Genomic DNA, 72089 nt, shown 5'->3' with positions numbered 1-72089 from the left:
TGGATGTTCTTGGCGGTATTCGACGACTTGTCCCGCTGGCAATGGAAGAATGACTCGCCGATCTCCATTTTCTTTTTTTTTTCTCTCGGTGAACTGGATTCTGTTTTCTTGCTTCGGTGCTCTGCTGGAATACGATAATTTCGAGTGGAATCGAATTCGAGAAAAATCTGATCTATCTAAACGCTGAATCCTAGCTTCTACCTGGAATGAAGTTCTTTCTTGAAATGGCTCAAGATCTGGAATGTTCCGATGTCTCATGCTTCGCTATGGGTCTCGCGATATCTTGCTCATTGTTGGCAAACGATGTATAATCTATATGTACGGCCTTTTCATCAACCATTACCATTACCATGAACCTTTATGTTAAGCGCCGGGTTATTTCCCTCATCTTCTCCGTCTCGGGTTGCGTAAAGCATATGACAAACAAGCATGGCAACATGTTCATTAATCTTATATATAAATGTGAAAGTATGTATGTCTGTTCTCTATACAAATCTACAGTTTTAGACCGATCCGTCCCCAAATTTTGCACATATACCAAACAGATCCGGGATTGAACCGTATGCTACTTTTGAAGTTCATCAGAGCTGGGCAAATGCCCAAAACGAGCGAAAAAACGTCGGGCAACAATGGTTTTTGGGCCTCAATAACGTTTCGGAACGGTTACTTTGGTTACCGTGGTTCCCTAGCAATGTGCTTCAGACGTGTATATGCCTTTACAATGGTTTGCCACTTTTTCAATCTTCACAGTAATGAGAGCTTTTTTGAATAGACGTCAGAATCATCATCAGCATCACTTTGAGGGACAGGAAAAAGGATGATCCCCATAGAAATCAGTGTTAAAATTGTCTATTTTAACTGTAGAAATGCGGAAATTTGTGATGGGGTTTTCCATCACATCAATAATTTTAAAAATTGCATTGAATTCTCGATTTTTGAAATATTGAGTTCGCTTAGAGATATACGAAGCCCAGGAGATTAAATATGCAGTAAGGCGGACCTACTTTCGAGCTGCATATTCATGCAATAACATTGATTTCAACTTTTTATTTACATCTTCTCAAGCATGAAAATTAATGTCTTCGTATTGTCTTTTGATATTCAACTGCATAAATTCATATAGTTCAGGTTGTTTTAGAATTAATTATGGGCCCGTAAAGTACATCGAAGAAATTTCACAGCTTTAACTAAGCATTTTTGGAAGCAGAAACAGGCAGATGGATAACTTGAAGTTCAGGGGGGGGGGGAGCGAAATACCAGCGCCCCTTAAAAAGGGGGAAAAAATATATATTCATTTCTATATTTCTTTAAATCTAGATTTGTTTCTTTCATGAGTCCCGCTGGAAGTCGTCATTTTGGTTAACTTGGACACGGTTTGCATGTCCCTCAAAGGAAGAGGGAGATATCACGTGATCCAATAAAAGCCTCATTGAAGAAAACCCGGGCAGTGCCGGGTATTATACTGGTCGTGACTGGTCTGTCGGGTATTATAGCTAGTTATGATATAAATGAACATAGTTATGACAAGTGTTTTGATGGGCAGCAACAAGATCGTTGCTTATAAGTGAGTTCATTAAGGACAGTATCCCTTGTATGTAATGGTAAAGAATCTTGGTTAAATAGTATATACAATATATGCGATTAAATATTGATAATTTCATTAGAAATTAAATATTTCTGGGTTAATAATGGACATGGGACTGTTTTCAAGTCAGTTTAAGTAAACTGAGTTCTCATTGGTTGATTTTCGTCGGTGGACCAATAGTATTATATTAAGGTTTTCCGTGACATTTTGATTTGTTCCATACAACGAGAGGTAAACATTATTCCTTGGAGGATCACGTGACGTCTTAAACGTCCGTCGGCGCAACCTCCGTTATTTTCTTGTGACATCCATAGGACTTTAAAACAGTTTCTTAAACTTTTTGTTTCATTGTCCCTCTCTTCTTCAGAAATTTTTTTCTCCCATCGCCCCCATCTCCAAAGAACTGACAGGGTCCCTTGTTATACGAGTACCCGTAGCTTCCATCGTCCCCGGTGGCGATATTGGGAAACACTGGTTTAAAACAATAAATGAAAGAAACAATTTCAGCATCAATGAAATTGTAATTGTAAAATTAATGAAAGAAAAAAAATTCTAGAATTAAATGAAACAGATAATTTTAGCATTAATGAAAAAAAGAGATAATTCCAGAATTAAGGAAATGGTATTTCAGAAGTAATGAAAGAAATGACTCCGGAAATGAAAGAACTAATTCCAGAATCAATGAAAGGAAATTTCAGAAGTAATGAAAGATATTGTTCCAGAACTAATGAAAGATATTGTTCCAGAACTAATGAAAGATATTGTTCCAGAACTAATGAAAGATATTGTTCCAGAAGTAATGAAAGATATTGTTCCAGAACTAATGAAAGAGAAAATTCCAGAACAAATGAAAGAAAAAATTCCAGAACAAATGAAAGAAAAAATTCCAGAACGAATGGAAAAGATAATTACAAAATTAATGAAAGAATATTTCAGAATTAATGAAAAAAATTGTTCCAGAAGTAATGGCAGAAATAATTTCAGCATTAATGAGAGTGATAATTTCAGCATTAATGAAAAAAAGAGATAATTCCAGAATTAAGGAAATGGTATTTCAGAAGTAATGAAAGAAATGACTCCGGAAATGAAAGAACTAATTCCAGAATCAATGAAAGGAAATTTCAGAACTAATGAAAGATATTGTTCCAGAACTAATGAAAGATATTGTTCCAGAACTAATGAAAGATATTGTTCCAGAACTAATGAAAGATATTGTTCCAGAACTAATGAAAGATATTGTTCCAGAAGTAATGAAAGATATTGTTCCAGAACTAATGAAAGAGAAAATTCCAGAACAAATGAAAGAAAAAATTCCAGAACGAATGGAAAAGATAATTACAAAATTAATGAAAGAATATTTCAGAATTAATGAAAAAAATTGTTCCAGAAGTAATGGCAGAAATAATTTCAGCATTAATGAGAGTGATAATTTCAGCATTAATGAGAGTGATAATTTCAGCATTAATGAGAGTGATAATTTTTGAATTAATGAAAGAGCTAATTCCAGAATTAATAAAAAAACAATTCAGAATTAATGGAAGAAATAATTTAAGCTTTTTTTTATATTTAGAAGAGTTCTCTAGCATCAAGAAGAAGAATGTGTTAGTTCAGGTGCCCACAAGCAGGGCAGTAGCTAGCCATTCCTGTGCCCCGTGCAAGAATTTCAATTTAGGCTCCTTCTGGCCCATTTCTGAGCCCCTTTCAAAGTGGCCCTGTGAAGGGTGCGCCTGTTGCACCTTCCTAGTTACGGCCCTGCCCGCAAGCTAGCGGAAGGTTTCTCTCGTTTTTGACACACTCAGTAAAGATGCCATTAAGAATATTTGATATTTTTATAAAGGATGGTCGATGACGTAAGCTTCATTCAAACCTCCCTCCAAACCTCCCTTGACATCGTAAGTCAGCAAATCCGAAACCCCCCCCCCTCCCCCATCGATGCTGACGTATAATACTTGAATGACCCCTAAGGGCGGCCCTTAATGAATGGGAATTCTAAGCAAGTTCACCTGTGGAGGAGACAAATTAGGACATTGACGACAAGGATGAGTTAAGTTGCGATTTGCTCTGCTATAATGAATTTTGACGATTTTGACTCATCCGCTGACGATTGCAGATTATCGATTAACCTCAAATTATGATTTGAAGACGATGAACTTACATTTACCACGGATTACCGACGACGGTATACACTTTGACTTGACCCAACCCAACAGGATGGAGGGACAGAGCCCGGGTCTTGTATGATCCTTCAGGTATACACTTTGACCAACGTGGAATTCATCTATTGCTGTCGCTAAACATCAATGACAAGACCGCGAAACATTGATAGGAAATAAGCGACACCTCACCAAGTCCAGTACATGGACCAACGGACGTCAAGAACTACATCGGAACGGTTGACCTAGTGTAGCGCAACAATGGAGGAGCTGAGAATCGCTTGTGTTAATGCGCGAGGACGCTCAGATATTCACACCATATTCGTTGCATACAAATTTGATTTATAAAGAAACTCTAGATGCGTCCATCCCTTGGGAACGCCTTGAAATCTGTAAAGATGGAAGGCGGAATGCACACCCCAGGGCGGCAGCCTAGGCTTTAGTTGGACATAATTTTTTTTTTTTTTTAAATTTATGATTGTAAAAATCCCCGTGATAATCACGCTTTTGAGACCTTAACGATGGAGATGTTGAGAAAACTTGAGGGAACAGACAGGGCTTAGAACCTTAATACCAGAAATAAGAATGTTCTCTGTTCCAAATGGAGGTAAATGTTCCGTTGGCCAGCATTTAGGCCGGTCGGCAACTCCGACATATGGCGGCGGCAAAAGCTCTACCGAGCGCTGCGGGGGGGGGGGGGCTGAACTGGGAGCCTGCAACACAAAGTCCTTTTGGCCGGCCGGAGGTTGGGACATGCCCTGAAAAGCACACAGCCACACTGAAAGAAACTTCTGTTCGCGTGGCGGAGACACCCGAGAGCTGTTTCGCAAATGTATTTGCTATTGGGAATTTTGTTTTATTTTAACGTGTTTTATTGTCGTGCATTTGTAATTTATATATGCATAATACAGCACCAGACACCACAAGCCCCTCATCCGGGGCAATGGCTAAAATTTGACGATAGAGCCTGGTACGGTATGAAATACCATGAAAGTGCTCTTCTGATAATGAAGTGAGTGCTCGTGACTCGAAGAAAATATAGGTTTAAGAAATATTTTAAGATCTAGTCCAACGTCGGTCAACATAAGAAGTCAGAAGGAGAACGCAAGGAGACGTGGGGGGGAGTTCAGCTCAGTGGAAACACAATGAAGCATTCATTATTATCCGAGAGAATAATTACAGTCTGGTCTGGACCATTTCTATTTTTTGTGAATAGTAATTTTCATTTTCTTCAAGGTCAAGGTCGACAGTCAACGCCGCAGGATGACATCCAAAGAATATATAATATCTCATTGTGTTATCAAAAGATGAAAAAAGTTCCATTATTATTGATAAAAAGGCATCACTGCGAAACCTTGAGAAATCCCTCGCACTACGTCGGATTTGGTAGCGAAACCTCGAACGCCACTACAAATTGACCAAAATAGCACCATTACAAAGTACAAGCAAACCTCTCCAAGTCGCCCAACCAGTGCATTTTACGGCACTTTCACAGACGTTTGGCGTCCTGGGATGGAGAGAATCGCAGAGATGGCAACATCATTGAATATTTTTCCTGCCAAAAAAAAAAATATATATATATATATATATATATATATATATATAGATATAGATTCCGCTTATAACGTTTTTGAAAAGCGGGAAAACACTTTAAACGATAAATCCTAATGAGAATTGCTTACAGTTGTGACCAATAAAATAAGTCATACTAAGCGGGAAAACGCTATAAGTGGTACCGTTATAAGCGGGATCGACTACTACATACAGTGACAGTCGAAATCGTCATAGAATAGATCGCAAAAAATCGTCAACGAGTAAGGCAAATATCAGGAAATACTAAAAAATTCCTAATGCATTTCGAAACGCTATGGGCGCCGTCTTCGGAGGACAAGTTATTGCAAAAGACTTACACGCGGGCGCTTCGCTTCATTCTTGCCACGATGTTTGACTTGAACAGACGTATTGCTTTCTCGTTCCGCTGAGCAACCGAGATTGAAGATTTGGTACTCAATCCAAGTCCATAGCGTGTCGAAATGCATTAGGAATTTTATTATTTCCTGGTATTTGCCTTATTCGTCGACGATTTTCTGAGATCTGTTAGGCAGTCATCTACTCTTACTTATTACTCGTTTCTCGTATCGCATACTACATAGCATAGTTTCTCAACCTTTTCGTCCCATCGCAATCTTCTCCATAAGATCCTACGTTATACCCGTAGCTTCTACCGCCCCCCTGGAACTTTCCACCGCTCACGTTGGGAATCACTGCTATATAATTCTCGAAAAAGATAGGGCCCACGAAAATGATTTTCAGGTAAGGGCTTATATTAGGAGCATCCAGAAAAATCATGCTAGGGAATAGTTTTTGGTTTTTTCGAGATAACATAGCTCGCCGCAGTAAACAATAAGTAACAAAACGCAAAAAATCCAACGATGTTAGCTACAAATATGCGGAAATGAACGCGAGACATATGTTTAGCTAACATCGTTGGATTTTTTTTGCGTTCCACATTGCTAAAAAAAAGGTAATTCCATTAGAATAAGTACATTCGTTTCTCGTATCATCGCAACAATGCTAAGCTCCACACTGAACCTTTGAGTTTTTAGCCAGTTCAAGTTTATAATTGTTGCCTTTACCCGTCTCTCGATCCAGAGATGTTTGGCTCTGCTAGATGTATTCCCATGAACTAAGAGATCTTTGTAAGCAAGTGATTCATTTTTACAAATGTGGAAGGAGCGGTTTCCCGGACGCTGAAACAGTCGAACTGGGCTAATTCAAAGTCATTGGGAAAAAGTTCGGATTATCTAATTAATCTCTATCCTGGTTCCGTAAAATAACTGCAAATTGCCCCTTACCCGAGTCACCCTAACCGGGGGGTTCGAGAAACTGAAAAGTACAGTGTTTGTTATTACACAATTTTTTTTTGTGACAAGAAAAATTGAAAAATTCGTTTTTCTCTTCACCTTTAAGGCCAAATTGATTTTTTTTAAATTTATATAATGCATGAAATTAAACTGGGTGGGCAGGGGTCAGCACGGATCATGGCCTCAAAATTAGTTAAAATAGTGACCAAAATGTTTGAAAAAGTGACCAAATAGTGACCGAAATGTTTAAAAGTGACCAAATAGTGACCAAAATATTTTTAGAGAGAGAGACCAAATGGACAATGAATTTTTATTACAAAATTGAATGAATTGAAATTGAATTTAGTTTTAACTTTGCATTTCAATAGAACTCATTGAAATTGCTTTTTTTACATAATAGATAGAAATAATTAAATCAAACTCAAACGCATTCTGCTAACCAGAAAAGTTTTGAATAACTTATCAAATTTATCAACAACTATGTGTGAGAGAGTAACATTACATCCTTTTTAAGTAACAATAGCAATGCCTTTCCCCCATGTTGCTTTCCACAACCCATCTTAAAATCAATTTAAGCAGGAAAAACTTCAAAAACGGGAAAAAATTTTCACATCCAAAGAAGGAAAAAAAAATGAAATAACACAAAATTTGATGAGAGAATTTGTCCCATCTACATTCAAGTGGATTTTTCATTCATGTTATGCTATGAATGACAGTATACAAAATGTACTCAAACTTTTTTTAACTAGTACAAATTTGATTTACATACCTAGGTTTGTGTAATATGTTCCAACAAATTTTAAGAAATTTACTTAATGATTAAAAACCATAAAATTAAATTTTTAACATTTTAAATTATTAAATTAAAAAATTACTTAAATTACTGAATTATAAATTATTTAAATTATTAAATTGAATAAAATATTTAAATTATTAAATTGAATAAAGTATTCAAATTATTAAATTAACTAAATTATTTTAATTATTATATGTTGAGGGAGGGAGGGAGGGGCAATCCACCCTCCCCCCAGCGTCAATGGCAGAGCCTACTGATGTATACATATATATATGATGTATATCAATTGTCATCGTGCCGCACCCCTAAGACCTTAAAGTATCTCCACCTATGGCTGGACTGGGAAAAGTGGGCGAGTACTATTTTACAGGCGGGGGCACTAAAATAATACTGTCCTTGGGTGAGGGAAAAAATAAACCAGTTTTGAAATTTGTAAAAATATATATTTTCCCTTTTTTTACACACAACATACACCTCTGCAAAAAAAAACCCACATTTACTCCTTTACCCAGAAACACAGGGGTGGGAAGTGACAAAGTCCATTTCGGAGCAGCTTTGAAGCAGCAAAATTCAGGATTCTGAGCAGTTTTGGAGCAGCAAATTCAGGATTCTGAGCAGTTTTGGAGCAGCAAATTCAGGATTTGGAACAGCAAAATATAGGATTCGGATCAGTTTTGGAGCAGCAAAATATAGGATTTGGAGCAGGGAAATTAACAAGAATATTTTCGTTAACCCTCATCCCTTTTCAAAATAAAACTGCACTGTCTTTTGTTATCAAAAATCTTTTCATCAGCTTGTTTTTGATGTTTCAGGCTTTTGACACCTTGTTTGAAAGAGAGGCTGTCATAAAATTTTTCACACCAGTCTATTTAAGATGATTTTTGCTTACTGAGGGCACTATTTGCTGTCTTGAACAGCAGCACTTCAAATGAGCAAAAAATTTTCTATAAGTTTTTTATACTCGGAAAGAAATTGTTGCAAAATGGGGGAGAATTTCGGAAGAATCAACACGACGTTTGGCGATTAAGTACGCATTATTTGGCGAGATTAGCGATCTGACACTCGTTATTCGGCAAAGTTTCTAAATTAACATTCGTAATTCGGCGAAAACACACTTTTTACCAGTACAGTGGAATATATATAAAACACGCTCTTAGAAAGAATCGTTTCACGGTAAGCAGGAACAAAAAATTTTTGGCGTCCTTTAAGAAATTCTGGACATACGAAGCAAAATTAGCTATTTGGCGCAGAAAAATACGAAAACACTATTGGAGCAGGATGTTAATTTTGGCGCGGTGTTCCTACCCCTGGAAACAGTATAATTTTGGCCTCCCCCCACCCCCGTAATTTTTAACAGAAAAAAAAAGACTCAGCGGCCTTCCCCGGTAAATTTCCCATGAACCTTGTAAGCACCAACGTGGCGACTTTTTTTCGAGCCAAGGAATCGCCGTTTTGCGGTAGTCAATTCAAGATGGGTGACAAAGGGCACATAAAAAATTACAAAAAAATATATAATTTATAATATGAATTAACCTAATATGCGAAAATCGATAGAAATATATCGGGAAATACGGAAAATTAGGATGAAATGAACACAAAAATCGAATCAACAACATACGGGGTTTATAAATGCGGTTGATACAGAGTTTATGGATGCTGCTGTCAGGGCTACCTATTTTAGTGCGAAAACAAGTCGCCACGTTAGCGCTGACTCCTCCCGTAACTTTCAACGAACAAAAATAGTGAATTCGTCCCCATCCGGGACACCCGATTTACCATGGCCGTAATACAATTGTTTTTTCTGGAGGGGAAACGTAATTTTACTGCCCCTTGACTCTGAAATTCGATAATTTTGCAAAGGAATTTTTATTGCCTTTTCTTAAATATACCATTCCATCAAAAACGCCGTCCAAGGCATTGCCCCCCGCTTTTGGATGTGATCACGGTATGTAGCAATCCGGGTCGCAAGTACGAACGAAAATTTACTATCGCTCGGGGCCGGTATCCACTCTTTTTAACAGAAAATGAGTAAACTCGGCACCTTTCCTCGTTCAACACCCGTGGAACCAGACCCCCGCCCTCTCCTATTGCGGTCATAACAGACTCGAGACAAAAGTTTTAATAACTTCCGAGGTCTAAAAATAAGATTTTTTTACACATCAAGAATGGCGCGCAAGATGTCGATATTTCTTGGGGGGCAGAGCGTACCGACTGAGCTGAAGAAAAACAATGATCAGAAGTTCATTTTGAACTCTTTTTCCATAAAAGTTGCAAAAACAAAAAACAAGATCATTTTCGTTCATCAAAAATACGGCCGGCAATCAAAAGGGAGAAACAAATCGAATCCCGACATACATCCATGCGGAAAAAACGGACAACTCACCTATAGAGAAAAAACCAGTCTATATATCCGTGCTCCCGTGAGGGTACGCCGCCGCCGATTTGCATACAGCGTCGGAACAACCGGTTCCCGCACGTGCATGGAGAGAAAAAAAAAGGAAAACAATCCAACAATATTAAGTCAACAATCAGTATCGTGAAGATGCTCTAAATTAAGTTACGGCCCGGGCATAAAAAAAATTAATATCAGGCCCTTTAAATTAGGGAAAAAATGTGAAGTAGGGGCCAAAGGCGCGCTCGGTGTGCCCATCGTTAAATCCGCCTCTAGTTACGGCTCGCATGCACGTTAACTGAGTTTTTATCAGCCTGATGACAAATTTTCCATCTGATTTGGAAACCCTTGTGTTAAACTAAATGTTGAATTGCAGGATTCTGTGATCTTTTCATAAATAGTTCCCCTTTCGATCAAATTTGGGGGTACGGTTTCTTGCTGAGATTTAAATCCAGTTAGAAAAATAGTACGAATTTTATTTGTCGATAGATCGCGATTTTCAATCGGATGATTTTTTTTTTTATTGTAAGTAAATTCAAAATACATGCGAGCTTCTTTAACCTTGGCCAGCTACAAGAGTATTCTCCAAAGCGTATTAATAATACGCGCTTTGGTATTCTCCCGCTGCGCGTAAGTTAGTTTCTGCACGGGCTCTCTAATCGTCATTTCAAATAACATTTAAAAAAATTAACAAAAGTAACGATAGAACAAACAACAAATGTAACTTGCTCGATGCTCCAAGAGAGGTATTCGGCCCTTAGGACTAAAATTTTTTAAAACAAATAAAATAAAGGATCAATTTTAAAATAAGATGAAAATGAAAGAACGAGTGAGCACGTGGGGAAATAAGAAAGAATGGTAGTATAGGGGGGGAAAAATTCTTTGTTGTAAGTACGCCTTTTATGCTAGTTTTTTTTTCCGACCGGCTTTTCCATAAAATGACGATTCTTTAACCAAGGAGCTTTCTTTTTCCAAGCGCCTTGAAATCAAGTTATGCTGACGTCACACGGTATGCTCCCGGGAAGATAAGATGCCTTCGATCGTAGTTCAATGAAGGGAGGGAGAAAATTAGCGATATTGAACAGGTGAAGTTCCTCCTTGAAGAAAAGAAAAACACTGACAGCAGAAAAGCGCGCGAGACCGAGGTTTTTTTTGCTAAAAAAGTGGAAAAAGTGACCTGGGCCTGAAAATACGTAATAAAAGTGACCAGTTTCTAAAAAAGTGACTTTTAGTGAAAAAAAGTGACCCGTGCCGAGCCCTGCTGGGTGGGGAATTCCATTTTTTCGAAACATATTCCACTGTTCAAGGAGTTAATTTATAATTACAGTAAAACCTCGGTAGAACGCCATCCTAACGTCGTCACTCCGCTTAAGTCGTCATTTTCCGTTGGTCCCGTCTGGCTTTCATAGATAACAATGTTGTTAAGCCTTAGTTTACTCGCCGCTATGGGAAAGTACAGGATTTCTATGGCTCCCTTTATATAAAGAGCATTGCCATATGTTCAAAAGTGACCATAAAAACAGGGTATGAAAAAAAATCATGACTTTTTTTAATTCAGATTTTTTTGATTACAATTGACTGCTTATTAATTAAAACAAATCTTAATCATTTAAGAATCCATATTTTCGTATCACCAACGTACTTTTTTCACTGAATCTCTGAAATTTAACAAAGCATTAACGAATAAACTAACAAACAAGAAATATGAACATCCACAAGCTGTCTGTGTGTATATACAGGGTGATTATAAAAAAACTATCCCGACATATGGGCCCCTATCATACCATTCACAGAAACTGAATGAAATTTTGGCATAAGGTATTTTGAGGTATGCGCTCAAGAATGATATGGAAAACAACAGTGTCACTCTAACAGTTACGGTTACAGTGAGAAAATTTCGAAAATATCAAATGGCAACACCAAGTTTTTTGTATTGGAATGCGATCTCCATGCTGAAAAACCCTAAATAGCGTCCGAACGGCAACTGTAGCATGAAAATCACCGGCGGTAGATAGGCTGAAAGTGAGGACAACCAATAAGGACAGAGAAGCAGCATAAATAAAATAAAGCATTTTATTGTGTTTTCCACATGACCTCGTGGAGGAATAATCAGGCTGGGATCTCAGCCGAAGAAACGGTGTGACGAATGAAACGAACATTAATGCTCTGGTGCACGGCAAAGTCCTTTTTACTTTTTCCTTGCCTAGCTCCGGGGATTTTCGTGCTACAGGTGCCATTCCAACGCTATTTAGTGTTTTTCAGTATGGAGATCGCATTCCAATACAAAAAACTTGGTGTTGCCATTTGATATTTTCGAAATTTTCTCACTGTAACCGTAACTGTTAGAGTGACACTGTTGTTTTCCATATCATTCTTGAGCGCATACATCAAAATACCTTATGCCAAAATTTCATTCAGTTTCTGTGAATGGTATGATAGTTAGGGGCCCATATGTCGGGATAGTTTTTTTATAATCACTCCGTATATATATATAACATGAGCCCAAATTAACTTCATGGATTAACATTTTTCTTGTAGAGAAAGAGGCCATTAAAGTGAATGAGTGGTGGCAACTCAGTATCCCACATATGTGTGGTGCAGGACTTCTCAATTCACTCGATGCACAGTCAAAGGGTCATTTAGCATCAACATTCTTTTCACAAAATTGTTTCTTTCCCAATTGACGGATGCATTTATTTTGTGATGTGTTTCTGATTTACATGGTGTTGCTTGATATAATTTAGGCCTACACATTTTTAATGTGTTTATAAATAACTTTTCATATATAAAAATTTCAAGTCCAACGGCATTTATGTTAACATCTAGCAATCAGGGCATAAAATTCAAGGCTTTATATAAAAAATATTTTATTTATATATCAGGGGAACCCTAGTGCCCCATTGTGAATACTTGATGCATTGCAAATATAAACTTGCTTTCCAAAAACTTTAGGGACTCTTCGAGCTGGACATAATTTCTGCACGGGACCTCACTAATTGGGGGCTTCAAATTTAAACAAAATATCTGATGAAAAAAACCAAACATTCTTCCTTAAGTCGAGGCCTTCTAGTGCCTGCTTTGCCCCTGCCTAGGACAAACCCTCTCAAGTTAAAATTGCCCTTCCCCCCCCAATGTTAGAATTTACCTTGTATTTCTATAAGTGCACCAGTATATTTTACCATGTATAAGAGTAAAATACTAAACCCTCAAGAACGGTAAAAATCATTTTTATAATCTATAAATTTGGTGTTCATGTAGCAATTTTAGTTCCTTATTTTAATAAATTTTATAATTTTTAAATTTTAAAAAGTAATATAAGATTTTTCACAATATTGCACACTGAAACTGAAGGCACTTCACTTAGGTTGTCACTTATTTCTCGATAACGTTAGTGATGGCTTAACGAGTTTTTACTGTATTTATATATTTTTGACAATTTACTACCTTGACTACAAAAAGAATCCGATTTTAAATGGTATGCCTTTATCCATGCAACATGTAAAAAAAAAAACCCTTGAATTAAACAAGAAACTTTAGCGTTACAACCAAGGGAAGTTCATAAAAGTTTGAATTATCTAAAATTTGAATAAACCACTTTCGAATTAACTAAGTTCTACTGTATTACTGAAATTAATTTACTGCAAAAAAAAAGGAAAGTGCCGTATTTATAACATTTTCCCTGTCACGCGACTGACAATATATCAACATTAAATGTGTTCAATACATCATTCATATAAATTGAACTTTCACCAATCCAACATTACATCAGCAAGTTATATGAGAAGCAATTACCAAAAGACGAGACAGAGAGAATGCACTTGCATAAACTTTACTAAACAAATCGTACAATAAATAACAATTCTTTGTATACAACTAGCATAAGGTACTCAATTAACAGAATAAATAATAATAATTGAATCATAATAATCTGTAACACTTAATTTCAACGTGAATATGCTATTCAAATATACAAGGTGTGTTCAAGAGGGAATTAAATAACTGGCTCGTCAATAATCGCAGTATTTATGAGCCAGATCTCATTTTGGAATCGACAGAAATTTTTGTTATGGACATTAGAGATAAATCCCATTATATAAGTAACTCAATAACTTACAAGATGTGCGATGGCAGGGAAATCACTGTGCTCACTGTACTCAGAAGGATTTGACATTGCCCCCCTACGGTCACAAAACCCCAAAAACGTTAATTCCGAAAATTATCGAAAGATTCACTTGTCAAGTGGAGCACTCTGAATGATTTCCATTCACTCTTGAACAAACCTTCACAAATATATCTTAGAATGCTCAAATATCCAAAACGTGAGATCAATAATCAAAATATTAACATTTTTTTATACAAGGGGACCATTCAAGTATTAAGTAAGCAGATTTTCAGCCATTTTTGACCCCCTTCTCGTCAGCAAAACACTAATCCTCCGCGCCCCCCCCCCCCCCCCCTGTCAGCAAAATTTTATCAGCAGCTTGGAATATTTCATATCTTCAAAAAGGGGTGGTTGATGACGTAAACAACCTTGAAACCTCAAAATTCAGAAAATCCGACCCCCCCCCCCCCCGATGCTGACATAATACTTGAATGACCCCCAATTAAATTTCATCATTACACAAATAAATTGATTAGAACAACTCCACCATTCAATTCGGTTTCAGAAGGATCTTGTCTCTAAACACATCATAAACTAATTGCCCAAAGAAAAAAACATGGTGACATAAATCAACAGGAGCTTTTTTTATGCGGGAGGGGAACATATATATATATATATAGGAATGGAATATTTGTTCGAAAAAAGTTATAAATAAAATAGTGGCAACACTGACAGAAAAAAATAACTTGACATACTACTAGGAGCATTTTAAGCTCATGCTAATACATGGAATGCCAAAATCGGGTGGTGTAGCAGAACAAGAACCATTATTCGTCTGTGCCAATGAATTCAACACCAAGCTGTGCAACACTTTGAAATATATTAAGTGTGAGCGAGCATCAGATTCTAAGGCAGTCAGAAGCACAAGCGAACAGGAAATTAACTAGCTTTACTTGAAGACGGCAACATTGAATGAACAGCCAAAACACCATTTCACACACAGGCTTCAAAATCATTGGTAGATGAGAGGTTGATTATTGATTTCAATTAGCTCAATTTACCGAAGAGAGCAAGTCTAGTATTTTTTACAAGTGATCGATTTAAAGCAAAAATTTCCCAAAACAGGAGATATCAACCTTCCCCCTTCCCCACCGCCCATAAAGCAGAGGCCACACTCATGGCCAGCTCGGCCCAATACGAACCATACGTGGGCGATTAGTATGGTCACTCCACCAATGGCAAATGATTGGTAAGTGTTGAAGGGTGGAAAGCTGGTCAAAGATAATGATTGGGACTTTCTAAGCTCCCACCCAAAGTCAATGGAGCTGCCTTCATTCCAGATCGTCTAATCCCTTTGGCCACACACTGGTCGAAGAGAATGGCAACAGTACTTTAAGGGGAATATCCTTGAAGAGTGTTCTGGAAGCAAATGACAATTGGACCAGCCAGGACATGAGTGTTGTCCTAGCTTAAGTGGATAAAGGATCCTCGAATGGAGGTGAAAATGTCCACCTCACACACACAGACCTCCCAACTATGCAAATAATTCAATTTTTTCACTCAACTGGAAGGTGGGGTCACAATGATCGCCCATCCTGTGTATCTACTTATGCAAGGGGAGGGCAAACTGAAAAAGGGGAGTGGTAGTAGCTGCAATATAGGATCCAGTAGGCTCACTTAAGAAGGGTGATGCTGTAGATTTTATCCTCAGAGAAAGATGGTGGCAACACAAATATAACTTTGCATAATATCGTTTTAATGCATTATAACACTGTCTACCGATTTTGACAACACTGCTGCCTGTTGTACGATTGATCTGCCAAACAAAGTACATGGCTAGACCAAGGTTGGGTAGTTATAGATCCCTTCTGCTGTTGCAGCTTGGTAAGTTCCAGCAACAAATTGAAGAAAATCGTGGTACCAACAAGAAAAGAGCAGCAATTACAAATGAGGTTCAAAATAATTAATCATCTCGATTAACCCATTTTCATCCATGCAACTGGAATACTCCCACACACTTTTATTGTCCCTCATCACCAAATGCAGAATATGCCACTTTGTACCAAGTGTGGAATAATACGTACCAGATTGTTTCTGGAGGTAACGAAAAATACTCTGACTGGGCTCTATCAATTCAGATAAGTTCTTGACTTTAAGTTTCTGCCGTTTTCTTGACAACTCCAAAGTAGGTATTGTACTGGCACGTGAAAAAAAAAGTTTTGTTATCAACAAATTTTGATATGATCAATAGGATAAGATAAAGTGAGTAGCAAATTTAGGAGCCATGATGTAAATGGATTAAGGCACCTACATACACGTAACTGCAAGCTTGACAAACATGCATGTGCAAACTCTTTGTGCAAGCATGCTTGAGCGTGTGTGTGAAAAATTTTGCGCAAGCATCGTGATTGTACAAGCAGTTTGAGGCTTCAGCGAATTTTATAATACATGCTTGTTCAGGCCCCATGTTTGTGCAAGCATAACCATATTAATATATATGTACGTGGGTATTCTTCATGCTTCAGTGAATTCAGTCAACCTTCACACTCGAGTGATCTGCGCTTTGTGTTGACATTTGTTAATAGTAAATAGCTGCATGGTGGTAAGAACGACAAAAGGTTCAAATAAGTTTCTTCAGTTATTTTGAGAAAAAGATGTCAATCCTATGGATGTATCTTCAATTCACTCAGTAAGTTAATATGAAAATTGTATTTTTTTTTTTTTTTTTTTCATTTTCCATTCTTTACACCACATTTCATGTTTTTTCTTCTATGAATAAGGAGAAAAGCAGCCAGAGCAAGCGCATCATCGTCATTTGAGCTCGACATCCTCCACGAGTAAACTGGTGCTTGTACTGTGTGGAGGCAAAAGGGAAGTTGTGCATGCTTGCACAAAAAGATTGAACATACATGCTTGTCAAGCTTGCAGTTACGTGTAGCAGCCTTTAACAAAGGGTTCAGACATCCAGGATGACTTCAAATCAACTTTCTCTTGGTTAATGAAATCGCTGACTAGATTGCTAGATAAAAAATTTACATCAACTCAACCACAGAAAAAGCTCACACGCCTCTCATTTCAGGTTCCTCAATGGCAGCACCACAGTGTGATCCAAACTACTCCCTCTCTTAGAAAATAATCTTTTCTTTTGTAGGATGTTGGGACTGTTGATTTCCAGTTACATTCGCCCTTCAGCAAGGTTTGAAACTGCATGAGTGATGGGAACCTGAGTGCATCTGGTTTATCAGGTAAATCAAAGTTCAAATATATATTGACGGACTGGTCCAAGACAGCAGCAACTAAAAATTCCGTTTCGAGACATTGGTGTTTTAAAGATTCACTTTGTGTGGAAATCAATGGGAGTCTGCTCACTTTAAGTTGCAGTGGGACGCGTGTAAGCAGAGTTTAGAGTTGGGGTGTCTGGGGATATTTAGAGGCATTTTTCACTGTTCTCATGGTGTGCATAATTGAAAAATGAAACTTTTTGAGATGTTGCCGTCTTGAACCAGCCTGCTGATATACAGTAAAACCCCTCTTTTGCTGACACTGGTGGGACAAAAAAAAATATTTGTAAGAGAGTAGTGATAGCATCTGGGGAGTGGGTGACAGTTAAGAGGGGTTTCACTGTACTTTGTGTTGCCACTATTTCATTCATACTCTTGTATGAAATTGCAAATTTCAATAAGTAAACACAATAGCGTCATACACGTCAAATTAGATAGACAACTATACAACCATCAGCGACCAATCAGGAAATTGAATCTATCATGAATGAAACCATTTGTCACCACAAAGAGCCACAGGAAAACTTGATTTTTGTACACATTATCCATAACGTACACATTACTGTACGATAACAATTGATCAGAAGAAAAAAAATGAAATAGATTGAATCTGAATTTTTGTATATCCCCACGAAATCTATCTAAACATCCAAAGAGCCAAACATTTTTCTTCAAAATGCGGGAAAAGAAAAATGGCATAGAAAAAACATGTGTCAAAACAAAGCGTGCACATGCAAAAAAAAAAACAATCATGTGCACAGAATCACACGAATAATGACACAAAGCTGTACATCACACAATCTAAATACACATCAGTGAAAAGTGAATGCTTCAGCAGACGATTAATAACAACAACACACACGGAAATGACTAGTCATCGCCTTCCTAAAAATGTGAAATATATGTATATGTATATATTACGAATGTATATAAATACAAAATTCCTCTCAAAGTCGTATATATATATATATATATTGCTAAATTTTTTTAATGTGTGTGTGTGTATGTGAAACATAGCTATTGGTTATAACAATGAAGGAAAACCTCTATCTAATGGAGGGGGGGGGCAAAAATAGTGATATTGTCAAGAAAAAAAGCAGACAAAATAACGATATTAAAATCATTTAGATGGGAAATAAATTGTCATAAATGGAAAATTTAATACAATTTGAAAACCAATGTAAATAATAAATACTAACTTTTGGTGTCGAGCATAGCAATTGCAAAATCTATGATCCTCAGTTTGCAGGTATAATTTCAAGACAATTGCTATAGCCCTGTTCACATGTGCAATAAAACATCACGGGAAGTTCCCGATAACAGGGATTTTCGTTACAAACCACATGACGTTTTTTTATGGCGGTAATCTCCCTCCTCTTTCCGGAAGTTGTCACTGGTTACGTGGGTTGAACAGAAGTGGTTGATTCAAGATGGCGGACGAAGGAGCTTACAGTAGTTTTCGCGGTGCAAAGGATTATGGGAGAGAAGGTCGGTGTTGACCACCAATCCACCCCAAGAAAGATGGGCTTTTTTTTTATGAGCTTCTCTCCCACGTTTTTTCTCCCTAGGAGGGGAAAAAAGTTGCCATGGCGGTAATTATCACTAAAGCGACCCCCTCCCCAATCTTACACATGTGAACAGGGCTTACACGAGTTGTCCCGACCTCTATTGACAAAATGAGAGGTGATAGTGCATGTCAAGACATGGAGAAGGGGGATTGCAAGCTCCCAACTTTTGAGAAAATTAGAGGTTTTCATGTGGATTCAAAAAAATTCCATACATAAATAAATATAAAAGGGATTTTTGAAAAACGTAGAGATATTTCACTGTTACAAGCAAAATTGTAGGATTTTTCCCCTTTGCAAAAACTTGGCATTCTGCAAGCCACTGCTAATTAGTGCCAACCACTGTCAACCAGAAAGTTAAATTACCTCTAAAATATTCCCATCGGGCCTACAACGGGAAATAGACTCAACAGGATACATGGTCAAAAAGTTAGATACACCCCCTTCTCAGAAAATTAACATGAGATAATCAAAAAGCATTCCCCCCACTAGGTTCTATAGAGAAAATTTTTGTCTTGACGTATATTATAAATCCTCTCATTTTGGTGATAGAGTTCTTGGACACCCCCGAATAAAGATACCATGACTTATGATTGTCTACACAAGCGAGTGATCCAAGATAAGAGTACAAAATTACCAACTTGCACATTACCAACACTTCAAACAAGTCAAAGCCAAGAGACTACCATATTTAATCTTTGAAGTAAATTTTTTTCTGCGTGGGAAACATGCAGACATTTTTATATGAGTAAAAATACTGCTAGGAAATTAAAATAAATTAAAGAGATATTCATTATTTCATGCTACTGTATACAGAAACTTGGAAAAATTTGACAAACAGTCAGATCAACACGTATTGCAAGCTGTAATTCAACTCTATGGAATGATTCCAGGTTGAAATGCTATATCCACAGCTGCGGTAGAGAAACAGACTTAGTGCACTTTCGACCATCCAGCAGAGTCTTGCACCCAAGATAATGTGATGACCTCACTGAGTATGTCTACACCAGTGTTTCTCAATGAGGGAGTTGGAATGGTCCAGGAACGGGGAGGGGAGGTAGAAGCTATGGGTAAAACATAGGATCTTATGGGTTAGTTTGTGTGGGGTGGGGCGATGGGAGAAAAAATTGCTAAAGAAAGAGGGGATTGGAACAAAAAAGTTGGGAAACTCTGCTCTACACACCATAGCTGCCAACTTTGGGGGATGAGAATTAAGGAGGCTTTCGCCTGGATCCAAATTCCATACAAAAATCAATACAAAGTTTTTTTGGAAAAACAAATGTAAGGATTTTTCATTGATGAAAGTCAAATTGTGTGGGATTTCTTCCATTTCTACAAAGTGACACGGTACAAGTTATCGCTGATTAGCACCAAGTCACCAATCATTGGTGAAACGCTTTGTATCTGCTTTGACCATATGTTCCGTTAAATCGGTGTATCCTGTTTGGGACTGGATGAATTTTTTTTTAATTGGCGTAAGTTGATTTGAGAATAAGTAATTTAATGTGCTGGTTGCCTTTTCACGCCAACAAAAGAAACTGCCATTGGGCCCGAAACCGGATACACAGATTTAACAGGACATATATAGTCAAAGCAGATATAAGTCACTTCGCCAATTTCAGATGTCAAAAGGTCGAAATGATTGAAGGATCTCTATTTGGAGAATTTAGCTTTTCCCCATGAAAATGCCATTTTTTTTCTTTTTTCTTGTTCTGACTTAACACAATGGCGGCAATTTATATTATGCTTGGGGATAAATACAGTAGAGAGATTTTTACAGTAACTGTCAAAATTTGGGAGATATAAGAATTTTTTGGGAGTCCGCAAGATGGAGTAGAGAAATGCAGGAGACTTCGCAGCTATGATAAATAATAAATGTTCAAAAAATATATATATTTTCGCTCAAAATTCATCTATGTTGCCAGTTGCCATAAGAGCCTCCAATCTATTAAATGAAATCATCAAATCTTGTAGAACAATCACCAAATCAAAGCACAAATACTATAGGTTAAAATCAAACAAAATCAAAGTTTTACGGGGGTTAATCAAAGTTAAAGGGAGAAAACGCTTAGATAGAGGTTTCCCATTGTGAATTTGAAATTTCTTCCTCAAACAATTGTGCAAAATATCAATTTCATAACTGAACTGCTTCCATGACTTTTACAAAGAATCGTCGCAGACTGATTAGATTGTTATTGTAAATCATTGACTCCTGGATGGCCCATTTGACAATCTATTTTTTCTTTTGGTGAGCTTGTGGCGGTGGCTTCCGTTTGAGCAGCTACCAACGGGCATCAGCCGCTGCTGTGGTGCAGCGACATAGTTCTCCAATTCACTGCAGGATTCCCTGTTGAAATCACAGTCGGAGAATTTTTGCTTGAAGGGAGCTTGGGAGTCAGCACTTGTTCGCTATCGGACACAAGAAGCAGACATTCAAGTACACATAAAACTATTACAGTAGATTGTTTTTGAACAAATTCTTATGAGAAAAAATCATTTTTTTATTATTTTTTAAAATTTCTTTTCGGAAAATTGCCTATTTTTATTATTTGGGGAGTTAATGATCCCTTTTCAAGTTAACTTGGACATAAATTCTAAAAATTTTATCAACTGCTATTCAGTAACCACAAGCTACTACACCAAACACCAACTCTGGCCATATCGCTATATTGCCGTTAATGAGATGGGTTGAAAATGAAGGTGCTGCGAATCGATGGTCACTTCAAACTTCAGTATAATATCTATATCCTCCCACGTGTTTGAACCTGGGACACAGACAACCTTCTCCAGTGGTAGACCAGCATCTTCCCACCACGCCACTTGGGCGCTAGTAATCATAAGCTGGTTCCATACTACAAATTCTTGGATTTTTCAGGGAGTAATTAATATATTCACCAAGAGCACAGAAAACCATTCAAGGTGATGCACAGTATATGTAGTATGGAACCCAGAGACAAAAGAAAAAATTAATTAAAAGGTGCTCTATCAATTTTTTTAGTCCTCATAGTTACCTGGATCCTGGGATAGGTCATGCCTTGCTCCATGGAAATTCTTTTGATGAATTGTTTCAAAATTCTTAAAGGGTGATATCTACAAACTTATCAACCTTTTCTTCCAAAAATGGTGTCCTCCACGATGTGTTTCAGAACAAAGAAGAGGGTGACTTTGACGAAACATAAAATGCCCTTAATTCCCTTGGTGTCTCCCCAAGGGAGTCAGCCAAGAAACAAAAATTGCATGAAAAAACTCCAGGTGATACCAAGTCAATCAATAGATCGACAAACTATTTCACCAAGTCAATCAATAGATCATCAAACTATTTCAATCTTACCATACCCCTTCAGTAACAATTGAGGTGTTGACACTGAGAGGGAGGTAAGCGCCAAATTTTCTGAAAATTTGTTTTTCAGTCTAAAAGATTCCATATATATATAAACACTCATAAAAAATGTTTTCATAAGATTTATGGTGGAATCTCGTTTATACGTCACTCAGTTATGCGACTTTCATGTTTATACGACATTTAACACCAATCGCAATTTGTTTCTATACATTTTAATGGTAAAAATAATTTATTTGATGAAAAACCTCAATTTGGTGTTTCCAATTCAACTCAAACTCTGAATCTTCTGAAGAGAAAAAAAATCACTTATATCCATCAAATGTGCAAGAAATTGTTGTATGCAGTGAAAGGGTGTTGATGCAATAGCTTTTCTTGCATATTGTCACTACAGAAGCCATCAATTTTAGGGTGATTGCTGACGTATATGAAAATAGCTAGTCAGCTAGCTGGCTGATGGCCACTTAAGTGATTTGTTTATTGCTCGTTTCTGAGAATACACAGACCTAACAAGCCCCAATGAAACAGGTTTCAATTGTTTTGACAGCCATATGTCCTTTTAGAATTATTTTCTCCCATTGTTTTCAGCTAAGTTATCCCCAAGGGGTAAGAAAGTCCACATTGTAAGCGTTTGGAGGGCACTGGTCTGCTGATAAGAGACACTATTGAATTACAATACATACGCACAGTAAGTTCTTCCAATCATTTCCTGTGCAATTTTTTGTTGTGATGCTCTGCTTGCTAGCAGTGTCAAATCCGCTCATTTGATCATTTTTGTCGCACCACAGCCATTTTCTGCACACAAGAGCTAATTAGACAGGGACCTACAATTTATTGCTGATTCTGAATGGCAGCCTTTTTTATACTCAAAGAGGCTGGTGTGAGACTTCCAGTGGCAGCATTCTTTTTCTGTGGTCACGTCACCATTTCTATTGTACTCCTGTGTCAGGAAAGTTATCCTGATGCTATTGAAAGTTATTTGAGAGTTATCCTATCTAAAAGAAATTCAAATTTGCAATTCATAATGTCGAGAACACTAAAAGCACTTTCTCTAAAGAACAATGGAAATTTTGGAAGAATTTTAAATTAATGATGAAAACTGATCTTGCAAATGTGTTTTCGATAAAAATATCAGAAAGCACATGTAGTCAGATATGTAGGGCAAAGTTTAAGCTAGGTTGCATTTTTCGCAAAATGCAAAAGAAAATCTTAGAATGCGAAAGAAGTGGTAGCCACTTTTTCGCAAAAATGCATACAGGAGGTACGGAATGAGTAGACATCCAACCATCAATCATTACATTAGCATTGCAGCATTTTGCTAAAGCTTTTTTGCAAAAGGAATTTTTTATATAGCTTAAACCCTGATGTAAGGTGAGCATATGACCTGTATTTCCCAGGACATCCCAGTATTTTCATGCAAATTTTGGCCATCCCGACTTTTTCATAAAAATGTATCTTTATTTCCCAAATTTTCAACAAAGCCATTTGAATTTTTATTCTTTACTGAAATTAAGTATTAAAATTACTTTTACAATCTTATAAATTATATTATGACTGAATTTGTATTTTCATTTCACATATTTGTCATGTTAACATTTTTTCCCCCATTTAAATTTATACTACTTCAACCCAATTTTCTGCCATTGGTGATATTTTGGCAATTTTAGCAATAACTGGCAACTTTGCTTGAATATGGCATCATTTTTGGTGACAATCGCAAGTTTTGCCGTATTTTTATTGAGGCAATATGGTCAGAATACATTTACGCAACAGACATTCATTAATATATTAATTCAATAGAATAAAATATTTGGAAGCAATAGGGTCAAGTGGGGTAAAGTGGTCAGGTGGGGTAAAATGGTCATACTGAACATAAAGTGGCATAACTTAAGAATTTCAATTGATATTACTACCAAATTTCTGTTTTAACTTTCACTTGCTAGTAGCAAAGTTTTTCACCTAAAATATAATGCCAAGCAACATTTTAGTGGAAATGAACATTTTTGTTGTTGTTGAAGCTCGGGTTTCATTTTTTGAGTGCCTGAATAACTTCTCTCTACCATTTTAGTTGCTAAAACTTTTTATAGATTGGTTGTACAGGGCACTCCAGAAGTATCTCAAGAACACTATTCCATCCACTGGTAAGTTGTAATCATTATACTTCATATTTTATAGTAATTTAAACAATGTGGGGTAAAGTGGTCATAGCATTAGGTTTAACTAACTCTTAGTTGCTAGGAGCTATTTTGCCTAACATATAATTGAACTTGTAAGATTTTTTTTACTCAATTTACTTTTTACTTAATGTAGTTAAATTTTTTTCTTTTCCAGAGCAAACATGCACTTTGAAAATAGGTGTTTGAACCTATATGTGAAAAGTATATACAACAGTACTCTGACATTCTTCCATTAGTATTGTTAGCTGTTGGAAAGAGCATTAGAGTATCATGTGAGCTGCAAGAACATGAGTTAAAGATTCCATATGACTTAAGGAAGATGGACCATTAACAAGTCAAGACAAAAGGATTCTAGAAGAAAATCACGGTTACCATGCAAAGGAGACTAGTATTGAAGGCTTGAAATCTCTTGCTCAATGTGAACACCCCCCCCCCCTTTTGTAGATGTTGAACTTTCACAATTCACAACCAAGGGAAGTAAAGATACAGAATCAACTTCATGAGTGGCTGACTTGAACTTAGAAAGAGTCAAAATTAGCTAACATCAGTGTTTTGTCTGATGAGAGACTTTAAACAAGCCATATACTGAACACCTTGCCCTCGTTAATCTCAACTGTAAACGAAAGGGTAATACAGAGCTCAAGGGCAAAATGAAAACATGTTCAAGGTAGAATAGTAGAAATCTTAATTAAGAAAATAGTTGAACTTTGACTGCCACAAAATAAATATGCGAAAACTACATTAAACTCCCATAGACAAAGAAAAATTTCTTGAAGATCCGACACAAATCTATAACTATTCAAACTTTATGAAAGATGTCAGAAGGCTGTGTTTGTGTGGGGTGCTGGTTTATTATGAAGAGAACAAAAACCAATAATGCAAATTATCAGACAAGTGATTAATAAGGATTTATTATCTGTTGAATATCTTGAAAAAGCCTAAATAATGAATTTTTATACCTTTCCAGAAAATAAGGACATAGATGAAATAAGAGATCAGTTGTATTTGAAGATCCTAATGAAGCCGAGCTTTATAACCACAGAGTACATTAAAAGTTATAAATTTAAAAGTATAAAATGATTGTTTGATAAATGTGTTAAATAAAATTTCAATGCCCACTGATTATTTCCTTAAAATTTCATTATTATTTGGCATGACCATTTTACCCCATGCATTACTCACTTTACTCCACCCCATGGGGTAAAGTGGTCATAAAAGTGAGGTCTAAAAAGTTGCAGAAAAAAAACTGTTACACTCAAAAAATATTTTTGAAAAATTTGCTAATATACTCTCTAAGAATGTAATGTAAAATATCAGCCAAAAGATATCCTATTTTTGAAAAAGTCATATGGTTATACCTCTTCAAAGATGAAAACACCTCTTTTTATGACCATTTTACCCCACCTGACCCTACCTTAAGTGCAGTGTTTTGCAGCCAGATTTTACGCAACAACTTTTTAAGCACAGATATGCCTCAAGTATGCGTGGCCATATGTCCTGTTTTGAACACTGTCTCGTAACTCATCATTGTTGCTGTACTCGTTTTCACTGCAGTGGAAAATTGTTTGGGGAGCATTTAGTTGAGGGGGGGGGGGGGGAATAAAAACTGAGATATAAGAAAAATTCACACAAAAATAAATTTTCAAGCACTTATAAGCAATTGAAAATGGCTACTATTTTCTTGAAGGACTGTAATGATTTTTCAAGACTTGAAAATAAACTTTTTTCAAGATCTTTCAAGGACTGCATGAATCTTATTGAATTTTATAATAATTTGTACGTGCAGAGGAAAGGAGTCAACTTTAAAAAGTCTCATTTATTCGACTTACACATTTATATGACATTTTGACTCAGTTTCTTGAAAGTTGTATAAACAAGGTACCACTGTATTATAAAAACAAGTTTGAGAAAACATAGATGGTAACTTACTATTTGCTTTGACTTTGCATACAACACACAGCAGTATAAACACATGAAACTAAGAACCAGCTGCAAATAATAGAGTACATTAACAATCAATCAATAATGAAAAATATTAGTGCATTTCATGCCTTCTGGGGTTATTATTGTAAATTGTAAATACGGTAAAATCAATCATAATTGTTTGTAAATAATTTTTCATTATGATCACAGCCATTCTTTGACTGATAAACAATACGTTTTGAATTTGATACTGCAATTTTAAATTGACCATGGCTTATAAACGTTAATTTGCACCATTTTTGAGAAAAATGAAACTAAAGCTGTACCTGAACTAGCAACCAAAGCAAAATGTTCTGGAGTTGTGTTCTTGCAACGAGTTCCAGGCCGAATTTGATGCATATTATAGCTTCTGTTATAGTTATGGCCCTATTAAAAACAAAACCAAAAAAAATAAAATAAAAAAAAAAAAGGCAGCAAATGTACAACATTCTCGTTCTTTTATTTACAAGCCATCAAATATTTTCAATGATCACATAATAAAATCATTTTTTGAATCAACATGGTTATTTCAAGAAAATAAGAGCCAATTGTTTAGAGTCTGTATTTTTTTCCAAATGGCTATCTTCTATATCATCTCCAGGATCGGAACTCAGCCAAATTAGTCGAGGAGGGAGAAGAGGAGTGCGGCAGAATCGCATAATACAAATACAAAAGTGATAGTTTGATCATTTAGTACATTTATTGCTATGATGGAGAAACTGGGTAAGATATCAGGTCAGCAAGGTCGAATTCTCACGAACCGAGTTCAAGTCTGGCTTTAGCAGGCTGGATTCACATTTGAGGCTTAGTTTGTCTTGGACTGGAATATGTCATAAGGCAGGAATCTTCATCCTGTTGCTTGCAAGCAAATCGGTGCTTCCCTGAAGCACCCCTCAAATGTGTGATTTTATAAGCAGCTGTACAGATAGGCCTATACCTCCTTCACCCAAAAGAAAGCTCACTGGCAGCCAGATTAGCTGTTGTTTTTTTCAACTATTCTTTTTAAATGACTTAGGCAACAATATTGTTAATTTCCTTGCCGAGAAATGAATAAAATAAACATTTAAACTAGAAGTTTATCATTAAAAAACTGCATGCATGTGTGTGCTAACGGCTGTCAATATGGCGATTATCAGAGAAGTTGGTTGGAACGTGATGACATCACTGCATTGAAAAGATTGCGAGCGAAGGCTTTCTGCTTTAGCTGGTGTTGGCTCAGCAGAGACCTAATTGCATTCACGTCTATTGGCATGCATACTCTAGAGACCACTGTCATAAAGCAAAGAGATATAAGTATGAAAGGTAATGATAATTGAATTCAAAAGTAAGGGGGCAAGGCAGGGGAAGACATGTCTTGAAAGGGGAGAGAGAGTGTGTGTGTTAAAGATGTTGAAGAAAGAAAGCAGAAAGGTGAGGTGGTCGCATTCCATTATCTAACTGAAGAAACACTAATCATCTCTGGCATTCACACAAAATACATACTGGGTCTATCAGTTGATAGTATTTATGCATGAAAAAGTATTCAACTGATGTAATAGACTTACCCAAATACCCAGCATTGTGTTCCAACTCTCTTGCAACGAGTATCAGTCACATAGCTATAATATTGCCTGAAGAAAAAAAAAACTTTCTTGAGTAACAAATTCCACAAGAATTAGCATGCAAGTTTTCAAAAAGTTTAACCACAATAATGATACAGTCGATGCTCGTTATAATGACCATTCCACATTCCATTATAATGACAGGTCCCAAATATTTTCACATTTCGTCCATGTTATTTTTTATCCAATATATAGACCCGTGAATATCATCCAATTCATTACAACAACTGAAATCATCTTGGCCTGCTATTTTTCTATCTTTTTTTGCAAAGAAATGGATGAACAAAATCTGTCGTGGAGTGTGTTAGACCTTGACCTTTGATGTTTAGAGAAGAAAGCTTGTATGAAACATAGATGGTTTAAAGATAAAACATTGGTACTTCTACTTCTGTAGAAGTTAGCTCCATCACTAGAACCTAATTAGTACCATCACTGGAAATTTTGCTGTACTCACTTCAGCAGTACATATACTAAAACTGGAATGAAACAGAGAAGATTAACATGGAAACTTTGCCAATTGTTCCACTCAATTTACATACTGTATAATTCATTTAAATTGTTTTGTTTTTTCCAGTCAGACAAATTAATGTTTATAGTAGCAGTAGTCATCCTTTGTGTAGATGCCAGTTTTGGTATTATTCTGTCAGCTTTTTTAATCTATAACATGTAGCCTTTAAAATCAGTATTTGGCTCTATAGATACCACCTGCAGATATAATTCTGGGTAGATAGACATTTTAGAAAGTTGTAAGAGAGATGCAATTTTCTATGTCGATTTTCAACTTACATATTAATTAAGCTTACTGCTTCAGAACTGTTCTTTGTAGCTTGCAGCATATCAAACAACTGATGCTATTACAAATAAAACATAAATTACTGAACATTGCCGAGAAACAGTGGAGACCAGCATGCTGGGAACCAACCTGACCTCAACATTCTAAAAGCTGGTGCCCTCAAGTTTTATGACATTCGAGCTAATACGGGGAATGCTGTAATTACAATAATTCTTTGTGTCTAAAAGCGTTTGCAAACTTGAATTGCTCTTCTCACAAAAACTTATTTTCATTAGTTACAGCACTGTTAGGACATTCAAATGATAGAAAAATATTTTTTAAAAATAGAGAGAGAAAAAGAGATCTCTGATAACCCTTATTATTCAATATATATATATTTTTTATAAATTTGAAAGGGAATTTCATAAGTGTCGAAACCTTCACTGTATATATAATTACTTCGAGCAAGCACATATAAATGTTTATGAGTAAAATCTGTGAGCAACAGTAGTTGATCAAGTATTCAATCTCAACTTCTAGCACTAAAAAAAAAAATCTGTACCTTAAAGTTGGAGCAACGACCAGACCAATCAAACCAATCCTTCCAATACTAAGAGGATGGTCAGGAGGAATTTCAAAAATATGCTTCAGAAAAAATGTATTCAATTCTGTCACCTGTAGGTAAAGCAAAACGACATTCTATTTTTTAAAATGCATCATAACACATTAGTAGCACAATACATAGCTTTAACATGCCCAAGTTCATCAATGTTTCTTTGCATCGATATAAAACTGAATAAGAAATTATTGGGAATTATGATACTCCATTTTAAAAATAACCAACTAAAATTTTACTCCCGAAATCATAAAATTAGAAAGGGAACAGTGCCACTGATTGGATGTTATAGTAGTTTGCAATTTATAGACCACTAAAAACTTACCTAGATAATTCACAGGAACGGGAAACCACAAGTAAAACTTTTTTTTTTCAAAATTCCAGCACGTTCTTGATCTTATTATTTTCTACATAGTTCAACATTTCTAAATGTGAATATCGTAATGTTTGTATGCATTTATTTTATTTTTTATGGCCATTTCTTTTGAGAGCTTATGAAGCCAGTCTGTTTGCTGGCAGCCATGGTGATTGGCTGTGACACCACTCTACGACTATGCTGATGTTGTGGGGTTAAAAGCAGACATCCTAAAAGCAGCTGTGAGCATAACCCCACCTCAGCCAAGCGTGTGAGATGGTGGAAGGTACCACGGGTGGTATGGAAGAGTCTGTAGCACGTTGGATAGTGGACAATGATGTCGTTGGGGCAGCTCAGGCATGTCACACAAACATCCAATCTTGCCTTGCATTTGTACACCTTGGCCTTCCAGAGCCTTCATTCCGCTGATGAGTTCCTTGCAGTAACCATTGCTGCCAGCACCTTTGCACAGCTGTGTCTGTATGGTGTAGGTGACAGCCTATTGCTTGGTATGACCAGCCAGCTTCATGCATCCAGACCATGCGACCATGTTCGAAGTTGTCCAATTTGCTATAAGGTCTTCGACAACGGCGTAACAGCATTATTGGTTGTGTGACTAGGGAATTGCAACGCTGACAACAAGAAAATATAAACCGTTTGCAATTGTTACCTGTTTTATAAAATGCTAGTTGCGCAGAAGAAACACGCGCTATGACCGAAGTTAGCATTCATTGGCCTTGAGAATGTAATTATTCGCATACTTGGCATAAAGAAATTTGCATGCGAAATTTCGAGATGATCAGATTATTTTTTAGGGGTGCTTAGTTTTTTTGCAAATATTGTATATATGAATTTTTTTTTTTAAGAATGATCAAAATAATTTTCTTAAGCTCTTCAGGGACTCTGTGGCTTTTTCCCACATTAGTAGAAATGATTAAAAAAATTTCAAAAATTTTGTGTCTTCCTCAGACCCTAATTCAGTAATCGTGCATAGAAAATTTCAGGTGCCAATGCCGATTTTTCAGTTGCCATGGCATCTGTGATTTGTCAAGCTCTGAACCAGACAAATTGGAGAAAGAGTATATTTTATTGAGCAACTCAATAAGAACTAATTAAAACTAATTTTGAAACAGTTTCTCACCTGCCAAAAAACAAGTAGTTCGGCAACAGCTACAAAACGCATATACGTGCAGTTGGGGTCCAGCCATCGAACATGTGTCCAGCTGCAAAGATATCAGATCATTTCCTTCATATTTTAAATATGAAAAACTTCTTGGAATTTTGCACATAGTTCACACCAGCATTTTTAAATTTATTTTATGTCATTTCATTACAAGGCTAAAGTTCTACAGCAATTTTTTTTCAGTGCTTTTTAAAAAAAAACCCAAGTACATTTGAAAATACAGCTTTTTTTTTTTTTTTCAAAAATAAGGGCAGACAACATTTCTGGACAATATTTCATTCTTCTGAAACCTCTGCTGGATTAACCATACAAATATAATCCAGGAGAAATGGTGCTAAAAGTCTGCTTTCCAATATCCAAGCTAGTTAATTCTAGATCAGGGTGGCCAACTTCTCTGTTTGAGGGCCAACATAATGGTTAGATGCAGTGTTGCAGACTTCACCGGGGGGGGCAAAAATTGGTATACAAGCCTCATGCACAAGGAAAGAGAACTCTGGCATATAAACTGCACCCAATATTTCCACGGCATCATAAGTCAAACATTTTGATGAGATACGAAATCAGCACAAAAGGAAACTGCATAAATAGCTGCAGCATGAACTACAATTTCATACTAGACCACATTTAAATTTTTACACCCATGTCCAGCTTTCAGGGTTGATGGTGGGATTAGACAGGTTAATAAACAGTCCAGGAAAGTGTATTTAATGTACCTCAGTAAATAAAGACAGTAAGTAAGATCATACCACTTCCAGCTCCTCACTGGATAGAATTTTACCACCATCTTTGTCAAAGTCAGGTGATCCACTCAGTGCGTCCGTGAACTGGACTGGAAAAATTTTTGAGGTTGACACATTCATGACAGTTTCTTGGCAGCTCATTGGATTCAGCGATGTCAGTAGATCTTTTATATGAGTCTTAGAAAAATTTAAAATGATGGCTGGATTTTTTGACTTCGCTTCTTCATAGTTACGAAAATTTTTCCAAGCACTTTGTGATAGTAATGTGGTTTTGGTGATGTTTTCTCCGATTTTCAAATGTGACAAACTTAAACTTCTCCTGAGACTTTTCCGGTTAGGGTTTTTAGCCCTCGAGTTGATGGTGTCAGTTGCTCGTCGAGATTACTATCACTGACCTCTGATGATTTTGCAAGAAAATCTGCTATACTGTTACTTTCTTAACTTCCACTTTAGGTTTTTCATAGTGAGCTGGACTCATCATTTCAGTTCAAGGGGTTAAACAGTTTTGTATTTGTGTGTTGAAAATACAAATTGTTTTTGCCAAATCAAATTTTTTTTGTTCCACATTAACTGCTATTTCGTCAATTGAAACGAATAAACTATTATATTTTTTATATTAATCTTGTCGTGGGCCACACCTCACGGGCCAGCTGTTGGCCACCCATTCTACATGAAAGAGATAAGCACCAGTTTGGAGCTCTAAAAGTATGTATACACAGGAAGTACTCAGGTTACTTGGGACACATTCCTTGCGTACTTATTTTAATAAATACATGAACCTGAGAATTTTGTTTTTTTTCCACTTATACGAAAATTGGTTGCTACCACGTCACCACAAACTTCTGCCATGCCAGAGGCACACCAAGATTCTCTTACCCATGATCAGATAGCCGTGAACTTCTCATTCATTTGGTGCATGTTGCTTGTTCTATAATAAATTGTATTGCAAAATAAAAAAAAACCTGTACACATTACCAGACAATAATTTCAGCAAATAATTCAAGGACAAAGCATAACATGTGAGACGTAGACAAGCCTTAAGCTACAGCTAGCAACCACAGATAATTGTGTTCAGTTTTGTTTTGTGGCAGATACTCTGTAAGTAAAAATGAAATTCCCCATGAACTGTATTTTCAAAATCTTGCAGACCTACCAACCTTCAGAAATTGAAAATCCTGTAACTTTCTTACGAAAATCTGGCAATTAGTTATTATTAAAAATCAGACAACGTTCACAAATTTTTATAAGCATAATAAAAATCAAAATAAGTAATACATAAGGTGTATTACTTATTGATATGACCCATATATTACCCATATTTTTATGAACATGCATAGCAGTATTTTTCGTTATCATTTGGTGTCTGACTATTCTTTGTCAGCTAGCTTTGTTCACGTTCATAAATTTAGATGGCTTTGACAACCTTTTATACAGGCTACTGTACCTGAAGTCTAGGAGGCATGATGTCCCAATAGCTTTTTACTGGGGTCGCTTTCTAAAAAAAGTAAAAATAGCAGCAGGAAAAAAAACAGCTAACTCTATTTCTTTTTCTATTTTAAAGAATGTTCTTTTCAAGTTGATGGCAATAATTAAAAACTAGCAATATGAATTCTAATCTGGAAGCCCAGAGAATGTAATGAAATCCAGCATTTTCTGGATTTGACAGGCTAAATCTAGAAAGTTAACAGCTCTGAGCTAGTCTTACTGACTAACTAACTAACTACGTAACTGAGGGTATCTTTTCTTTTACATCACGCAATCGAATACTGTTGACGGTATTAACATTATTTACATTCCTCCAATATCATGTATGCGAGTTTCAAAATATGTAATTATAATTTCATTGAAAGATTACCTAGCTGGAGTAAACTGCAGGACGGCTCTCCTGATCTTCCCTTTTGTACTCTGTATGGATCTGAGATAGGAAAGAAAAAAAAATATATATATATTTGCACATCACATGATTTTTCAATTCGAATTTTTTTTTTCTTTTGAAATCAAGAAACTATAATAGAACTGCTTGCTGAATTTGCCAAGATCAATATGTTTTTGGTTTGAGTAAAAGTATGTACATGTGTATTCTGAATGTTCATTTTATTCCAAAACATACAGATGTACCCCAAAGCAGAATGTTTAGCACTGTTCTGCAACGAGCCCTCGGCTGACTGGAAATGTTCTGCGGTAAAAATCCCCATACATGTAATAGTGTTTTTTGCACTTTTTCTTAAAATTCTTCCAAATTGTTCTGCACGTACGTCACAGATTTCGGCACATTCTGCTTTGGGGAATATGTATATCAGATTGATTTTTCAACTTTCTATGGTACAAGTACCAATTAAGTACTTAAGTTATGCCGTATCAATCCAGTGAGATATGATATATCTATCTACCCCTGTCTGCTTGGCAAGAGCATATTTATTTTGATTGGGAGTTTTCCAGAGTGTTGAGGAAAATCATTTGATCATTTTTGTTGCACCACGGTCATTTTCTGCACACGAGGGCTAATTAGACCGGGATCTACGATTTATTGCCGATTCCGAACGGCATGAAGAAAATCATTGTTCCTCTCCTGTACTTCTCTAGAAACATTCCTTATATCATAATGCAGGACTCCCACTCAAAAAATTAGAAAGAGTAGGAAGTGAAGTGGGAAAGGGTACCCTCCTTTCCCCCCCCCCCCCCCAGACAACACAACCATAGCATAATAAAAAAATTTCTTTCTCTTTTTTGAAAATTTAAAAAAAAAAATTCACAGCACTATTTTAGTATCCTGTAAGATCGACTCGAGCCAAAGTAAAATGGCAGAAATGATTTGCTAACAAAATCAATTTTTGGCCAAAAAATAGGGTACTTAGCAACCACAGATAATTCTTTTCTGTCTCTCCTCACAATATATATTACATTCTTTTTTTGGAGTCTTCCTCAGTCCAGTCTGTCACAACTCTCTTCAATAATGCACACAGCAAATTATGAAAACATCTGAAATTTTAAAGAACGATGCTCTTTCGCAACCAGTTCCAAAAGCACAGTAAAAATTGTGTAAATTGCAAGGTCTGATACAAACAGGTCAAGGTGGACCAGATGGTTTTACTGCGTTGTCCATCCCTTTTTAAAAGGATTTGTTTAAAATTTAGCACTCAATGCCAGCGTAATTGTTTTTGACAAATAGAAGCAGTTTCATTTCTAGCTCTTTGCTGAGCATTTGAGAGGCATAAACAATATTTATGCCTCTGCATACCCTAAAAATACAAAAGGCAATTAAATGTTATTGGGTATCAAAGTCACATAACCTAGAATAGGCCTATGAACCCAACTGCTTTGCTGTGTCACCTATACACAAAATGTGCACCATAATTTTGAACGATGAATGTCAGTTACTGTCTAAGACCATGAGTAGTAAATACAAAATTATTTTTTTTCAACCAGGCAGAAGTTTTCAATGACTACTCTACTTGTTAAACCCTCAAACTAAGCAAATGAAAAATTAATAAACCACCAAATGGTCCACACACCCTCCCCTAAATAACTTTAAAAACAATACAATTTCTGTTTTGGCAGAATTATTAATTGCAATCTACTACATTTGTATTATTTGGCATTATATCGATGATTCCCTCCCCAATTAAAATCAATTATACAAATTTTACTGATAGGTTTGGTAAAAAAGTAAGACGAGTGGGAGCCCTGCATGTCATAAAAACATTGGTTTTGCCACAAAACTTGCAAAGTCCATTCCGATTTGCAAAAAATATACTACAAAGAAATTTGGTAACTCATAAAATTTAACACATCTTGTTCATGCATATTTCTAAATTGGTGTAAGCATGCGCACAGATCAGTTTAATACAGTTAAGGACAGATGGGGGGGGGGGGCAGAGCCACAACTAGAAGCTTGGTCAGCAGGGGCAAACATGCATTTTGGTACTCCCTTGTATTGTTGAAAGAGGTAAAAGTGTGAAACAGGGTATAAGCTACGGTTGCATTTTTCGCAAAATGCAAAAGAAGTAGTAGCCACTTTTGCAAAAATGCGTACAGGAGGTACGACATGAGTATAAACATCCAACCATCAATCATTAGCATTGTATCATTTTGCTAAAGCTTTTCCCTCCCATTTTTGCTTTTTTGCTAAAGGAATTTTTTATCTAGCTTAAACCCTGGTGTGAAATTTGTGCCCCTTCTGGTCCAGAGCAGCAGACCCGCCTGTTTCGTCCTAGTTGTGGCCCTGGAAGGTATCTTTTGTCCTGACTTTGGCATATGTAAAGCAGAAGAAATTGATCAGCACCTTTAGCTGAAATTTGTTTGCTTGAAGTCAGTGAGCATTTACTGTGTAATTTTTGTTATTGGGAAAGCATAATTAAGGTATGGAATGAAATTCAGCTCAGGTGGCTAATGATTTTCATATTTCAAGAATATGTGGAACCATGTTTAATATATATATATATATATATATATATATATATATATATTCTCAGGTACCTGTAAAAGCTCTAATTTTCTTTCAATACAACCAAAGACGACAACAGATAAGATGCAACAATCAAAATTCAAGTGATGAGGGATCCTTGAAATGTCCACTAGTCCACTAGGCAAATAATCTGATTAATTTAATTTAAAACACACTGAATGTGAGTTAATCACTTGTAAAACATTGGCTAAACATTAGAGGCTCTTGTCTGGTTATCTTCCAAGAGAAAAAAATTATTGCTTAATTACAGAAGAACAAGGGAGAGGAAGAATTATGCCAATCTTCCTACTGGCAAGAGGGTAATATAAAATTCACTTCTGAGGTATTATAGGTTCTTATGGGTAAATTCCAAGGTAAATTATTAAGGTATTATACGGTCTTACTGTTAAACACACAGGTGAAAGTGGGAATGCTTCTCGGCTAAAGATATCGGTTCTCTTTACCTTATAAAAAACACAATGGAGAGACTTCATTTAAAAAAATGTATTTCATACCCACATATCGTTCTTAATGATGTGAAACGTGCCACTATTACTGATATTCTGGCAAGACAATGACCGTAAACATAGCTCAAAAGTTATTAGGCTCACCTGAAAGGCAACAAAATATGAATTTCATGGGTGGTGAAGTCAGAGCTGTAACTTGAATACCAACCATCTAGGGATTGAATTTCGCAGATGAGTAGGAGCCAGAAATTATGCAAATTCAATGGTGGGTTTTTTTGATTGTGTGAAAAAAGAATACACCATGGTCAGTGGGTATTTTTCCCCAAACTTATATGGACTTGGGTCAATACCAACAAATGGCAAATAAATATACAATCCAAACAAACGTTTGGATTGTATATTTACTTGCCATTACCAATGAAGAGTTGACTCATTCTACTTTATTATAAGTAGAATGAGTCATGGCATGGTCAATTTGACTATTCATTAGTTGTTTGAATTCTTGCTTGTTTGTGTGAAATGCCATTGCATATGTGTAAAATATACCGTGATCCGAATTCAAGTGTTTCTCCCCTACTCCTTGTCACTATGCTTGAACACATCAAGCTGGTACGAAAATGTCCCTTTTCTCCTTGAACAGTGTGAATTACCCATCTCTCTCAGGTTATTCATCACAAGCATCAGGGAATGGTAAGCCCCAAGAGATTATGAGCTTCCTAAAAAATCTAACTGACTTGGCAGCTATGCAAAAAGTTTATTTTTGCTATACACTCAATATTGGGGATTGAAAAACAATGTCCGATACTACTAAGCACAGAACCAAACTCACTTGATGCTCTCCCACTTGTAACTACGCATTTCAAGTTTCTTGCAGATGAACATTCCAAACCAGATACCAAGACCATTGCATAAGAGAACATCGAGAATGGCCGCGTCCCACCAACATTCCACGAAATTAGGTAGTAAATGTGCAAATGCTACCTGAATTGAGAGAAAATAAAAGATTCAAAAATGCATTCAAGGAAAACCGTGCTACATACAAAAGAGAAGGCATCAAATAATATTCTGAGAAAATATTAGTATTGTTTTAGGTAAAGACACATTTCTTGATGAATTATGAAATTCTAATGATATAAACAATCTTTTGCTGGTTATTTCATTCATTTTTTTAAAAATGGTATTAGTATTTCCATTGCCTCTTGGGAAGTTAGTGTAAGGACAGGTTCAGGATATTATATAGTTCAGTGATATTGAAATTTTGAATTCCAGCAGCCTCAAAAATATATTATCACTTCCTTAACTTTAACTAATCCTACTCGATAAAACGGGGTTCCCAGCAAAATCTGCTCGATAATTTCCCTGACTTTTCTGAGCCAAAACTCTGAAAGGAATACAATTCAAAATCTTGAACTTCCAAATTGGAATTTTTTTTAGAGTTCATTTTCCTTCACAGAGTTTTCCTCTGACTTTTGCCAAATATTTAACATTCTCCCAGACTTTCAAGATTGCAATTTCCGGGAACACTGTTATAGCATACAGTAGGGCTTGACAAATCCCAGGTGCTGGATAGTGCGGAAATCAGTACTGGCACTTCAACTTTTTAATATGATTGCTAAATTTGAGTCCAAGGATAACACAAAAATTTTCCATTTCATGAAAGTGTCTTTCTTCAACATAGAAAGAACTTTTAGTCCAGAAAATTTGAAAAAAAAAACATAACTCAGAAAAGCATTTTTCCTGAAGGAAAATCATGCTTGGCTCCAATGAAATTTCACTGGCATCCAAGTTTGTTTTTTTATTTATCAAGTGCATGCATACAGTGAGAAAAACTAGTACAGCTCTTATAACTATTAGTCATGATGAAAAATGTCTGAACTGACCCTTGATAGGATCCCTCTATCAAGTGGCTATCCCGCTAATGAAAATAATGACAAATTAACCTCAAGTTTTGCACAAACCTTAATGCAACAAAGTTTTTCTTCTTTTCCCTATAGTGATACACACTAAAAAGTGATTGAAAATGAATAAGGAAAGGTTACGCTACTTGAGGGTCAGTCAATGCCAGGGTTGGTAAAAAAAAATGTTTTTTTTTAAAAAAAAAAACAGGTTTTTTTAGTTTAAACCGTTTTTTTGTTTTAAATAGTATTAACATTAAAAACAATGAAATTTCTGAAAAATCATTCAAACTTCTAATAATTAACTAAATAAAATGGTTATTAATGTAATTAACACTATTCCCATACTAATTAATCTAGAAATATATCTTACATTTTAACAAAAACCAACTTTTGCAATTTAGTTATTTTTTGCTTAACTCAATGGATTACTGTGTGTTTGAAAATTCTTTTAATGTTATTATTAATCATATAATATATAAAGGTTTTTCTCCAGTTACTTTCAGTATAATTAATTAGGAAGTTACTTTTGCAAAAAGTAATAAAAATTAGGTGAATATAATGTATTTAATGAAGCATAAATAATGCAGATTAATTAGCAATGATTTACGATATACAGGGTGATTATAACTAAGGTTCTGAACATGAATATTGACATGAATATTCCTCAGAAAATTCAATTTTATTTGATAAAGGGGAAAAAAATACTTAAAAATGTAAAATTAATGACATCATCCAACGTGGATGAAATTTGCTCGCAGAATGGAAACGATAGCCAGTTATGGCAGAATGATACCTTAATTATAGCATTTCACGATTTCATAATTCATGGAAACATCACAAAAAACGAAGTAATTGAACAAATAACTACAACTTACTTAAGAAATGTTAAATATGTTGTCCACCGCGTGTTCTGGCTATGAGGTTGAAAGCACAAAAATTCTTGTTCAACAACAGAATTGGAGTATGCCATGGTCATAATGTGGATGTGCTAGCAATTCAGCTTTATTAAACCAAACGCCCCCCTCCCCCGTTAATATTCCTGAGGAACTTTTAACATATAGGGAATGTGCTGGAGATTGCAATTCACCAAAGTTTGCAATCTGACCACTGTTTATAACATTTTGAGGTACCCCCACAGCCAAAAGTTGCAAGGGTTAAGGTGCAACCTGTCAAAATGGGTCTTCAGCAGCTACTTTGCTGGTATTGCAATGTGCATCTTGATAGAAGTTCTATCCACACACTGATGTTGTGGAAGCACAGAAATGATGTGGTTGCACAAAATAGATTATACTGCTGGCCAAGTACAGCATCATCTACTTGGACATTTTGCACTTTATTCTTTTGCGAAAGAAACTTCCATTGCTTCAGGAGTATCCATGCAAATTTTCAAGTCATTCTGATCAGTACTTATTGTATAGCTTTGGAATCAAAACTTAAATTATAATCACCCTGTATATAGCTGATTATTTTTCATAAATCTGTTACTACTATACAGTAGAACCCTTGATTAACTGGGCTTAATAGTGTGTGTGTGAAAGTATAAAAAAAACAACTATTGAATATTAAGGCTGTGAGATATACAGTAGGAGATGTGCAACTTCTTATGGGAAAGAAAAAAATGTAAATGAATCTGAGGTAATGTAACTACTAGTACACTAGTCTTTGTCCTTTAAGGACAGCTGGTGTCTTTATTGGATTATAGGACCACCTGCCCCTAGCATAATGGTGTCACTACTGTAGCTGCTTCTTTGTGAAGGGAAAAAGAAACCCTGTGAGATAATACACGACTACATTTAGATGTGTGATGCAATCCTTATTCATGAATTTGCTAAAAATAGAGCATCAGAATGTAGCCAAAGGTTAGAAAATGTTGTAAGAATGAGAAATTTTGGCTTTTATATATAACTTTAAATGACTAAGATACTTCACATGAAAAAAATATATTCTGGCCACTTTTATGAGACTTTTTGAAAAAAACCACTTATAAAATCTTATGTCATTTAAAGATATACCATCAGAATGTACCCCAAGGATATAAAATGTGGTAAAAATGAAATATTTTGGCTAATAATGAACCAATATGATATTTTTCAAGAAAAAAAATAATATTTTGGCAACTTTTATTTGATTTTTTGAAAAAAACCACTTGGTTAAAACCATGGTTTAAACCAAACAACCCTGGTCAATGCAGCACATAGCCACAATCTTTGCAGCTAAATGTTTCACAAAAAGAAAAAAATGTACTATTGAACACTGTAGTTATTGAATTTACAATTAGAAAATGGAAAAAACATTTTTACGATATAAAAAAACATCTTAGATTTAATATCATACCTCTGTGATTTCCCACGTGACACTTATAGTCCAACATATACCGTAATGCCTCACTAGCATAGCTTTCATTGTCCAGCCAAAGAAATGACCAAAGGCAAATACGTCTATATGACTCCATATTCTTTCCAGAGTTACATCAGAACAGTTCACACCATATTCCTATCATAAACAAGAAATGAAATATATTCTTTAAAATCCGTATTTTGAAGTACTTCCCGTACTTTGCTGTTTGGATTCTGAAAACACAACCTATGGACCATCTACTTAACTCTTTAGGCAGTTTTAAAATTTCCCTGATCTACATTACAACTGCCACCATGAAAATCACTAAACCTTCTACAAATTGCCACCTGTTGTCAAGAACAATATTTTTTTCCCATCTTCTGCAATGATAAATGTTCCCCCCGAAACCAAGAATAAGGAAGATAAAATTTGTCTATTTTCTATTATCTATTCTGTAGGCATATTCATATACAACTCCAAAAAAGATAGGGGAGGAAGGAAAACACAGTCTCTCTCTTCTGTTATGTAACTTCGTTCAAAAGCTGACTCTGCCCACTCATGATTGACAGGACTGTCAGCGGGAAATGGAAAACATGTTATCAGACAAAGCTCTCTTTACATAGTCAGAGTTAGCTGGGCTTGAGATCAGGGTTGTAAAAAACCCGGGTTTTTTGGGCAAAATGGGGAAAATTTAATTTTCTTTTTCCACAACCACAAAATATCTAATTTAAACATGTGTACATCTTACATTATGCCTAAATATATATTTTTAGTGCATGTTAAACTATGTATTTGATTAATAAAATTGGGAATAATAAAATAAGAGAATAATTGTTCAGTTACAGCCCAGGCGGGATTTTTGGGCAAAATGGGAGGAAAATTTAATTTTCTTTTTCCACAACTTCAAAATATGTAACTTAAACATGTATGTACAACAGGGTGGGTTGAAAAAAAATGAAGTTTCATTTTCAAATTGCTATAGTGCGGAAAAGTTTCCTCTTTTAATAAGAAGAAAAACAACAAAAAATTTTAAGACCAGTTGATATCTTCCGGTCGCGCATACTACTTGAAGATTATGAAAATTGACAAAATTTAACATTTTTCTTAATTTTTTAATATTACTTAAAATTTTACGATCGACATGCAAAAGTTTGTTATGTTTATTTTATGGTTCAATAAAGTCAAATAAATTACAACATCATTGATATTTCAATGTTTATCGGTCGCGCAATGTGTTCCAAAAACTGGAATTAACCAAATTTTTGCAAGTTTCAATGTGCACAAGTTAGACTTTAAACGTGAACACTTGGAAAAGAAACAATAGAAGAAACTGTAAACCAGTAAATCCTAGCCACACAATTTTGGTAACTATAATGTAAATTACATACACTCTCCTACTTTGGATGGTTGATTGGATAGAGTGTAGGTGAAACTCGATGTGCAGCCACCTCTTCATGGTAAATTCTGGGTCATTTTGTTCTGACAAAGCATGCGAAGAGCTGCACAATGAAACTTGCAAAAATTTGGTCAATTCCAGTTTTTCGAACACATTAAGCGACCGATAAACATTGAAACATCAATGATGTTTTAATTTATTTTACTTTATTGAACCATAAAATAAGCATAAGAAACTTTTGCACATCCATCATCAAATTTTAAGTAATATTAAAAAAATTTAAGAAAAATGTTCAATTTTGTCAATTTTCATAAACTTCAAGTACGATGCATGACCGGAAAATGTCAATCGATTTAAAATTTTTTTATGTCATTTTTCTTTTTATTAAAAGAAGCTACTTTTCCGCACTATAGCGATTTGCAAATAAAATATTTTTTTTCGATCCACCCTAATGCACATCCTTTATGTGTAAGCCTACATCTTATATTATGTCTAAATATACATTTTTGGTGAATGTTAAACTATGTATTTGATCAATAAAATTGACCATGATTATAAGTAAGGGAATAATTGTTCATACACAAACACACCCACTTCTGTGTAATTATATCTGAACCTTGAGTTGTATGCAGAACTGCAGCAAGAAAATTGTTTGTGGTAAAATAAATGAATTTGGAGAAAATGAAAATTCTGAGAAATCAAAATGGTGCCTGAATTTTTTCTTCTCCAAATTTTTCAGACCCCGCAGAAAATGTAACCAAAAGTGTCCTGATAAGTCAAAAATAAAACCTTTCAGCTATGTAACCCGAACCACAGTTTTTTTTTATAATCGAACCCAAACTTTCAGAAGCTAAAAAATCTCATGCTTCTCTTTTTCTTAAATTCCTCACTGTTAAAGAATATCCCTACTTCATTAAATTAAATTCTGAAATATTTTTCAAGGAGCAGTGATAATTAAAAAATGATCTGGCTAAGAGAAGGAGATAAGTCATTCTGAGGATTCATTACTCTGGAGGTGTTTTCCACTTGTCCAAATTAACCACTTTTGGGAACTTAAAACTACAGAATAACTTGAATTATCATTAAACATAAATGTCAATAACATTATTATATATTAATATCACTTTATACAAGAAACTTGTCATGTATAGCAACAGACCTACAGAATGCCTTCATCTGGCTGACGATTTTAACAGGCAAATTTTCTGGGTCGGGTTTGTATTATCAGCATCTTGAAAAATCAAGCTCAGGCTTATTTTCTGCTTAGGTGTTATTTTCACATAAGAAAAACTATACTTTTTATTCTGTTTCAATTGAAGATGTTCGTTGCCAATGTTTAATTCAAGAATGCCACAGTTATTTTCTTTTTATTATGAGATAGTTATTTTTCTTGATATTTCAGTTATGAAAGTCTGATGTACCTGTATAAAACTTATAAAAAAGTATTGCAAAAACGTGTAAATATTTTTTGAATGAAAATTCAGTTTACATACATTGGTTTACTTCTTCACAGATGCTTCAATTTATTTATACAAGGCTTTGTGTGTGTGTGAAAAATTATTGTATATTATAAATAAATTTCTGTAGGTATGCTTATCACATATATCAGGTATATTTTTTGAACTAAGGTCATTGGTTACAATTTTCTGCTTGCGATTTCTTGTAAAATATTTTAATATGTGGATCTCATACCTAAATGCTTACATAAAAGGTAGAAGAATTATAAAAAAGGGTGTTTGTGATTCCAAGAAATTATTTATTATCACATTTTTGTTCCTAAAAAATCATTAAAAAATATTTCAAAATATACATATTCTAAACACTGCACTATGCAGCAATTTTTGGAACACATAAACTAAGCTCAAACTAAAATTTTAACCTGAAAGTAACACATTTTCTTCGAAAACAAACAATATTCCCTAAAAAAAACCATTTTCCCCAAAAAAACCCAGCCCGGGGGGGGGGGGGAGAGAAGGGGGGGGGAATGGGTATCTACCCGCAGAGCAAATTTGACAACCCTGCTTGAGATTGTTGAAATGAGAGGATTTTCAGAAAGTGAGATATTTCAAGATTGCCAAAATGAAAGGCATCACGTTAGATGAGCTATCTTGTCATTGCTGCTGCAAGGGTTAACCGTACCTGCACCTTTTAAATATTCCTTTGGAAAAATTTCTAATGAATTAGTACATACTGGAACATGTTGTATAGGCATGTGTGAATATGCATGGCCCTAAAGTATTTAAGTTGACAGTTTCATGCTTGTTTCGTGTTATACTGGCGCTGTCAACTAATTTCCATATTTTGAAGTGAAAATGGCTGATGCCTGAATTTGCATGTTATTTGAGTATCACACAGAAGGTCTGTCCACTCTCTGCAGAGAGACTTTAGCACATAACTTGGGAGAATATGAAAGTTGTGGAGAGATAGGTAAAGATAATAAAGTGAAACAACTATATAACAATATACTCAAAGTGCATCTGTACCAAAGAAATATTATTATATAGGTGATTATCATAACATTAAAGAGGGTAATCCATAGATAAATCCTGTCCCACCCCTAAGGGTATTCAGGTATCATTATGGAGAGTAACATCAGAGAGTATTTTATCAGAAATAAAGTCAACAATAAAACCAAAAGTTCAACAATGGAACTCAACAGTGAAAAATGGTTTGGCTTCTGAGTTTATGGATTCCAATGTTGTTTAGAACATCATGGGTGCCGTTTTCAAAAAAAAAATACATGGGGAGTGGAATACAGTAAAAATTAGAGTTTCATACTTCACAATTTTCTGTAAAGATGACTCAGATGCTAAGGCAGGGAAAACAGCATGCATTGCATGTAAAATATATGCCAGGATTGTAAAATATTATTTTTGCCCTTTTCATTGTATTTATCAACAAGGATTTATAATGATTATATAATTGCCTTTCTTTCAAATCAAGCAAAACTTCAGTCTACCGCCATGGGCGATTTACTACTGAATGAGTTGCGGCTGGAAGTGTGCAAGTATACCTAATAATCAGAGTATGGGAGGAAGGAGGATGCTTAGAATTCCATGAACAGCTAAAAGGACTTATAAATCAGTTAGTGAAGAAGTCAAGGCTGACTATTCTCTAGAAGCAACAGTCACTATAAACAGAAACTATCTTACTTTGGTCATGTAATGCATACAAAAGGCTCATTAGAAAAAATAATGCTTGGAAGAATGGAAAGAAAAAAAGGAAGAGGCAGACCGAGCACCAGATAGAGAAGGTCCCCAAAGCAGAATATGCCGAAACATGCGACGTACGTCACAGAACAACCAGTGCTGTTGCAGAACAATCTGGAAGAATTTTAAGAAAAGTGTAGAAAAATGCTATTATGTATATGAGAATTTTTGCCGCAAAACATTTTCAGTCAGCTGAAGTCTCGTTGTAGAACATCGCAAAACATTCTCTTTGGGGAAGAAGGTGTTGCAAAGCACTGGAATGAAGCTAGCGCAACTGAGGCATATTGTGAATGACAGACCAGCTTGGAGAACCATGATCTATATTCACCAGGAGTCTGAATCGACTTGATGGTTCCTAACAGGATTGAAAGTCATGGATTTTATCTACTGTTACAAAAACAAATATCGCTCTAAAAAATTATTTCTGTTTTTCTCTCTCGAAATAATGAAATCTGATTATTTCTAACATGCAGAAAAAAAAGCAATTAAAATATTTTTTGACTTTTTTTACCTGTCATTTTCATGGTTTTTCACGATTCTTTCAAAATAGTACACACATGGAAAAGTTTATTTTTTTTATTTTTCACATATATATATTTAGCTACTTAAAATCAAAACTTTTTATTTGACAGACATTGGGTTGGTAATTTATAATTTAACATCTTAATTTGAAGTGTTCTCAAAATTTTTTGCCTGTGAACTGCAAAAATGCTTCCCATAACAGAGAATTGCAACAGAGTGCACAGAAATGTTTAACTGAAAGATATCTCAAATATTCTAAATAGGCCAACCAAGGCCGTGGGGGGGGGGGGAGACTTGGAAGTGTGGTTGTGAGAAAATGACTAGAAAAGGGAGAAAATCTATTGTTCTATCACTTTGGGCACACCCCCCCCCCCTAAATGAAATTTCTGGTTGCAGGCCTGGGCCATGCAAATACACTTTTATTTTCTCAAAAATTATATACAAAATGTGATAAATGACCCAGAGACTCCTCTATAACCTTGAAAAACATTGACCCCCCATGACCAAACTATAAAACACACACCTCATCCCTCATAGTTTGAATTTTGGTCTGGTGAAATTATTAAAATCTGGCCAAAGTGGACACTGGACTTGTTCAGCTGTACATTGTGTCAGGATGATTTTTCTTTTATTTAAAAGTTTTTTATTGAAATTGAATAGCAATTTGATGTTGGTATAAATCTTGCGTTTTTACGCCTCTCACATTAGTGATCCAGAGTGGACTTGGAGAGGGGGGGGGGGTAGAGCCTGGAAAAAAAAACAACATGGGAAGATAATGGCCTTGTCCCATAAAATGCATAATGTATTGTCATATAACGACCTACTAAAACTCCCCTTATCATATATCTCCCTGCATCTGTACCTGGCTGTGACTTTAACGATCGGTACTACTTTGCTTTCACATTTAACTGAAAAAATAACATGATGGAGAATAAAGTAAAGTGTTTAAATTGAATAGATAACTTATTAAATTTAGCTTAAACCTTCACAACCCTTTAATCAAGAAAATTTTACTTTAAATCATAATTCTCATTCTGTTGCTTGAGGTTTTGGAAGATAAACAGAGTAAAAAAATTAGCCTGAATTATCATTTTTTCATTATAAATTAAGATGATTGATGAAAAATTTTATTATATTTTCATGCATATCTCCATGTATCATCGCTGGATTTTGATATAGTTAAAAAAAATCTTAATTATCTATGATAATGACATAACAGTGTGGACATCCCACAGAGAAAAATCTCGCACTAAAGACATAACACTAAAGACATTGTTTTGCAAAAGTCAAATCCAAAAAAACGTTGATCAAGCATTAAAAGTGATCCTTTCAATTAGCTCAAAAGTGTTATCAGATTTAATCTGGAATAAACTTATATTTCCAAAACGACCAAAACAGAGTGCATTTTAAAATGGGAAAAATTTCGGGACACAAGCAAAAAAGTTTTTCATAAGAAAAAAAATTTTTTTTCTTCAAAATTTTATTGTTAGTTTTGCTTATCTATGGCACATACATAAAATGTGATTTGATGTTTTTCGAAAAAAATTCCAGAAATATGAACCGTCTCTTTTGTTTAATACTTTTTTGAAGCTGGGACATGCCATATGACAGAGAATTAAATGAAGAACTAGAATGAAATTGAAATTACTACCAGAGTACTCTGAAATTTTGTAAAAAAAAATTATAAAGTCTCAGAGAAACGGTTTGTACATTTTCTTTTGGGAATGACCCATATATATATGTTTCACATATTCACATGAGCATTACAAAGAAAAGCAACATAAGTTTATTCCAAACCTTCTCATGGTCAATTCTGAAGCTTTCAAGCTCTGGATAGAGCCAGTACATGATGTTCTTGACTGTACCATAATTTTGGAACAGCAGGAAAAGCAATCCTAGCAAGTAAAGCACACTCAAACCTACAAGAGGTGAAGAGAAAATAAAAAATAATCTGATGCTGAAAAAAATTCAGATCTGATTATTATATGAGGCATACCATCAGAATTATGAGATTTCATTCAACTAATTTAAATTCATTCACAAATCTGCAAACAAAAAATAAACTTTTGGAATTAATCTGACAAATTATCTCTGTCAAACCTAGATTCACTTATTTTTACGCTTTATAAACAGTGTTTTAATTATTAATATTAATAATCGTAAACACCTTGAAAATCGAAATGAACAAAATATGCTAAAACTTACCAAACACCAATCTCCAAACAGCTGGATGTGGTCTAGTGAAAGGACCTGGAAAAATTTTGAATATTAAAATCATATGAATTCGATTATGAAATTTTGTGAACAACAAAAATAAATAAAATAAACTACTGAAAGACCTGTTTACATGCGTTAAGTGATCAAGTAGTTAACTAAATTTTAAGTAGTCAAGTTCTCAAAATAGTGTCCACCCATTAAATGATTTTAAGGTTTCACTGTATATGTATCAGTTTCGTGGGCATTGTAAATAAATTGAGCGTAAGATTTTATTTGTGACATTGAAAACATTATTTTGACCCCCCCCCCCCCCAAATATGTTTCCCTTTCATACAACCCCTATTCAGCGGTCACCTCTGTAGACGGCCACTTTTTTTTAGGGAATGCAGAGTGGCCATCTTAGAGGAGTGTGTTTCACTGTATACATAAATACTTCAGTTGCTGTATTTTTGATATAGTTTATGTTCATTACAGTTTATATATTAAACATCCATATTTTTAAGGGCATCATTTTTTATGCCACCTCGTTGGGCATTTTTTCTGTTTGCTGCCTTTGTATTTGTATATCTTCCACAAGTGTACCTACCTGATTTCCTTGCATCTCTAATTATTATTTTTTTCAACTGTTGGGAATACGCCGACTGAAAACTTATTTTGGACTTTGACTCAGCAGTTTCTACTCATGCTAACCACAAAGGTGGGGCTGACAGAAGCCTGAGACGATTTCAATCATTTTTCATTTTTTTCACACTGGGGTGAGAGACCATTAAAGATCCCAGACCAGTCCTCCCCCCTGCTGCCAGATGTGAGGGCGATGCTACTACTATTTCTAACACAGATTGTTTCTATAGTTTTCATGTCTATAACATTTCACAAACATTTGTGGCACAGATATTTTTCTACAAACTTAAGGATTGTCTTCTGAGGAATTCAAGCTACAAGGAGGTGATTACGAAGTGTAAACAGGTTCATGTTCAAGATCCAAATAAACACTCCTGTGAGAGAGCAAAATGATCCCTCCAAAGCCCCGTTCACATGTGCAAATATTGCGGTAGGATTGGGAGTACTAACACCTGCTTGACGAATTTTTCCTTCGTAAGAAAATAAATTGGGAGCAGTCATTGGTGCAAATTCTTGAAACCGGTTTTAAACACGTTTTTTCTACTTCCCATTTGAACAGGGCTCAAGTGACACCTCTGTGCCTATTGCCACATGTACATAAGCTTAGTTAACCAGAAAAAAATAGAACTTGGCACATTTACTAGACTAAATCATGTGACAACTAAGTGTTTAAAAGGCCCTTGAAATCTGCATACATTTTAAAGTACTTGACAACTTAAAATTTAGTTAACTACTAAATCACTTGCTGGGTGTAGGTGGGCCTTTAGTGGGGAAAGAAAACAGTAGGATAGACAGTCAAAAGGGTGGGAGGAGGTGAGGAAAAACTAGATAAACTTATATAGGAACAAATCTTGCACTCAATCAACAAAGGAGCTTATTCGCTCAGAATTGAGGGAAGAAATTCACAGAACATTTTTCTTTCAAGCACTTATAAACACTTCAAAATGATTATTTTTTTAGGACTGCAATAATTATTCAAGGACTTTTAAAAACTTAAAAATGAACTTTTTTTTTTCAAGGACTGTATGAACCTTGCTAGAAAGTAGGGCTCCCATTCCGGAAAAAAAAAGTAATTTAAAAGAATCACAGTACTAATTCAGTACCCTATAAGATCGACTTGTACCAAAGCAAAATAACAGAAAGAACTTGGTTTCAAAAGCAATTTTTAACCAAAACAGGGTACTAGCAACAGCAGACAATTCTTTCTTGTCTCTCCTCACAATATATATTACGTTCTTTTTCTGGAGTCTTCCACGGTCCAGTCGGTCAACTCTTAGACAATGCACAGATAATTATAAAGAGATGCAAGTTTCTTCAACCCTTCAAGCGCCACAGCAGAAATCACAAAACCTCTTTCAAAATGTCATATCTTTTTTGATAAAGTAAAGGGTTAAGAATGACACAAAATGTGTAAATAACAAGGTCCAATGCAAACAAGTCAAGGTGAACCAGATGGTTTTACTGCGTTGCCCATCCTTTTAAAGAGATTTGTTTACATTGTACTGTTCAATGCTAGTGTAATCGTTTTTGACAAATGTGAAACACATTCATTTCTAGCTCTTTGCTCAGCATTGTAAGTATTGCCAATTGCCTCTGCATGCCCTAAAAATATCGAAGACAACTGAATGCTATCAGGTAGCATCAGAATCACAAAACCTAGATTAGGCCTATGTATCCAACTGCTTTATTATGCAAACTGTTGTTTCACCTATATACAAAATGTGCACCAATGGTTTTGAATGGTGAAAGTTACTATCTGTTGTCAAGGCCATGGAGTAGTAAATACAAAATTATTTTTTCCACCCAAGAAGTTTCTAATGACTCACTTCTGAAATATAGGTGGCAGCACTGAAAAATCATACACAATACTAGATACACACTCAGACTGTTAGGTACACACACTTATACTTCCGGCACAACTCACTAGGTAGTAAATTGCCCATGGCAATAGGCGCAAGTTTTGCTCGGCGTGAAAGAAAGTTTCTAATGACCGATTACTCTACTGGTTGAACCCTTGAACTAAGAAAAATTAATAAACCAAATCGTCCACATACAGGCACACTCCAAATAACCTGAATACTAAAATTTCTGCTTTAGCAGAATCATTAATTTGCAATCCACTATATTTGTATTATTTGGCAATATATCAATGATTCCCTCTTGAATTAAAATCAATTATACAAATTTTGTTGACAGGATTTGGTAGAAAAGTAAAACTAAAACTAGAAAGTAGGACATTTTACCAAAAAGTAGAAAAAATAGAACAATTTTGGCTTAGAATGCTTTCTCCAGGATGTGGGACAATCCTACAAAACCTGTTTTCACGGTAGGGTTATGAAGGATGAGTATAAATAGCATCTTTAGATTGTGAAATTATTTGTTTCACAAAAGCAGAAACCAATGTGTTGACCACAGAGAATGAAAGGAAAAGAAAACAGAAAGTTATGGTGTTTTAGAAATGACCATTTCCAAGTGTAAGATGATAAATTGTTTCATGTTTCATAATCACTGAAGCATTCATCCAAGTGGAAGATGATAGAAAACGAAGTGAACTCTTTGAATTATTACATTTAATACACATACACACATGATAAAGAAACATGAAAGAAATAGATGTTAACGCGTTAGCTACCTGATTGTGCAGACGTGTCAACTTTTGGAATCCAGAAATTCTCCCAAAGGGGGGTAACCCTCCCCCTGGCACTCATAGACTCGATCAAAAAAATTTTTCGAAATTATTTTTTTAAATCACAATTAAGAAAAAGTTCCCCCCCCCCACCCCAAGACAGGTTCTGCATTGCCCCCCCCCCCTCGAGCAGAATATAATTCCATGTCAATCTTTTCAGGCAGAATAGAGAAATCACATCTCTACATATGCTTTTCATAAACCATAAGTTTCTTTTCGTGAATGCTATCAGTGACTAATAATCTTGGGTATATGAACTCTTAAAAGCTTTATATTTAGCTTTATACAGCGTAAAGTTTTATATTTTCTTTCTGAAGACCTATTTAAATCGGAGGAAACAATTAAAAAACTTCAAAATACAAAGCTGCTGCCTGCTACTTGTGTTTACCACACGGCTGTTAATGGAATACAATAATGATTATACAGGAATTTCGGCAACCAAGGGCTTACCCCTGATAAATGATTGATGATAAGCACTATGTAAACGAAGTCACGTATTTGCCAGCTGCTTAAATGCGGTCACCAAGACTTTTTTACGGCTGCTCAATGGGAATGACCGCGGCTGTTTCCCCCAACGATGACGACAGTCATTGACTTCACGACGACTAGGTGAAAGCTCGCATAAAATCTAATTTTCTGCCAAAATCCGGAGAAATTTAACAAACCCGGGGAGCGGGAGGAATAATGAAAAATCTGGAGTCTCCCGCCTAAATCCGGAGAGTTGGCAGGTCTGATTGTGAATGCTCGAGAGAGCGAGAGACACAGAACAGACGGCAATCTTAAAGCACTTGAACATTATAAACAAAGCACAGAACAAGGTGTATTAGATGCTGCCATCTATGTTAACGAAATAAATCACAGCAATTGATTACCATTAGGAAATGCCAAAACGCTGACTATCAAGAAAAAGAACGACACGCAACATATGCCAGCCCATATATTTTCTTCCAGGCTCTCATCATTCCTATAAGGAAGAAAATTATTTTGTTACGGAACTCATAAATATTGAAATATATATCAACACACATTTGATATTATATTATCCTCATTATCAATAACATCGAAAGCATGGCTATGGAAGCATCTTCTGAAAGAGCGTGGTAACCTAGGTCGATAAGATACTCACCTAAAATACCAAAGAACGTTTAGAGGCATCACACAAATTTGATACCTGGTCCAACCTTGTCAGAAACTTTCCTGACACAGGTCACTCTCCGCTATCCATATATAGTCTAGTGGTCTAGAGCAGTCACCCAGAAAGTGAAAGGACGTGGGTTCGATTCGCTGCAGGGGCAGCTGAATTTTCTCTTTCCTAAATATATCTTGCACATCAGCCAGCTGTTAAAAACCTTTGTATTTATAGCGCAGAGTCATGTCATGTCATCCCCAAAGAAAACTGTTCTGGTGGGACAACAATCTCCGATGATGCAAATACCCTCAAACAGATCATAGAGATGCACCTACAGGAACGTCATATTTCACTTGAGGGGCAGGGTGCCCAGGACCCAAACAAGAATTGGGGGGGGGGGGGTATCACCAAAAGAAATTTAGTGATTTAGTAAATTTACATCACTTAAGATTTTGGGCCTGTAAATGGTGGAAGTCCATACTATGGGCAAATGCATGTATCAATCGAGCTCAGCTCATCTTATTGCTGTCAAAAGTTTCTCCAACCTTTTGTCCCATCACCATCCTTCAAACAAAATTCTTATCCAACGTCCCACTGACCATCGTGAGACAGATTAGTTTCATTCTACTGTTGGGTATCTTGCCTTAACATGTAAGGTAGGGCTTCAGCTTGGTACTGTGTTATGTAAAACTAAGCCCTGCGGTCGAAGACTATAGCTCTGTAGCTTCAGCTAAAATCACACGATGAGCATTTAACGAGTTGGCACCACCCCTCAAACCTGACATGGCTGGCTCTCGATTCAGGATTTATTTCCGTCTCGCCCTGCCAGATCTATATGGGGTGGGATGGTGGCATCCAGTTTATGAAGTGTACCTGAATACCCTCGGGTGTATCAATGAAGATTATTCTTCCCCCTCCCCACTCATAGATGCTATACTAAACTCAAAGCTTCTACTGCCCCCCCCCCCATAGGTACTATACTAAACCCAAAGCTTCTACTCCCCCCCCCCCACCCCAACAGATTTTTCTATCTGTGTGATATCAAAGCCCATCGCTATGATCTCTCGACGTCCACAGCAGCATGGAATGGAGGCAGGCATTTTCAGCTGTGAATGAAGCCAAGGCATACATCTTCACATTTTTAGCAATGAATGAAGGCATAAATCTTCAGCTGCAAATATATGAAAGACAAATTACTTCAGCTGTGAATAGAATGAAGACAGACATCTTCAGCTGCAAATTTAAAGACTCACAACTCCAGCTGCGAATGTAGCCGAGGCAGACGTTTCAAACTGTGAATGGAACAAAGGCCGGTGTATCTAAGAAGTGGTTTATTGTGTACGTACATTGGATCATCCCGCATATTATGGGATAAACAAATTTACACCCCATATTATTCAGCTCTTGGGAGGGGCGATCGCCCTCCTCTGCATCCACGCTTGATAAAATACCTGAACCCCCCCCCCCCCACTGAAATATTATCCACTTTGAGGAAATTGATCTAATCAAACGAATGAATGAGACCAAAAAATTAGAAAAATACATGAAATTTGAACACTGAAAATCCTAAGAAGTCCGATATTGAATAGCAAGTATGTGGAGCTGATTAATCAACAATACATTGTCTTCCCCCCCCCCCTTACACTATACAGGAAAAACGAGCATCCATCAATGTAATTTATTGATCAAATCTCGTAATTATTCATTTTTTCAATTGAATTGTTCTTGTACATAATGATCAATAAAATAAATTATATTAATTAGCGAACATCACGAGGATAAATCAATAAAAATATATTTGAAAAATAAAGTAAATAACAAGATCGTGTTGGATCCATCACCTGGTAAACACTGAATAGAGCACAGCGGCGACGGAGAAGGTCAACAAAGTGATCGTGTGAGGCTTGTAGAAAAACTCCAGCGAAATGTCGTCCACGGGTTTCTCGTTTATGTAATTGAAATTATCATTTTTAACCAACGTTACTGCAGACGACTGTTTTGCATCCTTCGCCATCTTAATCTACGCCATGCTTTCATAAACAGCAAAAAATAAAAAAAAAATTTGTGCTAATTTTTTGCCGTTGCCATACGGAGCCCATTAAATTTGGCCATATTGGTTGAATTTTCTGCTCAGTTTAGTTCCTTATGTGAGTAGGATGACCATACGTCCCGTATTTACCGGGACAGTCCCGGTTTTTTCTGTTTTTTTGGCCATCCCGACTTTTTAGCGAAAGAAGTGTCCCGGTTTTCCCGGTTTTTTACACGAAGCTTACCTGAATTTTTATTCATTATTGAAGTCAAAGAATGAAATTATTTTCCCACTCATAAATTATATTATGATAATTACAATTATAAATAAGAATATTAATCTCTCACATTTGTCTTGGTGAACGTTTCATTTCGGGGAATTCATTTAAATCCACTGCAATTTGCAGTAATGCTTTATTTCCCGCCATTTTGATTTTTACGTAATTTCTCAAATATTTGGCAACTTTGTTTACTTTTGGCGTCACTTTTTGGCAATAATTAGCGATGTCCCGTATTTGGAATCCCAATTACCGTATTTCTTGCGAGGAAATATGGTCAGCTTACTTATAAGTGAAGCATAAAAACTGAACTGGATAGAGAGTTCGGAAATATGAGGAGCCGTTCAAAGCAAAGTACCCCGCATGTCGTCTGCTTTTCATTGTCGTCTGATTTCCGTGCAAAAATTATTTTGCAAAGAAAATTCCACTAGTTCAATAGTAAGTTGGTGCTGCTACCTCTTGTCTAATATAGAAACTGACATCGAGGAGACTATTCATGCTTTGTTGACGAAGCTGGAGCGGAATTTCTCGTTCACTTTAGTTTCCTACGAGCGAGGTCCTCAAACTAAACTGGACGATAAGCAGGCCCGTCATTTGAGGACCCTTTGCAGAGTAAAGTGAGCCTATTGTTCTCAGGGAAAAACAGTCCCAGAATCCTTTGCGTTAGTCCAGTCAAGGTTACCACAATAAATAGCTTATCGCATGGGCTCTTGTCGCCAAGAAAGATAGAGATGATTTGTTGCCAACTCTTAAAACAAAAACTTGCTCAAGAAAACTAGATGACCATATTTTCTGTATTTTACGGTATAAAAATTTATTTCATTTCAATCAAAATACGGGATTACACTATAAAAGTTTGATATGATAAAAGTCCTTTTATAAAACTTGAAAAATGCTACCAATGAGATCATGGGTTGCATTTTCTAGAATGTAACCAATAATCTTATTATTGGCATTTTTCAAGTTATATAAAAGTATTTTTATTAAAATTTTGTAGTGTAAGGCCGGTATTACACTATAAAAGTTTGATAAAAGTACTATTATAAAACTTGATAAATGCAGCCAATAAGGTCAACGGTTGTATTTTCTAGAATGTAACCAATAACCTTATAGGTTAGATTTTTCAAGTTTTATAAAAGGGATTTTATCAAACTTTTATAGTGTAATACCGGCCTAATCCCGGAATTAGGGGGAATTTGTTTGCACTATAAAAGTTTTATAAAAGGGATTTTATCAGAGTTTGTAATACCGGCCTTAGAGAAATGTGTTAAAATATTTTTTTAATTAGAAATGTTTCACCTCAACAAAAATCATTCACTGCCGCGTTTTGGGAAATATGGTTATTACATCATTACATCAGTACAGATCCGTAGATTGCCTTATAGGGCGCCCCCCCCCCCATGCAGACTTTTCTTACGACTCCCTTAAAAAGATCTATTGTTATGCTAAATATGTGTACATTTTCTGGCCCATTTGGCTTGGGCCCTTAGGGCAGTTCCCCGGTTGCCCCAGTCTTCTTACAAGCCTGAATCAGCGCCGAACTTACAAAAGTCAGCGGTCGCACATATATTACTAGGCCGCAAAATATCAGGGGTCGTAAAACGGGCGATTAAATGAAATTAAGATCTGATAAATGAAAAAAATTTGTTCCATTATGAGTTCAAATGCTTGGCAAAGATTTTTACATCATAATTTTATCGATTTATAGAAATGCCGTATGGAAAATATGTCGTTATAACCAAAAGCGGATTAAGGTCGTTTGAGATCTCGAGCGCAGAAGGAGGGGCCCAAAGCGTATCAATAATAAAGCGTCTTTAATACGCTTTGGAGGGGCCCCTTTAATCAGAAAAGGCATGGGTATTTTGCAGTTCTCTTAAGTCGGGCCCCGGGCGTGCCACTGCCATTAAATCGGCCTCTGCTCATAGCATACTCAAATACAGTAAAACCTCGATAAGTCGTCACCTCAAGTTAAAGAAAAATTATGACGGCTTAAGCGGAGTTCCGTCAGATTTAATGTGCAACGTTATGAAAATCGTATAAATTTAAAGTAATATGACATTTATTAAAGTATGAATCAAAATAACAATATTAATAAAATTTATAGATTGCGAAAGAAAAAATAATAGAAATTTTTTACCTTTTTTATCTCTTATTACTTGTGTAGTGAAATATACTGTACATTTAGATTTAAACTAGTAATTTTTAATTTATAGACTAAAAGAGCAACTGTTTGAATATGTAGCTTTTCTTCATAACAGAACTCTCAATTGCACATTAATTTTACATATACATCTGATTTAATTTTAGTGTTTGAATTCTTCATCAGTAGTTCATGATGCAGCTACAAAGTAATCTCGAACACTTTTGACTTGGTGGAGGGGCCCTGGGCAGGGAAAAGTAAACAGAAGACCTCAACTTGGGAAAGCATGTCTAATTTTTTCAACAAAGATATTTTGTTTAAATTTCAAGCCCTAAATTAGTAGATTCCATGCTTTCTATGATTATTTATTTCCCGCGCCTGCGTTGCACTTTGACTTTAACTTGATTAATTTGATTCTTCGATTTATACATAATTTTTGATTTCCTTGCACTATATGTAATCTTTGACGTATCAATAAATTTTGGTTTTTCCAGAGATGCCCCCCCCCCCCTCCCCGAAGTGCTTACGTTGCTTCTTGCGACAGAACTTGGGTGTCTCTGGGTTTGTCCAGTTTCTCTAATGGAGCCCAGGCAGAAATGAGATCTAGCCTGAACAGTCCCCAACGTTCCAAAAACCTTATTTGGCAAATGAACTTCCCCAGCGTAACTTTTGTTACTTAAATTGTTCCGTTTGGGTATATAGGATTTTATGGTGACTTTTAAGCATATGGCAATGCTGTTAACAAGCTCTTTTTTTAATGGGAGCCATAAAAATATTCTGTTTCTCTTTCTCATAACTTTTTCATAGTACAACTTAACCGAAATTAGCGATGAGTAAATGAGGGTTTAATAACATTGTGGTCTATGAGAGCTGGAAGGGTCTGAAGAAAAATGACGATTTAACCGGAGTGACGACTTAACAAGGTTTTATTGTATATTCGGAATATCATAGTGGAAGCTCCCATCACAACCAAGTCAACACGAATAGTATTAATTGTGGTAACTTTTCATGTAAAATGTGTATATTTTAAGCACAGTTTTTAACAAGCTCATTTCCCTTAGCAACAATAACCGAAAAATAGTATATGCTAAAAGAATTTGCTTTTTTAGTGCAAAAACATATTCAAAGGTTGTTAACCAAGATCTTATATAATGTAGCAAATTTAAATTTATTTCAAGTTATTTTTTTTAGAACTATCCCCATGGAAGTAAAAGTAAACATTCAAATTTTGAATTGCAGTCAAATCCCATTACACTGAAAAAATCAGGACAGAGACCATTTTACTGGTAGTTGCATTATCTCACAGATATTTTCATTTTCTTTCCCATAAGAAGCAACATTATCTGGTTCTGTATATCACTCTTAATATTCAATAATTTTTTTTTCATACTTTCACCATTAAGCCCAGTTAATCAAGGTTCTCCTGTATAGTAGTAACAGATTTATACAGATTATTATACAGGTTGATTATAATTTAAAGTTTTGATTCTAAAACTATACAATAAGAACTACTGGTCAGAATAACTTGAAAATTTACATGGATACTTCTGAAGCAATGAGAATTTTTTTCGGCAAAAAGGAAAAAGTGCAAAATGTGCAAGTCAAAGACACTTGAAACGTAAGCGTATTCACTGAATGTTAAAGAATGGCAACGCCATCTGCGAAGCGGAAGGGAAAACTTTCAGATTAATGGCCGTGGCTCCCCCTTTCCTGTACTGCTGATTACGTCATTTTTCCACGGATTTTCGCTGCTAAATCAGCCGTCAATGATGTGAGAATTAACTCATCACCAAAGAAAACTTTTCAAGCGGCGTTACTATCGAATTACAAAGGAAACCGATTCATCATTCAAGCATCGTGATTTAAAAATTAATTAGTCATTATTATTTAATATAGCTGAATTGCATTTCATGACCTCTATCTTGGATTGCAAATGGTGAAATCACCATAAAAAATAAAAAAACGCAGATAGACTATTTATACTTTAACTTTCCGTCCATAACCTTGGAATTATGTTATGAACAGTGGTTGAATTGCAAGCACATCCACATCATGACATACTCTGATCTGTTGTTGAACAAGCATGTTTACGCTTTCACCTCATTGCCAGAACACAGTGGGTAATATATTTAACATTTCTTAAGCAAGTTCAGTTTTATTTATTCAATTACTTCATTTTTGTAATGTTTCCATGAATTATATGAAATTGTGCAATGCTAATTAAATTATTTTGCTCTGACTGGCTATCATTTGCATTCTGCTAGGAAACTTCCCACATGTTGAATGAGTACAGTGTCGTTAATTTTATATTTTTAAATATTTTTCCCATGTAAATTCGAGTCATTCTGATACTGGCTTTTCTAAAAAGTGTTTTGAAACCAGAACTTTAGTTATAATCCCTAAAGCAGAATGTGCCAAAATCTGCGACGTACGTCGCAGAACAATTAGGAAGAATTTTAAGAAAAAGTGCAAAAATGCACTATTACATGTATGGGGATTTTTACCGCAGAACATTTCGTCAGCTGATATCTCGCCACAGAACAGTACTAAACATTCTGCTTTGGGGGTTATAATCACCATGTATATCATAAATCACTGCTAATTAATCTGCATTATTTCAGCTTCATTAAATACAATATATTCACCTAATTTTTATAGCAGTTTTTGCAAAATAACTTCTTAATTAAGCATACTGAAAGTAACTGGAGGAAAAACATTTGTATTATATGGTTAATAACATTAAGAATTGTCAAACAAAGTAATTTATTGAGTTAAGCAAAAAAATAACTAAACTTCAGAAGTGGATTTTTGTTACAATGTAAGAAATATTTGTAGATTAATATGGGAATAGTGTTAGTTACATTAATAAACATTTTATTTTAATTAATTATTAGAAGTTTGAAAAAACCTGGTTTAAACCAAGAAAAAGTTTTTTTCACCAACCCTGTTCTCCAGTCTCATGGAGTTTGCTAAAACAGGATTTGACTGCATTTTAATTTCGCCACTATAAAAACTATTTTTGCTGAGTTTTTCTTTCTCCCCATGATTTTTACCGCTACGGCAAACATTTGTCAACCCCATTGGCTATTGATGAACAGGTTGGGAGGAGACAAAACTATCACCCGTTTAGACTTTTTAATCCTTTTCTGGCACATACATGAGGGTGAGATGAAAAAAATTGTTTAGAATACCGAATTCTATTAAGGCTCAAAACTTACATATCTGCATGTTAATTCAATGGAAAAATAACATACATAAAATCACCGATTCGCACGAAGGGTACAAATTAAAGGTATTATTGGCATGCATTTCAATCTTGACTTACTTCTTCGGCTTAGTTGTGTTAATATATTCTCTATCCTTGGATTGGGTCTTGGCAGCTGCTTCATCCTGGTGGGTCCTCTTTCATCTTTTTCCTCCTGGTCTTTACACATGCTGCCAGGATGTGTATTGCCTTCTCCTTAAGATAGTGTCTCGGGATGACCCTGTGAAAGAAAAATTCATGTCGATAAGAATCTGAATATGGTGCATAAATTATAATAGCTGCATTGTGTTTATTGGCATGCATTTTAATCTTGTATCTAATGATGTATTTGTTTGTGCCGTGTAGAATCAATAAAAATTACCTCTTCGCCATATATTTTATGTCTCCTCTTGAGCTTCATTCATGTAGCCTAGGATGAAATCACCTTTAAAGTCCGGATAGTCTGAATTGAACTCCTGTGGCAATTTATAAACAACATAATTCGTTATTTCTGAGCCAGTGAACGCGAATCGTAAGTGATGGCCCTGAAAAGGACAGAGTCTTTTCTTCGAAGGTTGACATGACGAAAAAAACTGAAAACTACGAAAAATATGAAAAAAAATTGAAGTATTAAAAAATTAAAAATATAATCAGCGGTACAACCACCGGATTACAGAAAATAAAAACGTGGATGAAAATATAATCAGTGCTGTTGCCAACTTCAATAACGAAAAAAGGCAATAATAAATAATAAGTTAATCGCCAATAGTGCCAATCAACAATCGCGCCAAAGACTATATCGTGTGCTTATCTGTGATTGGTCACCTACTTTCAGAGCATCGAGGGACCAAGGGCAACTAAGCACTGGAATAAAATAAAATTTTACAATGGTGGGGGACAGCAAAATCATGTTTGCTTCCTTCCTCACGCAAGTCCCAGTTATGGCCCTGTAAATAATAATCTTCTCAAGTTATTTAAATAATAGTCGTCCTCCAGTATTATCCTCAATGAAAATATTCTAGAGTGATTTATAAAAAAAACTAGCCAAAGCTTGAACATCTATATCAGTGACAATTTGATCGACAAAATTTTTGTAGTCCAAAATTTCATGATTCAACAAAATATTAGCTGTGCAAGCAATGAAAGTGTTTATAATGTTCTGGTCGAATTGACTGGCCATGGTTCCTTTGAATAGAACTAAGAATATCTTGATTTTATTTTTTAAACTGTATAAAGATGAACACCATAATGTTTCAGTATTTTTATGGAAAATATGAAACACACACATAACATTCTGACATGTACAGATTTGTTAGAAATTCTGAGGAATATGTATGATATGCATGTAGGTCTAGTAGTAGTTTTAGAAAAAGTTATAATTTCAACATTCTAAACAATCTGGTTCATAATGAAAATGAAGCGAGATCAAAATAATTGGCTTGGTCCTTTGATTGTTCAAATGTCAAACTTCCCTTCATAGGCGGATACAAGGAGAGGGCAAATGAAATAAAAATACATGAAAGAAAAAATGAATATGAACTCACTTGCAACTTCTTGCCTCTCTGCTTTAGTAAGATTTGGATCTTCTAAATCATTAGTATCTCCAGTGACTTTTCCAATGCTGTACTTGAACCTTTTCAGAGCTCACTAGAAGTATTATTTCTGCAGGACACCAGGCATCAATCTTTCTGCTACCTTGACTTTTACAACATCTCTGGCCAGTGGATTTGCTAATGAAATTTCCCGACCTATGACAGACAAAGGTCTTCCGCATTCCTCCTTTTATGCTATACTGATGGTGCCTTCGACAGAAACATTTCGACTGCTTCTCCATTTCCACTTTCCACAAATCAAAATCTGCAACAAAACAAAAAAACCCATCAGTTTCAAAATTATAAATAACTTCATACCTGTCACTTTTAAATACTAGATTGATAACCTTGACAAAAATTACCAATGAAAAAACAACTTTGAGTTGGAGTATTTAGATTAAGGGTCTTAAACCTTCCTGAGCAGTGAGCACTATTTATGCCCACCATCAAATGAAGAGCACCTTCAAGGCAATTTTGACAAACATACCTGAAATTAACATAATTATAATCCTTGGATACAATTTTCAAAGATGTTTAATTTAAATGCTTATCAAACGCCTGCAAACAGTGAAATCAGACATAAGCATTGACATTTAGGTGTTTTGGGGAGCAACAGGGTAGAGATAGCTGGTTGTTTAGATGATTGAAATGAGCTGAGCGGTTCCAGAGAAAAATCAACCTGTGTGGGACTAATATTTTTGGCACTTCTTCTCACCAAAAAACTTTGAACTCCTTCAACTGGACTGGGATTTGACATCCCCTCGTAGACCGAACACATACTGCAGCAAAACGGTAAGAGCTAGAGAAGAGCATCAAAAACAATTGTTTTGTTGTACACCTCACATACTCGAGCAGAGAGACAAAGAGCCCACTCAACAAGGATTGGAAGTAAAAATAATACTTGTTTCCCTCGTGAGGTAAGGTTTTTCTCTATCTACTGTTTGGTTTGTTTCTCCCTCCCTCTTCTGCAGAGGTATCATCACCTCCTTACATTTCAGAACACTTCGGTAATTTTTGCTCTTCCCCACCGTGTTTACTATGTGTGGGCACCTCTTCCTCTGCCCTAATGCATTTTCTCCTTCCAAATCACCTGCTTATCTCTTCGCTCTACTACAACTCCAGCCTTAGGGCTATGCACTGTGCAAGAGTCTACACAGTCCAAGAGTTGCCTTTGGAAATGAGGATGGCATTTAAATCAGACACGGCAGAGTAAATAGCTGTTTACATAAATTCAATATTTCTCTAGTTATCAAGATGGATGCAAATAATGAAGGGAATGTGGGTCCTTGGGACAATTACAAGTTTTAACCTTTTGGGAGTGTAACAGAGAAATCACCTAGTAGTTAATCATAATATCCAAAATGTTCAAATGGTTTAGTGTCAGTAATTGTAATTAAATTTCTAAACTAAGAGCAGAGGCACACCTCCCTGCCTACGCCTCTATATATAAGGAACACCATCGACAAATAAACTCACCTTGGATGGATGAAAATACGTGCTCCTCATACTCTATCACCAGACCATGATTTTCATGCAGATGATTGCGGAGAACATGGTGCCGACCGAACATAGCTTCACATTCGGGGCACTTCAATTTTTCCACGGCTGTATCCGAAATTGAATGGATTGTTCGCACATGCCTTTTCAAGGTATTTGCCCAGGAAAACACCGACTCGCACAAATTGCATCGTAATTCTGAGCGATTCCCCGTATTCTAACGTATCAGAAGACGTATTTGGTCCTGATAAGGGCCGTTTATTTCCATGATCGGATGACATAACAAAGACGGCAACAGAAAAATAAATAGCAGAAACAAGCAAGAAAACAACGACAAACACTAGACAAAAAAAAATGGCTGAACGAAAAAAAGCAGAACGCGATTTTCTTCGCCAACCTTCAATTCTACGCCTTTTCGCCAATTTTAGACGCCAATTTTAAAGCAACCTCGCAATGCTCACTTTGCTCTCTAAACGCTCCGTGTCATTTGTGGGTCGGGGGGGCCGTTGCCCCCCTGGCTTTTGAAAATATACAAAAATGGTATATATATAAAATTATAAATATATTGAGTATATGTTTTTTGCCCCCCCCGCTCGGAAAAAGTTTGCCCTTCCTCCGGAAAAAGTTGAAATGACGGCCCTGAAGATAAGTTCAGTTCTTTTTTCCGAAAATAATGAGACATCCAAAACAAAGACCCTTGTAAGAAAGCAGACGACAAGTAAAGAGGGAGTTTCCTTCTCTATTTCGATTTTTTCACTGTTGCTGTCACCTATTATCTAAATTAGAAACTACATATGTGTTGAAGTTTCCAGGGAGCAGAATTTTTCGTTCTGTTCAGTTCTCTACGAGCGAATCCCACCAACTAAACTGGATTGGAAGTTCGGTTCTTTTTTTTTTGGAGAATAAAGAAGCGTTCAAAACAGAAAATTCGTTGAAGAAGCAGACGACAAATAGGAAGCTTCAACTCTTTTGATTTGTACAATTGACATAGGCGGAGATAGACCTGGAAGTCTTTTTTTCCCTCGCATTAGATGTGTACGACGTCGCGGCGGCTGGATGCTCCCACCAGTAATGTAAGCTCGATGGATACAACCGTACACAGCGCGTAAACAAGGCTGAGCGTTGCCACTCTTATGAAAAGTAAATTGCACAAGGTAAACAATACAGAGAAGTTGCCATTCTATATAAACCATTAGAATATAAAACTTCAACAACGCCCGACGTGAAGCGTTGTTGTGAGGCGTATTGCGCTCTGTAGAAAAACAGTCACGCTGCTTTTCTTATTGATGAGTGGACAGCGTGTCGCGCTGGCCATTCTGTAAACCAGACCAGTAGACACTGAGCAACACTCCCACCAATTCCATGGTTTACAGGCAATAAACATTGCTAAATTAGATTCATAGATATACGTAATCATGAAATTTTCACATTGAGCATATTTCGAAATTTTTCAAACCTCGCTTTTGGAAGGCGTTTGGTGAAAATATCGGCTATTTTTGATCAACTGATTTAACATATTTCACACACATGGATTTATCCTCATATTTTTCTCTTATGAAATGGTACCTAACGTCAATGTTTTTGATTCGCTTATGGAATACCGGGTTTTTGATGAGTTTTATGGCACTTTGGTTATCAATGCACAAGCCTACTCCATCGGCACTAACAATTTGACCAAAAACCTTGAGAAGTTGAGTTAACCACAGACTTTCTTTAACAGCTGTCGAATCAGAGATGTGTTCCGCTTCTGTGGTTGATGTAGACACAACTGACTGTTTTTGGGTAGCCCATGTAACAGCTCCATCGCTAATCTTGAACACGCAACCTAATGTCGATTTTCGAGTGTCCACATCATTCGCAAAGTCAGCGTCGGAATAACCAACCAATCGATTTCTTTTTTAATCGCTTTCTTCCATTCTTGTGACTGGGGAGAACACATCGCCTCTTCATATGAAACAGATGTTTCAATTTTCGTCACATTCGCTTCGAAGTAAGAAGGAGACTTTATTGCAGATTGATCTCGAAGATTGCCTTCTGGGTTTTTCTTCCAGGATTAGGATTCATAGATTCGTGATCAGACATATCATCTTGCATATCTTCATCACAGTTTGAACTTATGTCATTGTTTTCATCCGGAATGATATGTACCTTGAATGTTGAGGAAAGCATTTTCACATCATGGACTCGCTTGAACTTCACATTTCTAGACACTTGCACAGTTCTTTTATTGGGCTCGAATAATCGATAGTTGTTCGAGTCTCTATCGTAGCCCACGAAGATCATCTTCTTAATTTCGGGTTCCAGTTTTTTTTTTGAGAGTCCGGAACGTGCATGAACGCTTCACTTCCAAAAATCTTGAGATGGTTCAGGCAATTTTTCTTTCCAGTCCAAAGTTCATATGGGGTGGAATTTGGAGCTAGACTTGTTGGCGTTCTGTTCAGAATATATACTGCAGTATTCACTGCTTCTGCCCACAAGTGCTTAGGTAGCTGTTTTGCGTACAGCATTGATCTGTCACTTTCGACAATAGTTCTCATGTCTCTTCCTTCATGACCGTTTTGTTCGGGTATGTATTGTGCCGTTGTTTCCATCAAGATGCCCTTACGACCAAGGAAATTGGTGAACTCGTTATTGATAAATTCAGTTCGATTGTCAGCTCTGACTGCTTTGACAACTGCTTTTGAACCCTTCAAACGCATCACTTTTGTGTTTTATGAAATCAACTGAATGATAGCCTGTGAAATCATCCTTCAAAAGAATGAAATAATTTGATCCTCCCACCGATTGAACAGACATCAGTCGACAAAGATCAGAATGAATTCATTCACCTGGGATAGTCAGGATAGTCATATATATCTCTCCATTATTCCATGTACCATTTACGAATTTCTTAATCAAAACCTTACCTTTACCAAGAACGGATAATTCAGTGTTGTTGCCGAGCTTATTTTGACCATCTACCTCCTGATAATCACTGAGACACATTTTAATACACGTCATGTGAGCAGATGCACCACTGTCAAGAGAATCCACTCATTTTCACCTAATTGAATAGCACTGGAGACATTTTCAGCACTGAGCAAATCATGATTCACGTCGGTAAAACTGGACGCACTATCATTTTCGGAAGAACGACGATTGAAGTCGGGCTTTCGTTGTTTACACTCGGAGGCATAATGCCCTCTCCGTCGACAAGAATAACAGATAACTTTCGACTTGTCGAGACGCTTTGAGGATTTTTCATGACTCTGAAAGTTCTTGTTTTTCGACGAGTAGAACTTCTTCGGTTTAGAAACTGGAACACACGCAGTTTCACTCTGTTCGTTGCGCGAAATCGAAAGCTCTTCATCGATGAGACGTGTCGTTAGATTGGCTACCGTTTGTTTACTTGAATCCATAGACAACTAGGCATGACGAAAGTTCCTGTATTTTCGGCAAAGTACTCAGAATTTTCGTTGTGATCGTAACATCACTCACCTCTTCACCGGCGTCCGTGATTTGACGAGCCAGGTTTTCAACTTTCGCTATATACTCCACAGCTGGCTCGTTGTTTTCCATTTTCAGCTGATGAAATCTGTCTAGCAATAACATTTAGTTGAAGGCGGGCTTCTGCTGATAAATCGAGTCTAATTTGTCAATAATTTCTTTCGATGAACGACAGTTCTGCACCAAGGATATTTGAGTCATCTCCATCGCCGAGATGATAACAAACATCGCTGTTGTGTCAGCTTTCTCCCTTCGTGCAAGGCCAGGACCAACATCCTGTTTAACATTCTCGCCTACAACTACGTCTTATACTTCTTTAGCTTTCAACGCACTGTTCACCAAGAACTTCCATTGGGAATAATTCGAGCCGTCAAATTTGTTGATTGACGAAATCTCAACTGCAGCCATCGTGGTAGTCGAAACGTAAACTAACGGATTCGGAAACTGTAACTTGTTTACAAAAAACATAAATCCCTCAAAACTTACAATTAACTTGTCAGCAGGAACTGGGGACATAACCTATGGGAATTATGAAACTAATGAAACTAAAAACTTGAAACTATGAAACTAAACTTGCCGCCTGGCAGTCCAGTGGTAATCAGAAATATCTATTATCGAACCATTATCATCCCCCAATTATCCTATGGATCGAGTATTTGGTTTGCAAACCCCACCTGCAGAATGAAACGCAAGATGCTGACAGCTCAAAGGCAATACTTACTTTTTGTAACAGGTGCATATAATACTACGCCAACTAAGGCCCCTTTCACACGGAGCGGATGCGGATGCGGATGCGGAAGCGGGTCCGCATACCCTTTCACACGAGCACTGAAGATGCGGGTGTTTCGCCCGCATCTTTAGGTTGAAATTCGTGCATAAAAACTATTTTTTCGCAATTTTTGTAACTGTTTTTCTCCTTCACCCCTGATTCAGTGCCCATATGCAGCCTAGAGGTATTCTTTGGTGGTTTAGTCTAGAGCCACATAGAATATGGGAATAAAGATGTCTTCATTCCGATCCTCACAAGTAGTCGATGGGAGAAAATGTCTTAAAATATTTTCAAAAGATTTTGAAAACAAATCTGTCTTTCCGGAAAAATATGAAAGAAAAATTCCGAAAACATCCAATGTTCGAAAAATCCAATCCAAAAACATCCGAAACTAATATGTTCCTAAAAAAAAAATTCAGGAGATATCAAAGAATTTGCAAGTAGAAAAAAAGGGGAGGGGTGGGGACGTTCAAAATGTCTGTGCTTAGAAATATTCACATCACAATTCTGTCTTAGGCCAGGATTACACTATAAAAGTTTTGTAAAAGCTCTTTGATAAAACGTGAAAAATTCAACCAATATTATCTTATTGGTTGAATTTTTTGAATGCAAACTGTGTGTGCGTGTGTGTGTGTGTGTGTGTGCACCGGTTGCATTTTCTGGAATGCAACCGATGCGCCTATTGGTTGAATTTTTCAACTTTCATAAAAGTTCTTTTATAAAACTTTATAGTATAATCCCGGCCGGATTACACTATAAAAATTTTATAACAATTATTTAAAAAAAAGCAACTAATAAATTTATCGGTTGCATTAGAGCAAATGCAACCGATAAATTTATTAGTTGCTTTTTTCAAGTTTTATAAAATAACTTTCATAAACCTTTTATAGTGAAATCCCATCCTTAGATGAGTCATTTCTGAAATATAAAATTTCATTTTTTCAAGTTTATAGACTGAATATTGAGTAAAATAAACTTGTAGGTATCGGGGAACCACCAAAAATATTCAAGTGCTAGGGTCTTCAAACGTCTTAATCCGGCCCTGAGTGAACACCGTACGTGGATAACGTTGTTTAATAAAAGTATTTTTTTTAAAGTTTAAAAAAATTAACAGATTAAAAATTTTAAAAAATAACAAATATTTAAAATAATATTTCAGATATTTATATTTTTAAATAATTTTAAAAATTTAAAAAGAAAAAAATTAAAATTTTTAAATTAAATTTAAAAGTTATTAAAGTATGTAGTCAATTAAATATTCGTAATGCACAGAACGGCTTATCATTTTTGTTCCGTCAGTGGCCGTTGTTGGCAGGTTTTATTGTATAAAATTGTAAAGTATGGACAAAAGGCAGTTAAAGTTGCTATATCTCAATCTCAGAACGAAACAAAGGGATAGACGTATGTAGGTACATTATATTAATGAGCAGGGACCATCATATGGTGTTTTATGATGGTCATTTTATCATTATGGCAAATAATTAAAAAAAATTCCGTGAAAAATCACCTTCAAAAAGTACCCAAAGATGCGGACGAATTCGCTCCGCATCCGCATCGTCTGAATAGCCCCGAATAAACCTATTGTCAAAACTTCTATGTGCGGATGCGGAGCCCGCACTTAGGTTTTGACACATGCGGACGACGTCCGGACCCGCATGAACATTTCCTAGGTGCGGAGATTTTTCGGCTCGTCTGAAAGGCGCAGTATATTCCAATTGTTAAAACTTCTTCCGGACCCGCATCCGCTCCGTGTGAAAGGGCCCTTTTTCTTTTTAAATTTTTAAAATTATTTAAAAATATAAATATCTGAAATATTATTTTAAATATTTGTTATTTTTTAAAATTTTTAATCTGTTAATTTTTTTAAACTTTAAAAAAAATACTTTTATTAAACAACGTTATCCACGTACGGTGTTCACTCAGGGCCGGATTAAGACGTTTGAAGACCCTAGCACTTGAATATTTTTGGTGGTTCCCCGATACCTACAAGTTTATTTTACTCAATATTCAGTCTATAAACTTGAAAAAATGAAATTTTATATTTCAGAAATGACTCATCTAAGGATGGGATTTCACTATAAAAGGTTTATGAAAGTTATTTTATAAAACTTGAAAAAAGCAACTAATAAATTTATCGGTTGCATTTGCTCTAATGCAACCGATAAATTTATTAGTTGCTTTTTTTTAAATAATTGTTATAAAATTTTTATAGTGTAATCCGGCCGGGATTATACTATAAAGTTTTATAAAAGAACTTTTATGAAAGTTGAAAAATTCAACCAATAGGCGCATCGGTTGCATTCAAGAAAATGCAACCGGTGCACACACACACACACATTTTGTATTCAAAAAATTCAACCAATAAGATAATATTGGTTGAATTTTTCACGTTTTATCAAAGAGCTTTTACAAAACTTTTATAGTGTAATCCCGGCCTAAGGCTGGTATTACACTATAAAACTTGAAAAATGTAACCAATGAACACATCTGTTACATTCGAGAGAACTTAACTGATCGGCCTGTCGGTTGCATTTTTCAAATTTTATAAACTAACTTTTATAAAACTTTTATACTGTAATCCCGGCCTAAGACAGAATTGTGATGTGAATATTTCTAAGCACAGACATTTTGAACGTTCCCACCCCTCCCCTTTTTTTCTACTTGCAAATTCTTTGATATCTCCTGAATTTTTTGTTTTTTTTGGAACATCGAATGTTTTGAATGTTTTTGGATTTGATTTTTCGAACATTGGATGTTTTTGGAATTTTTCTTTCATATTTTTCCGGAAAGACGGATTTTTTTTTCAAAATGTTTTGAAAATATTTGAAGACATTTTCTCCCATCGACTACTTGTGAGGATCGGAATTAAGACATCTTTATTCCCATATTCTATGTGGCTCTAGACTAAACCACCAAAGAATACCTCTAGGCTGCATATGGGCACTGAATCAGGGGTGAAAGAGAAAAACAGTTACAAAAATTGCGAAAAAATAGTTTTTATGCACGAATTTCAACCTAAAGATGCGGGCGAAACACCCGCATCTTCAGTGCTCGTGTGAAAGGGTATGCGGACCCGCTTCCGCACCCGCATCCGCGTCCGCATCCGCATCCGCTCCATGTGAAAGGGGCCTAATGTGTTACAACTTTCCACTGGAAATTTACCTTTGGACCTTCAAATAGAAGTTATATCGAAAAGAAGCCGACTCCTTCTATTAAGACACAATGTCATATGTAACGATTTCAGTCTACTAGCATCTGCATACGAAGAAAAAATAAACTCATGGCCTCATCATCCAGCCATAGATCTTCAAGATAATCAGCTCATCACTGAAGAAAAAGACATTCCAACTGCCATCAAAATATATACGGATGGCTCGAAAACTTCTAAAGGAGTTGCTTCGGCTTTTGTCGTCTTTCGCAACAACGTCATCATACACGAATGGTCACATAGGCTCCAAGACTTCAACTCTGTTTTCCAGGCAGAATTGTATGCTATTCATCAGGCAATTCTCCATATACTACATGAGAACGAACCTATTCAGATTATATCCGACAGTCTTTCCAGTATTCTCGCGCTTAGAAATAATTTTTCCCCCACCCGACTTGTACGACAAATCAGAGCAAATCTAATTGACAAGCCCAACACTTTCATCTCATGGACCAGGGCCCATGTGGGTAATCAAGGGAATGAATTAGCAGACGCACTTGCTAAAACAGCTACTTCATCAGAAAATATGAACTCTGATGTTTTTCCTCCCTGGTCTCATGCCAAACACAAGATACTTTGTGTAGCGAAAGAAACTTGGCAGTCCAGATGGATTGATGGTGAACAACGGGGCAGAAAGGTCTTCCAAATCATAAATAAGACCAAAATCTTCAACCAACCATGGATTAGAGAAAGGACAATCCTATATAGTGAGCATGGCCCTGTTCCGTATTACTTAAGGAGATTTAAAATATCTAAAAATAAATTATGTGCTTGTGGGGAAATCGGAACATTTCCTCACTATATTTGGTCGTGTCCAAGCACTGCATCCTACCATCAGCCCCCGATTAATCTAAAACATTTCCACGTCTGGAAACGTCAAGTAATAAAAACTAAAAACTGGGCTGACATCATTAAACTTATCAACTTTCTAGAGGAAAATCTGTCGTTACTGCACAGCAAAAATGAAGAAGATCTCTTTGAATCTGATGAGAGTGGTGAAGACATCCCTGTCTTCACCATGGTGACTAGATCGATGGCCAGATCAGCATCGACACCCCAAATCTAATGACTACGCTGAAATTGTAAAAATGTGTTCACATTTTTTTCCTTCTCTCGGACTGTGACGTGCATTGTGCTTACCACAGATGTTTAATTTTTACTGTTTTTTGTGTTTCCCATAGTGATTTAACTGATGTTTATTTTCTATTCCTCATATACATATGTACTTGAACGGACTGTGACGTGCATTGTGCTTACCACAGATGCTTAAGATTTGAATATTTCTTGTGCTTACCATATTTGCATTTTCGTGTTCTTCATATTTGCATTTTCGTGTTCTTCATATTTGCATTTCCGTGTTCTTCATATTTGCATTTCTGTTGTTCCCCGTTTTTTTTTTTTTCTCTCGGACTGTGACCTGCATTGTGCTTACCACAG

General features: G+C 35.9%; 2 protein-coding genes and 1 non-coding gene across 3 annotated transcripts; 1 reads left to right on the top strand and 2 right to left on the bottom strand.

Annotated features, from left to right (window-relative positions):
• Positions 1 to 20194: 20194 nt before the first annotated feature.
• LOC149068392 (phosphatidylserine synthase-like) lies at positions 20195 to 54516 on the bottom strand. Its single transcript, XM_089251966.1, has 13 exons — positions 54252 to 54516; positions 52154 to 52245; positions 47963 to 48007; positions 47555 to 47676; positions 40628 to 40786; positions 37225 to 37376; positions 33340 to 33399; positions 30703 to 30784; positions 29153 to 29265; positions 27762 to 27827; positions 26505 to 26604; positions 26185 to 26244; positions 20195 to 21147 (listed from the first exon to the last, which is right to left on the bottom strand). Exons 1-13 carry the CDS (start codon positions 54422 to 54424, stop codon positions 20941 to 20943), a joined length of 1431 nt encoding a protein of 476 aa, XP_089108092.1. The 5' UTR covers positions 54425 to 54516; the 3' UTR covers positions 20195 to 20940.
• LOC149068393 (U6 spliceosomal RNA) lies at positions 28265 to 28370 on the top strand. The gene has a single exon (XR_016195253.1). It is a non-coding gene; the product is annotated as a U6 spliceosomal RNA (small nuclear RNA).
• Positions 54517 to 61653: 7137 nt separating the features above from the next.
• On the bottom strand, positions 61654 to 63497 carry LOC149068391 (uncharacterized). Its single transcript, XM_089251903.1, has 2 exons — positions 63169 to 63497; positions 61654 to 61957 (listed from the first exon to the last, which is right to left on the bottom strand). Exons 1-2 carry the CDS (start codon positions 63260 to 63262, stop codon positions 61695 to 61697), a joined length of 357 nt encoding a protein of 118 aa, XP_089108029.1. The 5' UTR covers positions 63263 to 63497; the 3' UTR covers positions 61654 to 61694.
• Between the last annotated feature and the right edge of the window lie 8592 nt (positions 63498 to 72089).

The sequence above is a fragment of the Pholcus phalangioides genome, unplaced genomic scaffold (genome assembly GCF_987345545.1).
Source record: "Pholcus phalangioides strain wild (caught in Gottingen) unplaced genomic scaffold, Ppha-v1.0 ptg000027l_1, whole genome shotgun sequence".
Taxonomy (NCBI): Eukaryota; Metazoa; Arthropoda; class Arachnida; order Araneae; family Pholcidae; genus Pholcus; species Pholcus phalangioides.
This window is presented reverse-complemented; position numbering and strand designations above follow the sequence as displayed.

Bases quoted from the DNA above. Each gene is read 5' to 3' on its own strand.
- LOC149068392 (XM_089251966.1), bottom strand. From the start codon at position 54,424: ATGGCGAAGGATGCAAAACAGTCGTCTGCAGTAACGTTGGTTAAAAAT. The intron at 33,400-37,224 runs GTGAGTTTGGTT...TTCCTATCTCAG, and splicing joins TACAAGTGGGAGAGCATCAA to ATCCATACAGAGTACAAAAG. The intron at 26,245-26,504 runs GTACAGCTTTAG...TATTATTTGCAG, and splicing joins TGCTTTGGTTGCTAGTTCAG to CTGGTTCTTAGTTTCATGTG.
- LOC149068391 (XM_089251903.1), bottom strand. From the start codon at position 63,262: ATGTTCGGTCGGCACCATGTTCTCCGCAATCATCTGCATGAAAATCAT. The intron at 61,958-63,168 runs GTGAGTTTATTT...GTTTTGTTGCAG, and splicing joins CGTATTTTCATCCATCCAAG to ATTTTGATTTGTGGAAAGTG.